Here is a 72,089-nt window from a genome sequence, read left to right as displayed (position 1 = left end):
GATCTTGGAAACAATGTCAGTGGGTTGATGTACGCAGTCTAAGAAAAGATCAGTCTCAGAGGTGTTCTGGCGGGAGGGAAGGTTGTTGTGGTATCAGAGGAAATAGCACTAAATAAAGACACAGAAGTACGACCTAACAGTATGTCGTCACCTTTAATGTATTCTACATGTAAGAGTTTATTTACTTTTTTAGGGAGACAGGGGACCATTTCTATCAGTCTGGTGCTAGGAAGAAAGGCTGATCTAACCAGGATCATGCCCGCAGTACCCACAGCAGTTCCAAATACATGGGAGAGGTGACAGTTGTGCCCAGCAAGGTTAGGGCTCCAGCATGAATATGCACTTTTGGTTAAACTTCCCATTGAACAGTGTTGGCTGTTCTTGACAATAGCTTTAGAAAGACTATGTCTTTCCCTGGGAAAGAAGGATGATATCCCTGGCGAATAAAAAAAACCCCAAAGTTTTCTCAACCAATGCTTAGAATCGCTTTCACCAGGTTTCCACTTGAGATTCTGGGAGCTAAAAGCTCAGCACAGCTTTGCTGTATTTATTAACGCTAGCTTGTCCTGTGAATGCTTATGATGTTTTAGGTATGGAAAAATGTATCTAGACGTGTAACAAGACAGTTACACATCCTAGGCATAGCAATACAGTACTGGCAGTAAGAAGCACTGGTTGCGTCTTAACCATTTAAGTTAAAAATGTCCTGCGCTGACAGGGATCCGCATTTCCCCAGCCATGAATAGCTAGCTGTTCCTCTGCCACCTCTGCAGCAAATACTCAGCCATGGTCAGAGGACGCTGTTCTCCTCCTGGAGAGCAAATGGGAGCAGCACCCAGAGCAGACAGCTCAGAGCAAGCTTCATGCTGGCCTACGCATGCATATATTTCTGACAAATCTTGATTCTGGTAAGAAATGTAAGTATTTCTCACACTGCTTTGCAAGAAAAGCTGATCAGCAAGATATGATGAGTCAACATCAGCTGGAATAGTTTGTTTTCCATCAACACTGAAAGGTTTACCAGATCTGGCTAGAGTCACAGAACTTAGTTTTCAGATTGTCGTTGCAGCTTTTGTATTTTGTACGCTGTAAAGAAATCTAGTTTTTAAATACTTGAAATAAAAATGTTTCAACTGACCCTAGACATCCATAAAACATTTCCCTTGTGGAAAACTACTCCTCTTCTGCAACACAGAAGAAAGGTAATATTTCAAGTGTCAAAACCTGTCATAAAACCTTCCATCTCCTGCACAGCTTTCATCACAGACTGAGGCGGCAGCAGTGGAGTCAGTGCCCTGGGTGCTCCCCTCTAGTGCTACATCCACAGGCTTTTTCACCTTAGAGTCAGTTTGAACAATCCTTGTAGACAGCACTGCAGCACAGCGGACATTAATCATGGGGAGAGAAGATGTTTTCAGATGACACCTTGAAAAGAAATATGCGGAGGCATTTACGAAATCCCTCCCTGATGCTAGACACAGGAATCGGTTTTGCATATTACAAGTTCAGCCTTTATGAAAGAGTGGGAGAAGCTGCCAAGGTATGAAAAGAGGGAATGGAAAGAGCCAAAGTCAAAGAGACAGGCTGGACACATCAGTGGAGAAATGGGGTGGTGGCGTATGGGTCTGCTTTCATTGGGAATCCTGGGATGAGTTGTGCTTTTGTATTACTAAGATCATAACTCAGCTTTATCAGAATCATGACTGTATGTTCAGAGACTTAAAACTTTCTGTAACAGGCATTCAGCCCACTCCCAGTAAAAGATTAATTATTGCCCTGTTCAATTTTCAGTCTAAACAACCAAAAGATGCACCAGTACAACTGCTGCTAAATTAACTAAGTTAGCTTTTTTCACACTTGTTCAATCTAATAAAAGACATTATCTCTTCTTACAGACCTTGTAGCACATAAAAATAATAATGATAAAAACAAAGCCATTAGTAACATGCTAATTTTTCCCATTGAGAACAGAGATAAAGGAAAACTAGTGACTGGCCCAGTGACAGATCCAGCCCTCCAGAGACTAAATGAAACAAATAAATTTGGAGCTTGGCCACTGACCTTAATAAAATAGGACTGGCTCCAGAAATGGTGACACTGCATTTACAGTTATTCTAATTAGGAATTTATTTAATGTCACTAATACGCAAAGATGTTAGTGGCTTTACATTCATTCAGCAGTTTATTTAGACTCTGCCCTAGCACCACACCTTCTTATATCCACACATGCTTCGGGAAGTAAGAGGCCGACAACTGAAGTGTGTGGAACAGGGATCACACTGCTGTTTGTCAGGCAGCACACGCCTGTGCTTGCACATGTTCAGTTTATGGAGATAATGTCCTTGTTGATCATGAACGCGTGAACCGCTAGGTCTGCTGGCCGTCAAGTGTGAGTGGTACTTACGCCATGCTATAAGTATTGGCAAGAAGAACAAAGCTGAAAAGCAACACCCGCTTTGTCCTTGCTCTACTTTCCAAGGCTCTGAGAAAGTATCAGGGATGAAACCAGACTCAGTTAACACTTGGCTTCTTACTAAACAAACTCATTATATGAAAGAAATTTACCATACGATAAAAAATATCACTGCTTTTGGATAACTCTGTCACCCTGTAATTTGCTGAAATCAGCTGGTACCTCTAGCTGTCACAAGGAGACAGAGAAGGAAGTAAGCTCTGAGTTCAGGGGATTGGCTCCCTCCGCCACAAATATCCCACCCCAGTGACGCAGGCATCCTCTGTCCGTGATGCTCTGAGTGTCCTTGCATTCCTGACTGTATATACAAGGAGCTGGCCAGACGTGAGTCCTGTTCTAGCAGCATGCAAGTAGCTCAGATGCAGAAATCAATTTTAGCAGAGCCTGTCAGGCTGGAGCAGTGCCTGGATTAAGTGCAGCCCACTTCACAAACGAAGAGCAACCGCTTTGGCATGTTCAGGTCAGCACTGCAGAACAATGAGGCGCGTTGTAAGCAAACACCAAATGAAAAGATACTTTTTGCCATGGTCAAACCAGGCCAGCGCGGCAGCATCGGGTGCCGGGGCTGGCACTTTGTACAACAGGAGAGTTACGTAAGTGGAAGCACACAGGCTTAGACATCTCTGCATTGGGATTTCCAAATTTCTTTGCTACTCTCCATCTCAGCAATGGTTTTACTAGCTAGGTCTTTACTTCAGCGTCTCCTCAGATCACTGCCCACATAAGTTGATGTAATCGGCCATTGAAGTCCTAACAATAAGTGATAAGAAAGCAGAGGTCCCTGCCTAGCGGTGGTTGGCCACATCCTCAGAGCAGTGCCCAGCACTCGCTGGAGCCAATGCACAGCAAGGAGGAGACGCTGAGAGGATACAGCATTTGGGCTAAAGAAAAGTGACTTGGCTGGAATTGGCAGGACCCATTTTAGGATCTATTTTCCCACTCAGTGTTCCTTCTTCGCGCTTTGTGATCCTGTTCTTTTCCTGATATCCTGCGTTTCTTGCTTATTTCTGTTTTCCTGCTTCAGCCTCTGTTTAAACGCCCTCCCTTTCGCTCTGTTTGTAAATGCCTGTCATTCTGGCCCAGATCTTATGACACATACAGTAACTAACGTTGCATCTGGCCAAGTGATACTCTCAGCATCTTGAGAGTTCATCAGCAGCGAGACTGGGGGTGGCATAAATAAGTTTAGTGAATCACATCTACTTCCCCAAAATTTATTTTCTCTCACGGGTGATGGAAAAAATGAAACTGGTGGCCTAAAACAGTAGCCCAAGCCTACCTGTCTGCAGGTCCACCCTGACTTCAGTCCCACTGCTGCAGGAGAGCAGGTGACAGCAGCATATGATCCTGTGTTTTTCACAGCATACTGTGCACATCTGCGACGCTCTGTGAATAATGTAATACAAACAGAATTGTTAGGGATTAAGGTTTTGTTTCTGCTCCTACTAATAAACGCCAAAATCCCCATTGACTTTGCTGAAATAAAATCAGGCCTTAAATGACCCACCACTGACATTTGTAAGAATCTTCCCAAACGCAAGACACCTTTGATACGATATGCAGCGCCATATGGATGCCCTTCTTTTCGCCTCCCACAACAGCTGCCAGAAGCTGTAATGCTGACTGTAGTAATGACAATAAAAATAACCCCAACAGAGATGGTATTTACTACAGGAAAAATAAAGCCAGCTTCCCAGGCCACCTACCTGACACGATGCTGTGGACTGCAGTATCTTTTAAGCTGACGGACACTGGCCTGCACATGGACTACTGCTGAGATAATAAAACACGATAAATGCTGGACTATGTACACCTGTGCCGCAGATCTACCTTACTCTGCCTGAATCCGGCTCTGAAAGCACTGGAGCATGCAGACATTGATTAATTTTACCTATAGTCTTACATACAATCTGGGCGTAAGAAGGAACAAACGTGTTATATCTCTGGCACTAATTGTCAGTCTATCTTTTTTCCATTACTTTCTCCTTCTTGCCATTTGCCTCTCTTTCCCTCATCAGATTTGCTCTTTCATCATCTTTATAGATTGACATGCACTTGAAAGGACATTCAACACTTTGAAAGCTGCTGTTTTTCAGATTTTATAAATTTCTCCCAGCTTAAGTTCTTGATGACAACTCTGCTCAGAGCATGGCTTGTCAGTAACATTGATCTAGTGGAAATGGCCCAGTTAGAATTTGGTGCATGACGCTTTCCTGAGAAATCCTAACAAAACCTGGCCAGTGAGAGGAATTCTGTTTTATTTCCAACTGTCACAGTTTCCAAATGCCTAGTATTTATTTTAAGGCTTTTTCCTTTCCACAGATGCTATAAAACTACCAGGGGGGAAGGGTGCAATTGCTTATTATTATTAAAGTTAAAATTTTCTTTTTTAATGAGTCCTACAGGCTTGATGGAGCGAACTGACCAGTACTGGGAGGTGCTAAGCAACTTTAACTCCCATTGGAGTCCCATCCACTTCACTGGAAGCCAAACGCACTTGGCACCTGAGGGGAAGCCCTCAGCATTTTGTGATCCAGCTCATCATTGTCTGTCCAGTCTTTTTAAATTGTAAAACATTTAAGGCTTGGACTCTCTCCCATTGTGCATAACATAATGAGGCCCTAAATGAAGCTGCACCCTGTGGACACTCCTGTAATATAAATAACTGCTACACCGGTCTCCCAGCTATAACTACAAAGTAATTCAGACACATGCTTGCTTCCACTGACGAAAGGAGAACAGGAAGGATTTCTCTCAAATCAGTCCTTTGAGTCATAACAGCAGCGATGGTTTCCCAACTAGGAATATTTACACAAAGTTTATCCAGTTCTTACATACAGTGAATAAGTAAGTTAACCTATTTTTTATTTAGGAGTAGTTGATTGCATAAAACTAAGTTTTGGATGAATATTACACAGTTCCTGAAATCTCTGCCATATTTATCAAAATGATTTAGCAGTAATTATTGCTTTCTTTTGCCAATACCATAGTCACACTGTTTATACTTCTTAACTCCACATATCTACATTGCAATTATAAGGATCAGTGCTTCAGCTAGGGCAATTTAACATACAGTTAAACGTTACCTGTGTAGATCATTAGGTTATAAAACTACAATAGCGTTAGAGTCACTGTATTGTAATACATAAGAAAACCAGCCAATAGAAGCACGCGTTTTTTCTAAAAACAACTTCCACTCAGGAACTTGCAGGGATCTAAGTATTTCCAAAACATTACAAGTTTTCAAGTGACATGCTCAGCACAGCATTTTTATCTTCCCTGCTTTATTACAGAAAAAAAACCCTAACTTATTCTCTGAAGTTGTTTTGCACAACTTAACAAGTTCCAAGAATTTTACCAAGTCTGACTATAAGTACATGACAAATAATCCCATGGAATCAACCTTATAAAAGCAGAGAGATGCATTTGCTGCTCCTAACTTCATTTTGTAATTTACAAAGACAATATATAAGCACTAACCATCAACTGTCAGTCTTGATATGATGATAATAACAGATAACTTAACTATTTCTGAAGCTCTGGAAGAAATCACTAACCCAGCAGCACTCCCTTGTCAAAAACATCACCACAACTGACGATGTAAGCCACAAAAGACAGAAAACAGAAATTCGAATCATTATTTTACTTTATGCCAATACTTGCAAATGATAAAAGCACTCTTCCCAGACTTTGACAATCTACTTTATTCCAGTAGTGTCAGCTCAGATAAAACTCAGTAAAGGGAACTGAAATACATATAGTATCCACTGGACCATTTTTCTTTTTTTTTCTGTTTGTGATGTAAAATGTTCTCTGATAAAATATTGACACTGCAATATGTGAGCTAGCTGCAATAAACATGCAAAGCAGCATACGCTGCTGCCAGCCTTATGCTGCTGTGAACATGTAATTTACATACTGAAAAAGACTTATGCCTCAACCCTTTGGTTTTGCTGTATATCACAGACATGCCAAAGGTAACACTAAAGCAACTTCAGCAACACAGGAACTCATCTGTGCCTTCCCTCTTCCACAAAATCGGCACAGCAACAAGAGCAGACGGTCCATGTGGCTCTTCCATACCCCAGCAAACCCTGGTTATCATAGTGACCCAGGCAGTGCATAGACTTTAGGCCAAACCAACGGATGCATTACGTACAAAGGAAGTTTATCTGTATCTCATCATTCTGATGTAATATTTCTGATTCTTCAGAAAAGAACCTCATGGTCCCTTCACGCTAGCACAAAAATCTCTTGCCTACCACTAATATTTTCAATTATTTTATACGGATGTGTAGCTCCTGGGAATATTTCTTTGACATCCACAGAGATAAATGTCCTTACCCACAGATGGTTCAGTGGTCCAGGCAGTAGCAACAGTTTCAGAAGATCTGAGCTAATATTCTTGCCTGTGATCCTGCTTGCAGGAAGTCTGCAACAACGTGATGTCCCTCAACAATCCAATCCCTGACTCAGTTCCTCATTATGTTACTGGGGATTGTGAGATTCTCAATGACAATATAATCACCTAATGCAGCTCCACAGTTTCAATGCAACACAAGACAGGTAATCTAAGTGTCTTACTGAAAAGCAGCAAGAATATTACAGGACTATTTAAAAGAGAGATCTAGACAATTAATGTCTTACGTCCGTTACATTATTGGCTTTTTTAAACAATTCTTCAACAAATTGTTACTACAATTGGTAATTTTGATACAACTCCGTCCACAAGTGATAATAACACTACATTCTTACCATACGTGGCCCCAGGCACCCAGCAGATTGTAATTTTTAGTCACCACCATACTATATTAATTTGTAATTGACAAATGAGAATTACAGGCTTATGCAGCAACAACATCAACCCCCCCAAACACCAAAGTGTAATGCCACTCTCATAACTCTCAGGTCTGTGAAGTTAGCCTAAAGCAAAAAAATCTATCCAACAGTTACCGCGCTGTTTTTGCAATCAGAATGCTTCTCCTGTGCTAGGGAAAAAAAAAAAAAAAAAAAAGGTCTATTTTTTTGAAACCTGGTAAGAGCACAATCCAAGGTAAAGTGGAAGTTTACAGGAAGTCAGGACCTACTTCAAATAACCAGCTTAAGTCCTCTGGATGGATGGCCATCATGGATTTAAAAGCACCTCTGTGTTCAGTGTTAGTTTTCCGCATAATCTGTGATTTACATCTTTTTTATCAGAACTCTACTGCTCTTTGGCCTCCGATGATGAGTCACAAGTATTAGTTAAAGATGGAAAAAAAATAAACCTAAGAAGCCATGCTCTGCATCACTCTTCTCACAACAAAACAGCAGCAGTGGCAAGCAATGGGTCTGCAATGAGCACAGGTGGTCAGGGCCTTAGTTTAACATCTCACTTCTAAGATCACATCTGCAATAACTGGTATATTTCTGAGAACCTCTTCCAACTGTGAGGGAGAAAAAAAAATAGGCAGCTGCGTATAACTCCTTCAATATATAGCAGTGAGAAACATGACTGGTCAAGTGTTCGTGGCAAGATTCCCAAGGCAAAAAAATCACCTTGAAGTATGTACTGTATCTGGTGACATTTGTCAACCCATGTGGCATAATTTGAAACTGTAGTGCACACCAGTCCTGCTTGGGTGCTTCAAAGGCTTCGTACCTCCCTGAGATATAATGGAAATATTGCTTGCAAAGGATTTTGTGGATAATTGTTAAGGAACATTTTTAATCACTTCTGATACTCATAGCTTCTAGACATGAGCCCACTGCAGCTGTGGCAGTGAGCAACATCACTGATCACAGCACCATGCATTTTGTGGAAATAGTAAAACTAGCCAAACACGTGCCTCAAGAAAAAGAAAAAAGCAGCAAGAGACCACACTTAGCTCAAGGCAGTCCTGCTACAGCAGAAGGGAGCAGATAAGAATTGCAAGCTCCAAACTGAGTTTCAGTATGGACTGTCAGCTACCAAGATTCATGGACTGTCAACTACCAAGCTTCCCACCAGTCATAAGAGCTGGTTCCCCACTAGCAAGAACTTTTTTTACTTAACCCTACACTTCTTCCCCTGATTTTTCCCAACCCACGTCTCAAAGGACTGTGGAGTAAGTCCTGTGCTGTGTGAAATAATTTTGTGGCTGCTTTGTGGATTGTGGTACAATACAGAAAATTAAGTTCATGTTACTAAAACATTTGACATTATTTCTCCCAGGGAATTATAACAGTCAAAGTATTTGCCTTTTGTACATGTTTAAACAGTCTATTAACGTGGAAATGTCCCTTTGATATTTTCTTTTATACCCTTTTGGCAGCATCTTTTGATTTGAATGAAACCAAATACAAGCCATCTATTATTGCTGAACTCAAGTGATTACTGAAAAGAAGAAAATCTGGGATGTAGCAAGGTGGGGGGGTAAAATTTACCTTTCCAAAGGTAATGTGTTGCAAGTGCTAAAAAGAGCATCATCTTCACATCAAATCAAGCAAGGTACAGGACTCAAGCAACAACATGCCAAGAGGCAATTTCTCAGCAAGATGTTAGCATCAGAACACAAAGTGATGTGTCTGGAAGCAGAACTGCTGAGCTGCAAACAACCTGGGTGTGAGTCAGAGAATATTAGGACAGTGCCTGTCCACCAGGAATATAGACTTGATTGCATGTGACTTGTGTCAACTCTGGAGACATCAAGAGCAGAACATAAAACAAGGCAACAGAGGTATTTCTAAATGAGCCATTCAGCCTCTAAGGCAACAAATCTGGCAAAAACTCAAGCTCCAAAAGAAAAAGTCAACATTCCAGGTTTGTGTTCCATGGTTATACCCTTCACTCATTTTTTTCCGGAAAAAGGTCACAGAAACATCATGTTTTAAATCATTAAAAGACACAAGCATCTCATTTTGAACTAGCCTGTAACTTTGAAACTGGAATCCAATTGCCTGTTCAGGCTCATTAGTGTCTTTGGATCCTAATGACCCACTCAGTTGCAGTAAATGAAAAACTAATCCTTGTTTTATGCCATTGGCTGAAAAGGATTAGCCAACTCTTGCTACCCATGCAATCAGCCTTGCACTGGGGAGATTACTACCATCTAATACTGTAAATCTACACATTCCAATCTGTTGCAATAAGTAGCACTTAAAGCTTATTTCCTTGAAATGTTTAAGCGTATTAATGCTATAGTATAAGATTGTTTTCTTACGATGCCATGATTCTTCTACCCCTGCCCCCAAAGTTTGCATCTGCCCACATGTATGCAGTGACATCCCTTTACTTCCAACTTTAAGTTTTAATTATGTTCATGGTCTTGAACAGAAAAATGAAATAGAAATTTTTTCTTTGTATAGGGCCCAAACTGGACAGGCAATCATGTACAGAATTTCAATGGGGTTCAGTGCAGTAATTTTCTTGAATTGTGTGGAAAAACTGCAACTCAGACTGTGAACAGTTCCAACTGAAACCAGGGTTTTAATTAATTGTTTGATGTTTAAATATCCAGGTGGTATTTTTTGCACCCTACTATTAATCTTAACAGGTAGCTAGACATAGAGCCACTACTTACATTTAATGTTCTCTAATCAATACCATGGGTTTTGTGCCACTTGTATCACTGCAGTTTTTCCAACCAAGGATTCTGGTTGTTCTCACTATACTACACATAAAATGAGTGACCAATTGTATGAGATGAGTCTACAGTGTGATGGTATATACATATTTTTTCCCCCCTCAAAGTATTCACACGGTGTTATTATTGAAAATTTAATATGCTAAAGAACCCATTTTAACAATACTACATGCCGTATTCATACTTGAACACTGAACAGTTTTTGTGATATAAAATTAAGGCACTCTTGTGGTTTTATCACCTTAAGCATTACACATAAACAGCATCATGAAATTTGTCCTAAAGAATGTTACGCTGTGCATATATGCTTTATATTGATAGACACAGACTGAAGTTACCAAAAATTAATAAATTGCTCTTAAATGGAAATATGATTTTTGAGTAGGAACAGTTTGATGAATGTCTGATTTTCTATCAAAGGTATTGTGTGAACCCATAAAACAGCACTACATTAAAATAAATGCTATATCCCACAAATGCTGGAAGGCTTTCCCTCCAAGTTTCTAAATTATTTTTTTAGTATTAAACCTGTCCAGCTGTTGCTTATTTGTTAGCCAAATATCCCAGACTGTTTATAAGCAATAAGCATGCTGTACATTTATGCATCGGTAAAATTAACAGTAAAATAGTAGACGGGGCTCCAGTCAAAGTGTTATATCACCTCACAAATTATAATGAAATTTTTTTACTGGAATACCACTTTGCACAACAAGGCAAATGTGGAGAAATGCTCTTTGTGTTATTTCTGATCAGAAAAATGACATCTCCATATAGGTATTATTTCTGTGGGAGAAAGAAAACTGAGGCATCAGTGTCTTCCTCCTGGCAGCAGCAGGTAAGAGTGCAAATTTCATTCTTCACTCTTCAAAAATTTTACTCAACAAATTCCAAGGCTGATTTATTCAAATATCATGGTATTTCCTACCGTTTTGGTGACATAAAGTATTTAACCAGCACTGACCTAATGCTGGGTGGTACACTAGCTTTTACAAGGAATTTTCAAGTCAAATAGTTTTCTGTCAAAAAGGTCTTTAAAAACTTAAGTGGAACAGTAAAGATATCAGGGCCCTAAATAAACATTTGTCTTCCAGTTGGCATACTCATATAAGATTCAAAGTCAAATCCCTGCTTTGCTTATTTAAGAGAGGTTTTTATTGTTATTACCTTAGGGCTCAGTTGTGAACCTGAACTTTATTTTACTAGATGCATTATAAGGACAGAACAAAAAGGCAACCCCCACCTCCAAGGATTCGCAGTAGAAGTACACAGTATAACCATATTACCACTTTGCAGACAGCTGCACTGCTTTTAAGAGATTACAGCTCCCAGCTCCCATTGCTATCCCGCTGCTGGAGGCGACTGGCTCCTAGTTAAGTTGTAGTCATGTGCGTAATACCTGTTCCTCATCTACTGGAGTCCAGAGTCAGCTAAGTTAGCTTTCCACACTTTCAACAGCGATACAAATTAACTTTCCTGACACTGCATCGAGGAATGGGGAACTAGTACACAGCCCATTTATTGTATCAGCCCCACAAGGGCAATAACTGCAAACAACAAATGGTAATGAGCAAATAACACTTTGCTCTCAAACAGCCCCTGCTACACAGACAAGAGGATCCCCTTTCTCTAGGGAAAGACATTTGTGGAGGACCAGTGGATATACTTGTACTGACCACAGTTAGACTTTTGGAACTGTCTGCTTTTGTATCTTTTTTTGAAACATACTGTATAAAGAGGAAGGAACTTGCTTTCAGTGTTTCAAGTTAGAAAGACAGAAGTTGAAATGCTACGTATTACAATTGCGACATTATTTAACTTCTGACATTAAGAAATACCTACAAAACTTCACACAAAATTAACAAAAATGTTTATTTCAAAAATTTTATAAATATTCTGTGTATTAACAGCTAATGTAAGAACATTGTCTTCAACTCAAATTCAGCTTTTACTGCTACAGTAACAGTTACTCTCATTAACACTTTCTATACAAGTTATTTAGTCCCTATCAGAGGCTGAAAGTACTCCTCTAGAAGTTTAGACGCTTTTTCACAGATATTGAATTAACTCAACACACTACTGTAAAATGATATTTCTGCTGCTTCTAAGTGACAATTTAGCAAGAACATATCATAACATTTTATGAAAACAACATATTTAGAAAGTAAGTAAGAAAAATAAGAGTTGCATCTCAAAGCATGTGTGCCTGATGAACATACACATGCTCTTGCAACAATTGCAATAACATATTCTTACATGAAATGAAAGGAGAAGATTAAATGCTTAGTACTTTAACTTCAGAAACTGAAAACATTTGTCAAGGCTAAGTAGGAAAAGAATTTACAAGGAAGTCAAAGGTATTCAAAAGAACGTAAATGGCTTTGTATTTTGTAAAGAAGAATGAAAACCTTTCATAGAAGGAGACTGTGATGATCTCTGATCCTGTCCAAATGCAAATGGAAAACTGAAGTCATCTTTTCCATCTCCAAATGCATGAGAAGTCGACTCCGAAGGGAAAGGAAAGGCAAATGCATCCTCACTTTCTGATTTCCCAAACAAGCTTCCTATATGGAATACACATTATATTTATTATGAGATTAAATCTTACTGAAAGAATACTGCATTCAGCATAGTATGTTTCTTTACTAATATTTTACTCCCAGCATCTGATGAGTATCAGCCTACTGTTGTGTGTTTATTTCTGCACTAGAAATGGTACTTCAAGGAGGGCATTATTAGAACCTACACAGAATGAAGTGTGAAGTACTTGAATGATTTAGAACAACAAAACGCTTCTGCATGATATACTGGGTGAAATATTTTGAATACTAAGCCACAGAGGTCTTTGTAAACTGATATATTTTTGCAGATTATTTCTTCTCTACAGAACAATGAGATCAACCACTGAAATACTTGGAGAAACAAAGCTGACAGAAAAACACCCGAGTTTTATATTTAGTAACAGAAAATTCATACACTTTTCTCTACAACAGAAAAATGCATACAACCTTATAAAAATACACTTCAAGTGGCTTTGCACTTGTAGCACCTCAAAACAAAAGAGCAGATTACAGTTCCCTTCAGAAAAGTGTTTGATCAAGAGTAAGTTTTGATCCTATCAATATAATGAAAAATTGGCCTTTCATTTCAGTAAAGCCAGGATTTCACACAGAATGTGCGAATGTGCGTGGCTCAGTATGAGTGGAAGATGCTGTATTAAGTCTGACTCTCCTCTCTCTAACATTGTGTACCTCCAACAGTTTAAACTGATGGAAGTAAGTTTACTATCAAGATTTCTTTAACCAAATAGAAACTTTATTTTCATTTTAGTTGAGGGAGGAAAAAACCCAACAGATGTATTCTTACAATGCTAAGCTGGCAGCCTTAAATTAAAGGGTGAATTTACCAAATACTGTAGTTTTTTCCATTAAAAGAACAGTTCTTTTTATCAGTGAAAAAGCTTTGACACTTACATTTTTGTTTTCCCTTGCAGGTCATCTCAGTTTGCTTCAAGCACACTTAACACTATGCCTATTTCTGTTTTCCTCGTACCTTTTTTTCATGACTTCTCATACATTTGAAGCCAAACACGCAGGGAAAGATTTATGATAGTCAAAACACAAATGAACGCAACAAACCACTGAACTGCAGTATTAAAACCGAACACCTTTTTAGACAACCAAAGGTGCCTTGTTAAGCAGGATCATAAGCTTGTCAGTCACATAAGCACAAATAGAAGACAGCTGGTATACAAAAGTATATGTGATTTTTAGACTTACCAATATCTTTGTGTGGGGACAGAGGGTTCAAGTTTCCCACAGAATAACTTTCCTCTGCCTGAAATGTAAACAGCCATTTTATTTAACAAATGAGAAAGACAAAAGATAGGTTCTAATGTTGACATCTAATAAGTTCATTCGTTCTTGGTCTCAGTGAACGTTAGCAGCCTTCACAAAATTTGCAGTTATGTATGTATCAGTCCATAAAGTTGCAAGGTGAACTCAAGGTGATACAGGTTTTATGATATTAGCTTACATCTGCAAACACACTCCCTCCATTCTTCTGGAAAAATCATCAGATTGAGAACAGACCAAAATCTGATCTGAATTACTGATGTTTTTTAAAGTGAAAAGATTCAAAATTACTTCATTCTGTGACGTTTTAGAAAACCTCTAAGCAGCAACATAATCACTGCCTACTGAGTAGGACCTAATATTGCCAGAAAGAGTAGCAGAATAACCACTCATCACTGTTGAGAAGAGTTCTTAGGGTAGATTTATAACAGATATCTAAGTCCTTCAAAACTCCCATCTAACATGACTGCTACAGGCTAGTAAATTCTTGGTTTCTGCCACTGAGCAGGCACAAAATAAAAGCGGTTCTGACAGCACTAGGTGACTTAATACCAACGTCACTCCTAAACAATTCACACTAGGAGTTATCAACAACACATATATTGCCAAACGCAAAATATAATAGTATTTTCCCTCTTCCCTCCTTCAGCTTTTATCTAGTAACCTCAAGACTGAGCACACCCACTGAAACAGGAGATACCTGGGTTCAAATCCCTTGTTTGCATAATGGGCTTCGAATCTACATTGCCAGGGAATGATACCTAACCATTGCACTATGCACTGACACACATCTATCCTGAATACCCAGCTATCTATCTATTAGCCCACGAGAGTAAAAATTTCTCCAAAGCACCATAGTTAGGGAACCTGCAAAAGAAAAGGAAGACCTGGATTCCACTCCCTGTTACAATTAGTTGCCTACCTATCTCTTCCATTTAACTAATCCATATTTGCTCTTCAATATTCCTAATAAATAGCCCTTTCGTCCTTTTTTCAGTGTGCTGCATTTTGTGAAAAATGTAGGGGAAAAAGAAAAATTTTAAGTACCCGACTGATCACTTCAGTAAGACAAAATCACACAGGACAGGCATACGAGTTCTGAATTCTGCTAGGGTCCCCAAAGTTTTGCATTGCAATACTGAGACGGAAGACTCTTTGTGAATCTAGTCACCTGTATATTTGCACAAGATCCAATCTTGCCCATATGGGAAAGATTCATACTTGATCTGGAGTCATCATAGGGAGATTGCCAGGAAAGAAGATAAGCATTTTCAAAGGATATCAAATGTAAAATTAAGCAAGCTAATAAAACAATTATTTGCTACAAAGATAACCAGTCTGAAAAATCTCATTCACTGTCAATGCTGTTTCCTTAGCATATTCTGCTTTGTGGAAATCGAATATTCTCAAATACTCATTTTTACCTCATCAGATGAATTTTCTGCCCCAAACACAGAAGAATCAAATAAATTAAAGCCAGGTGACTTCTGTGAGAAGTTCATGAAAGAAAAGAAAGCAGGAGATTTTGATGTTCCTTCTTCACAACCTAAATTGTGAATGCTGTAAAGACAGAAAGGAAGAAGTTACATTAATAGTTTTTAAAAGTAGCATAGAGGGCTTTTTTTCTTCTATTTTTTCTTTTTTTATTTTGTCACTTTTTTAGATTCCCATAGCTTCCATCAATAACTGCTTCTTGCAACACAGAATGGGTAACACAACTCTTTAAAGCAAAGTGAGGTGGTGTTTTTACTAATTCCCTACCCTTTTACCAAAAAAACTGTCTAAAGATAGCAATTGGTGTAACAAATAAAAATGCAGGAAAATACAACAATTTTAGCAAAGGAGCTACAAAGAACCTGTGTCTCATATATTTCTAAGCAGAGACACCCTCCTTCAAAACAGCTTCAAGTGGAAATGATACTGAAAGAAGAAAATATAATAAATTACCTAGCATAAGAAAATATAATAAATTACCTAGTGTAAAGCAGAAAAAAAATTGAATATTTTCAGAAAACCTTCTAGAGAAGCCTTTCTATAGTATCTTTCAAAAACAGTGGAAATGCTTATACAATACACATCAATGCAACTTTGCTCAAAATCTAAATAAAAGCTGAAATCATACAAGTCAAATGGAGGTGTTTTAGAGAACTGGGGTTTCTTCCCCTTTGAGTCAGGTGTTCCTACAAACTCAGGTGTTTCAGGTGCTTTTAAAAAACGTTCTGCACTTTCTTCTGCTGTGTCAGGATTATCTTCATTTGACTTAAAACATGTCTGTATGTCCTATTAAAAAGAAATATACAATAATGTTTATGGCATATAAAATTTCCCAAAATATCATTAGTACATTTACCTATAAATATATTAATTATATGTTTTAGGGTTAGTCACTTAGTTTTATTCTCATGAAAAGTAAAAGGATTTTAATAAAATTGTCACAGTGACGTATTCACCACACTTAATACGGTAACCCTAATTTATCTAATTTAAAATGGACTTCTTGTGAATGAAACTATATATGAGATATTTTGTCTTCCTTAGAAAATGTTAAATGAGAATGCGCACTTGGATTCTGTGGAGCAAATTCCATCAGAGTGAATATTGTTTTAAAGACATTCTTCTCCACAGGCATCAGCCTGTAGAGAGCCAACGAGAAGACGAGGAATATCTCAAACTTGAACTTGTGTACTGGTTTTGGCTGAGAGTTCATAGCTTGCGTGGTGCTATATTTTGGATTTGTGATGAAAACAGGATTGATAACACAGGGATGTTTCAGTTATTGCTGAACAGTGCTCACACAACGTCCAGGCCTTTTCTGATTCTCATGCTGCCCCGCCAGTGAGTAGGCTAGGAGCGCACTAGAAGTTGGAAGGGGACACCACTGTGACAGCCGACCCCACCTTACCTAAGGGATATTCCATACCATATGATGCTCAGCAATAAAATCTGTGGGGAAAGCGAAAGGGGGGCTGTTTGGTGTTGTGGCATCTGTCTTCCCAGGTAACCATTACGTGTGATGAAGCCCTACATTCCCGGAAATGGCTAAACAACTGCCTGTAGATGGCATGCAGTGAATGAATACCTTATTTTGTTTTGCTAGCATGCACAGCTTTTGCTATACCTATTAAACTGTCTTTGTCTCAGCCCCCGGCACTTTTATCCTTCTGATTCTCTTCTCCATCCCACTGTGGGGGGGTAGTGAGCAAGTGGCTGTGTGGTGCTTAGCTGCTGGCCAGTGTTAAACCACATCTTGATATCACCTATATATACAAGCTGTATATACAATCTCTTGATTATTACGGCATGGTGAGCTTAATCTCGCATTCAAGCGCAGCCAGTAAAAGCAGTGCCAATGGAGCCATACAGACTCTGTAGCCAGCACAGGGCCTATTCACTATAGTTTTGTGGGAGAAATGAAATTGAAATGCAAACATTTTTTAAATATGTTTCACCAGCTCACACTGATGAAAATGATATGCACCAATTTATATAAAAACTAAGACGTGCATAGGATAGTCATCCTAAATAGCCTATGACACGATCAAGAGCAATGATCAGAAGTACTAGTAATCAGAAGGCACTGATTGGCTTCTCACCTGTTCGGCACCTTATAATGAGTCGCTTTGCCAATTTCTGAGACTTACCTCTTGCCAGTAGATTCAAATACGTCAAGATAGTTTGACTATTCTAAATAAAGTAACTACTACTGACATAAGAAATGCTTTGCTTACTTGAGGTATATACGAGGAATCCTTTGGCTCATCTTCTCCTTCTTTACCACCACATTTGGCCTCTTGGTTTGCTATACAAAAATGACAGCACTGCTTGTATTATAACAGCATTTTAATTGGATAAACAAAAATTATGTTGTGGGAAAGAATTCTTGAGAAAGGTTTACTAACATGACATTGTTACTGGTAAGAAAGTGTCCTGACTGTAGTTTTCATAATAATCCACTTTGTGTCTATGTCCATAATAGTTACCTCTCATTCTGCCACTTACTCGCTGTTGTTAAAGCAATGCTTAGGCTGCTTCATATGGTTTGGTATGTTCTTCAAACCTAGGTATTTCTCCCTGAGAGTGCTATGTTTGGCTAATTCAGCTACTGCCCTTTGAGAGTCCTAATATCAGTCAATAGAAACCAGGTGGAAACAATAGAAAAAGCACATCCATATGATGTGCCGATGAAGTGTATCTTAAAGAACTGGGCAGAAGTCAGGATGAGAAATGAGGATATTATCAGACTTTCTGCTCTAAGCTTCAACAATGCAACGTTTCAGGCACTGTGGGTTAAGATCCTGTGTTTCAGGACACATCACTAGGATCCCGTTTATAAAAAAAAACAGACTATAATTTTTGATATGCATCTAAATTGGCAGTATAATTAGAAAAAAATATATTTAAACTGAAGCTCAGTGCCTTGTGATTTCAAAAACTATAGATGTATTTGTAACTACTTTGTTTTGTTTCTGTAAGAATTCTGTAAGTATTTCTCAAGTTAATTTTTGTCTTTAATAATCTTAATTTGATGCTTCAAGATTCCTGAATTACTGAGTTTATTGTATCTCTTTTCTTTGCATTTTCTCATGCCTTCTGGGCAGATTTTCAGACTGGATTTCATTTTACCCAAGTAATTTGAGACTAGAGCAGACATGCTGGAAGGTTCCTTTCATTAGCAATGGTCAATGCAGAATGAATCCCACATTACTGAGCAGTTCAGTCTCTATTTAAATTAGGACACTTCCTGTCTGCTATACTCAAAGTTTGAACTAAATAATCAAAGGCGAAAAGGAATACTAAATACTAAAAGGAATATTAAGTGGTGGCCCACTTAATACCAGAATGAAAATTTGGCCCCTATAATTTTCTGGTTTATACTTATGTGATCCAGCATATAGTAACTGCACATCCTATCAAAAAAACGACAGTGGTACTTTACCTATTACTGCATTTTCACTCTCAAACTGTTGATTAGAACTCATCTGCTTTGGAGGAATTACCAATCTAAAAGACAAAAATTACTGTTTATGTGAATATGGATTATTTCCATAAACCCTAATCTCAAGAACAAAAACTACTTTGTTAAAGAAAAGTTACCTGCATTGCATTTGGTTTTGTAAACTTGCTATTGATGGAACTTGGGCAATTTGTGGGTTATTAGTCCCTGCAGCATCAATAACTATCTAAAACATAGCAAAAAATTCAAATGAGGCAGCATATGAAATTGTCACTTCAACAATATCACTCTGGTTTCTCCTTAGGCTGTGGAAGTCCCTTCTCTTAACCTCTTTTTATGAGTCAGGAAACATAAAAACTTTTTTGCTTATCTTTGCTTTACCTACATTTTAACAGCATGATACCCAAAACACCTTCCATAATTTTTTATAAAGTCTCATTCACAGCATTGATGATTAGAGGTGAATAATTAACTTTTCTGTCATACAAATAACATTACATAATTTACAAACTTTATCCAGGTTTTCTACTACTGCAGCCAGGTTGCTCCTGATTGACAACACAGAAAGCGCTGGAGCCAGGCCTGTCTCCACCTCCAAAGGTCAAAGTGAGTATGCAAACCAGGAAACATGACTCCTGTCAGGACTGAAAAACTGCAGAAAACATGGAAATAATCCTGCCTCACAGATTTTCATGAGATCAGAAGCCCTAACTCTTATATGTAGCATATAAGTGTGCCTAAAGAGCAGAGTGGTACTATGGCTCAGCATCAGATTAAATGCTATTTCACAGGGAGCTGCAAGTTCAGGTTTGGTTTTAATTTGCAAAGCGTATCAACTTGAAATCAATTCAGAGCGGGGAACAAAAGGGCTGGTTATGCAGAATCTGTCTGCCACTCAACTCCTGTGGTTTACAGCACTCCTTTTCTGAAGCACAGAAACCTCCTTTCTTCCAAACTTTATATTTTTCCTCAGACTCCATCTTCTTTTCCTTGTTGCCATCACCCTTTCTTAAAGTTCCCTTAGCCTTGACTTACTGCTTCCCACTATTCTCTAAATGCAATTCCAGGTCACAGATTCCCTTCTTCATCTCTGGATTACCCTGGCAACAGCTCTTCCATCATCCTCATCACATCCAACTCCCTCAGCCAGTCACAAATCAGAATTGCTTGAAACTTCTCCTAGTCGTGTTCCATGTTGTCTTATGAAGGCTTCTTCTACTACAGGCTCCACTCTAAAACATTTAGTGATTAACTCACTTTATCCTTCAGTTCCCTTGAAATTCTGAAGAAAATCACAACTGGTTCTGTTAATTTTTTACTTTACAATTTTTATTGTTCATTAACATTTGAGTTTAAATAGATCCAGTGAGATGTCCCTTAAAAAGAAAGGGTTTGGTATAGAAACTTCCACAAGCTTCTGTACAGCGAACACAGTTGCAAACTGTTTATTTGACCTCCTATGGCCTTACCTTATCTTTATACAGGCCATTGGTCCTACGAATGTTTGTCCTGGTTTGGGGGGGAGCAGAGCCAACTTTCTGTTCAGCAAAACTTTCTGTGGCAGCCAGGGTCAGCTGAGTTGGTTGTTTACCCTGTGGAGGGGTCACACCTGTGGGGAGGCGTGGACAGGTCAGGTAACCCAAACTGACCAATTGCATATTGCTCAGTATAAAAGCTGAGGAATCAAAGGGGGGAAGCTGGCTCTTCTTTGTTGGCTTCTTTCCAAGGGCTCTTCTTCTGTGGACTGCTTCTTCAATGGCTCTCTTTCTTCAGTGACTGATGTCTGAGGAGGACCCTGTCAGCTCATCTGCCTTTTGATTCCTGTCAGTGTGTTCCAGTTCCCGTTTGTCACTGAGTCCAGTCTGGAACTTTCCCAGTGCCATCTCCCTGGGAGACTGATATGGTTTAGTGTATATTTGTATATATTGTATCTATTTTGTTATTTCCTTTTTATTTTATTAATGATATTTCATTAAAATAGTTTAGTTTTTTTCTAAACTCATAAATCTCTTCGTTCTTTCTTCTTCCTCTCCTTGGAGCGAGAGATGGGGGAGAGCATCTGTTGCCTTGTCATTGGCCAACCCGGCCCAGACTGCGACAATGTTCTTGCACTTAATGAGATTTTGTTAGTAGTTTTCATAACTGTGCAAATTGTTCCTCCGGCTTGTTTCAGGATCGTTTTATTGTGTTTGTATATTTAAGATATTAAGCTGCAATACACTTCACCTTTTCAAAAAGTGCCATGGGAACTATTTGTTTATGGGTGAGAGATGGAAGATGTAGTTGTGGACTCCTCAAGTGTACAAAGCAATGGTGCTCGTGGTTTTATTCCACTCAGCCCAGATTTTTGTTTCTGGTTAAACCTCAGAACTGAGCTATTAACTGTAGGTGGTCCTGTATAGCATCCTGCCCATTTAATTCTTTACAAAATCCTTCATTACAGAATAGATGGCTGACAATCAGTAATAATAATAATAATCAGTATATTCCTTCTAATAATATAATATAAATAATAATCAGTAATAATAATAATCAGTATATTCCTTTTTGAGAACTTCAAAAATTTGCTACATACAAACACGTGAATCTACAAAGGTTATTCTAAATTTTAAAAACTGTTATACAAAATTATTTGAATAGTCCACCTCAAGTTTGTCACTAGAATGCTTACTATGACTACCAGTTGCACTTTGTAAGAAAATACATATTTTCAGTTGAATTAGAAATGGTACCAAAGAAATTTTTTTATTATCAACTAATAGCAGATTATCAAGATTAGTGTCCTGGTTACAATGTTAAGAAGTTTTATGTAAGATATAATAGCACTAGGTATACTTGAAGTGTTTTAAATTTAAAAAAACCACATAAAACAGATTATATAATCTCATGGTTTTACCAGTGGGAGAGATGAATACCTGTGATGAATTTTCTGCAAGGCTGGAGGAACTGCTAGTGGCCACTGAAAGTTCCATAGGTCTTTCTTTGTCTTCTCTCCCTAAATTAACAAATATTACTTAATATTGTCCATAGGATTAAGTATCCAAAGCATGGCATTGTTAAACTGAACTTGGGAACAAAGCTTATAATTTTTCCTGTTAAATGATCTAAAAAGAAAATCATCACAAAATATGAAAGTATCAATCAATTTACTGCAAATAATACTCAGTTAATATTTACTGTATTTATGCAAACAGTGATAAAGTTATGTTACAGATTTTTCTGATATTATGCATCAGGTATACCTGTCATCTTACTTTACTCACTGCACAGAAAAGAGAGAAATCAGACATAGATTTTCAGAACATAAAAACAGGTACGTACCCAACTTCCACTGAAAGCCTGGCTTCAACTACCACAGTAGGAACAGTTCGCTACATTTGTAATCATGGTTGCCATTCATTTACACAAAAATAATCCAAAATTCTCACAGAAAGATCATTAAGCACACTGCACCTGTTTCTGTCCGTTGCATTGGGAATCTAATACTCTGTACAGAGTGTACTAATTTACGAGGAATGCATGGGACATGTAGTGGTTTGTACAGTTGATGTTTCTCATTTAGCAAAGATGGATCATTCCGTTCACTCTCTTCAAATATCCTAAAAAAAAGAAAATTTAAGTTAACAATTACAAAACAAAGGAAATCATAAAATAAAACTGTTTCAAATAAGTAGAGTTTTCGAGGGAGATGCATGCTGCCAGGGAGGTTCTACCTCTTTCAGCTCCAGCAGTTGATAAAAATTTAAGTTTTCTTTAAATAATATCAGACAGAGACTATCAATGAAAGAAGATGACATAAAGTAGTAATAAGCCAATCATAAGAACATTGCTGACTTAAATTTTGCCAGTATCAAAGAAAAATATTTGTAGTTTTGGGTTTTACACTTTAATCAAAGTACTTCATTATCGTAGTTCTGAAATCACATTTTCACATTTAAAAACACCTTTTCTCTCTCTAAGATTGTCTGGAATACTCACACTATACGTACACAAAAGAGAAAACTGCAGCAGGTGTTTTCACATGTGGGGTAATTATCTGTGTAGTACAGTGTAGAAAGACAAAGATTAGCAGAATGATGCAGGGAAAAGTTGCTATTTGGCACAGGAACATTTACCATTTTTTAAAATAATTAATTGTATTTTATTTTCTCTCTGGCATTCCTGCTTAGCACCTCTGTGCTTCTAGCTACAACATCTGGTTTACAGCTGACTAAACAATGCTATTCAGGACAAATGAAGAATTAAGGCAGTCTTGTTCTTCCTGAAATTTTCCATAAATAAAAATAAGATAAAATGCAGGATGCACTTTATAAGGTAGTGTGGAGCAAAATTAGCAATACTACTGAAAAAATACCAAACTCAAAGCACTGGTTAAGATATATGGACCTAACAACACATTAAAGTAATATACATGCACAACCATGATCACATAAAACCGTGAATGCACCTCAGTCAAGTAACTCTGATAAAAAGGACTATCTTCACCTGTAAAGTTACACATACATGAAGTGCTCTGACGGACTGCGACCCAACAAACTATATAAACCACCTAATACTTTGATCAAAAAAACCAGGAATAATAAAAGACTAAAAAGAATCTGTATTTCTTTCAGTGACAGTAATTACAGGTATTACCTGTGTCAAGAATGAGTACTACAGGAAACAATATGTGTATATGGATGGTGTATCTTTAAATTCAGATGTAGAGAGTGCAAAAACAAGGAGAAATAAAAACAGAGCTAAGCATAGAAGTCTGGCTAAATCTGCTTCACTTTGTTCAAAGTGGCTTATTTGGCCACTTTACCACAATCATCATTCAAAAATGAATTGAACAAGGCTGCTGATGCTGAGGTCATGAGTTAGATTGCCATAAACCATTCTGGTTTTACAGAATTTAGGGTGACAAATTGTGTTTTTAAAAGTTTCTGGAGTCAGTTTCCATGTGCTTCTATAAAGCCTACCAGACAATTCTGTATTTCTAAAAATTCACTCTCCATGAATGAAAGCATTCTTTTACCATGCATACCTATTCAGAAGAATGTATCAATGGCAGAGTTACACAACTCAGAAGCTCTTAAGATATACATTTTTTTAAGTAACAAAACCTCCCAAAAGAGCCTGCAGTTAAACTTTATGCATATGTAATACACCTGCTCCCTCCCCTCCCCAAGAACGCTACTGAAAAAAAAAAAATGCGCAAGTTCTGACATAATTAATAACCACTGAAAGAAAAATCAAACTGCATACTGAAGCTCAAAATAGCCCAAATTGCAGTAACAAGATCATTATCTTCTTTCTCTACTTCATTGTTAGCAGACATCTGAGCAGATAAAAAAAATCTTTATCTTGATCCATACTGCAAAATAGATAACTTTTTTTTACTAAAGTGCAAAGAAAAAAATAGATATTCTTAAGTCAAAATAAAATCCCACTTCCTCAGCAGTAGTTTCTTCTCTGTAGCATAATGAAGCCCAAAGATTAATATGATTTTATATAGTTATTATAGGAATCAAGTGTATTTGATTACATACGAAGAATCACAGTTGCTACTGTGGTATTTACCAGGACTCTCTACTGAAGCCATGTTCAGAATTCCAATTGGGCGCATGTCAGCAAGTCCTTTTGGAAGCAGGACTTTTAATAACTAGCTGCCCTAATAACTGACTATGAGGCTGTGGTCAGCTCTGGGCTGACTCTTCGTATATGTTTACATCTGGAAGTCCACAAACAGCTTTGTAAGTATTTTTCCAAGAATTATATTACAAAGTTTATTTCTTTGATCAGTAAAAGCTAATCACTTGTCATGCAAAGATTCTGAAAAATCTGCAATAATCCACCATGGAATATCCTTTACAAGAAGTTTTAGCGGAAAGCTCTCACTTGGAACGTAAGAAGTTTTAGGTATTTAGATGTGGAATTAACACATAATCAAATTCAAAATACAATAAAATTAAAAAAAAAAAAACCAACAAACCAAACCCACAAAATTACAGAATAATGGGATTAAACCTCTTGTAAACATTTTACAAAAGCAGAGAAAATGAACATGATACATGCCAAAGCACAGTTCAAGATGTCAGCCTTCCTATGTAATAAATATAATCTCTAATTGGAAAATCAAGACCAGGGCTTCAAAAGAGTAAAGTTCTATTTGGTGATTGATTAGAACTCTTGATTTGGAAATTTTAACTATGATACTTGTCTATATAACTGTTGAAGTATGAAAGCCCACTAATCATAGAAAACAGGTGGTATGAGAAGAGGAATCTGTGTTTTGCTGTCTTGCTCATCAATGACTACCTGGCCAGCAATAAGTGATTCAAACTAAAATGTTCCAAGCCTTTTACAAGAACAGTTACACTGCCATCCTCCTGCCCAAAGGAGAACATACATATCAGCACCTATTTATTAACTTGCAAGTTGGTTTCTTGTCTTGTAGCCCTCTAAAGCATTTCATGGGTACATTGCTCTGCTCAGTGCTTTCATTGCTCTCTTTAGTTCTTTCTCTTGATTCTGATGGTTTCTCTTCACACTGGTCTGCATCAGTTCATCAGTACAAGTCTTATTTTTTATTCTTCTTCCTCTTCTTTTGTGGCAAAAGATTAAGGTATCTCCTTTTCTTCACAAAGTTCTCTTTGCTTGCTTGCAACCTCATAGTGACTGCAGAACAGCTCATGGGACTACTGCCTTTGGTACCCACATTCTGCTATTATATTTTTGTACATTGCCTTGAGTCTGCAAAGGTTTTAATTTATGAGACTCATTATGTCTCAAAAAAAACACTGTTTTTTTCACAGTGTTTACAATCACAGATTCATAATAGGCCCGTTTTAACATCAGTAGTTACTTAATCAGACACTTCTATGCTTTCTAGTGAAGACTTTTTTTTTTAATACACTAATACCAAATGGGGATTTTTAAAAACAATTTTTATACCATTTTCTACAAGCCTTCATGTTATGGATATCTTTGACATAATTAAGCTTTAAAATTTACTCTAGAAAAAACATTAATTAATAACCAGATTATGGTCTGATACCACTTGCTGTATCACATAAACGCATACATGGAGGTTAAAAGGCAATGTGAGTTAGGACAGTGTAAAATGTTTACAACATCTTATAACCATGACACAAGCCATGGGATTATTGCTTCAGTAAGAGCACCAAAAAGATCTACTTATATGCAATCAAGGCACAACTTCAGGTGAAGGTACAAAGACCTGAAGACTCCATGATGCAGAAGTAAACATACAAACTGCAGGTGCAGCAATGTAGCCTATGAATTCTTTTCCATGAGGAGCCTGACTGAGTGCTTCTTATGCTTCCATGCGCGGAGCACAATCTCTGCCTTTTATAATAGGTCTTTAATCAGTATTTTGCTTTCTGCAGACTGAACATACGTGGGTTTCTTTGAAAATTCAAAGGGAGTGCTTCCCATCTTTTTTTTTTTAGCTAGTCTTAAAACTAAAGTGGATTTCTTGCTTCCCTATGTTTCTGAGGTCTTGCCAATTACAAGAAGCTTATAAAAGAAGACAGAATGGGTGTAAGGGCTTAAACCACACAAAAAAAAATTATCTGAATAATTCATAGGTCTGTAAGAAGATATTAAAGACCTAAAATGGCCCTGTGGAAAGGCTCTTAGAGATTATTAAAATGAAGCATTTCTATAGATGCAGTCCACTAAAACCCTATTTAAAGCCCTAAAAAGCTTCTTTTTCAAGCACCCCATATTGTAAAATAATTCGGACAAAGTCTTTTGGACAGAGTTTCAGTTTAAAATGGATTTTGGTGTAAAAGCATCAGCTCTAAGGCTGATGTTTCAGCACTTACAAGGACTCCAGATAAGTGCAAGATAGTCCTGATGGTGATTTTCAGTCATTGTAATTGAGCTCATATTAAAGTGAGTCCTGGTTGTAAATGACCACTGACTAATTTACTAAGCCATTAATCCTGTCTATGAAACTTTCACTCATGCTTGTTTTTAAGAACTAAATTAAGAGTTAAATTTCTTAAGTAGTTGAGAGCTGAAGGCAAATGACGTGAAACCCTGCCTCTTTTTCCCCAAATATGCATTTAGTAGAGGTAATGTATTTTATCTCTGACCGCACAGTCACTGTAGTTGTATTCAAAACTCGTACAATTATTCACACACATCTAGCAGCAGCAGCTGTGAGGAACAAAGGTTTCTGAAAAATACTTTTGAATAGTATGTTTCCAGATACATTTAGGTTCCAAGAATCAAAATTTCCCACCATCTTAACCCCAAGAAATATAAAACTTCTAGAATTACATAAATAAATCACATAACCAGGGTTAGAGAAGCTTGCCAGTCATTATTCAGCAACAATTTGTTTTGTGGCAGTCTTTGTGTAAATGCTGAGATAGTACTCTATATAAAAGCAAGGGAAAGAAAGCATTTTAAGTGTACCTTTCTTTAAACTCCTTTGGCTTCTCTAGACTTTTCTGATTTTTCCCTTCAATCATTTTGGAATTATTTTGATCTTCTGTAGTCTCTTCAAATGTCTTAAAAGATAAGGAACAAATATAAATCGAAAAAACTTGAAAAATTATAGCTACGTGCTGCAAATGTTTTCTAAACCTGATGAATCAGTGCACAGTAGTAGAGTTTTTGTAGCCAAGACAGTCTGAAGAAATAAGCAGACCAAGGTTCAAGTGAGGTAATATTTTTTGTTAGACTGACTGTAACAACTGGAATGAACACAGAAGTTTTTGAGCACAGACTCTATGTATCTATTCAGAACAAGGAGCTCCTTACACGGTCACCTTCATACTTATAAATAAATTCACCACATCCCTTCTTACTGCATGTTTATACAGCACATACCACATTAGGAACTTTAGTTTGTAACTATGAGTGTCAAACAGTATCACAAAATATAAATAGAAAACACCACCTGTGCACAATATGCTTCTACCAGCACAAGGCTGGCTGAAGTAGGCATGGATGACACAACAGTAAATGTGGTCCAGAGAGGTAAAAGTGTCCAGATGCTTAGGAGAGAGCTTGTACCACCTAGCAGAGGACTGGATCAAAACGTCCCGACAAAATCATTTTTTGAAATATCAGTGCTTTTTCTAGTCAGTGGAACTGTACTGACCTCCTGTCTAAAATCAGCCAGTTTTACCTCTGAGTATTACCCCCCCACAAACATTTTATTTAGGGGGGGGGCAAGGGGGGAGGAGAATTTACATGATTCATACTGTAAAGCATAGTTAAACGCATTCATATTAACAAAGCCTTAAAAACGAGTAGGACCAGTGAAAGCTGTGTACTCAAGTAAACTGGTGTAAACTGAGGTCCAAAGAAAGCAAGCTTTAAGAGCCTTTACATTAATGGACCCCTCTTCTTTAAGAAAACATATGTAATGCTATAGAAACATAACTACTAATACTGCAATCATCTTATTGGTCCACATGCTTGAAAACACGCTACTTTTTCTATGTTTCAGAAAATATAATGGTGGTATATATAACTACATATATAAAAAGTATTTATATAAAATAAAATTAAAATGCAGTTACCTTTTTTAAATAATTGATTTTCATTTCTAATTCCTCTGCTTCTTTTTCTAGTTCAATGGATTCTTGCACAGCAACTGCAGCAAGCTTTAACATTTCCTGTGTTTTTTGCCTCGAAGAAGCACTTTCACGTTATGGAATATAGATTGCAACATTACTTCTTTCAAGCAAGGGATACTATCAGATCCCTGACCCCTCTATGCTGTAAATGCAAATGGTAGATATGCAGAAAGCTCTGCCAAATCTACGCTTCCTAGACAAATCTTCAAATGTGACTTCAATCTGGCTTCTCCTCCTTAACGAAGCATTTTGATGGATATGTCATTAAGTGAAATTTTATTTTCTTTCCTCAAAATGCTCCCATACATTTAAACTGAAAGTATTATTTGACCTTCACTTTTCTCACAGAGAAATCCTAATGATGCCACTCTAAACACCTGGTCTAGTGGAAGGTGTCCCTGCCCATGGCAAGGGGACTGGAACTAGATGATCTTTAAGGTCCCTTCCAACCCAAACCATTCTATGAAATATATAAATAAGTACTGTACTTTCTAATAGAAAGTTGTCAAAGGTAAATATAAACTTTCTTCCCTGCCAACTGCATAAACACTACAAATCAAGGATACATCTGTAAAGCCCAATCATTTAGGGATTTAAAAGGAACAGGGTCTGCAGAAATAAAATTTAATTTCAGATCATTAATTCACAAATCTAATTTTCTTAACAAATACAAGATAAATTAATAGATGAGGAGCACTTATCTTCACTTAGTATACATAACAGAAATAGTAGTATAATAGAGAGTGATGCCATTAAGAACAGCACTAAAAAAGATGTGAAAAATAAATTTAAAATTTTGAAAGGGTAGTTCTAAAGTCATTTTAGGACTTTTTTACCCCAAGAATCCCAATGGCAAACCTCTCCCCATTACATTCATGGGTTGGAGGAGGGAATATTAGTATGTATATTCTAAATTCTTATTCAAAGTCTCAGTTTGCTACAGATTTTTTTTCCTAAAAATGGTGTAACAAAAAGAAGATCTTTTTATTAGCTTAACAGAAATGGTGGAAAATTAAATAGAGAATTTCTGTACAGCACTTTTAATGTGCAGTACACTACCAATAGGCTCTACTGTAAAAGCATTGATAATAATAGTACCTAGAATATCCAAGCAAGCATCTTCTTTCAAGTTATATTTTTCAGACCGTTTCAAAACTCTGTTTTGGATTTCTTCAAGTTCTTTCTTTTTTTTGTAATACTCCTGTGCAAGAGCAGTTTCTGTATATTTTTCACGGTATTGCTTCAGTATCTCTTTATACTGGGTTATGTAATCCTGATACATTTTCCTATAAAAATACATGTAATTTAATTTTTTTTTTTTGCATGAAGACACTGTTTATAAGGAAAAAAAAGCTATTAATTTATGGCATCGGCTCAATTAGACTTGCTGGTGTCCTGGAAAAAAGTCAGATTATATTTAATATACCACTATTTGGCTCTATTTTTAATCTTCCAGCTGTTTTCAAGGAAGACTATGCTGTGTGTAACAAAGAATACCCTCATGATGTAAAAAAACAGTCAAACCACATTGTTCTGAAAGGAATGTAGAGCATATTATATTCAAAAGCAGCCTGGCAGATGACAAATGTTTTGTCCCTGTGTAATTATCATGAAACTGACTGCAAGCAAAATTCTCTGTTCAGTTTCAGTGGAGCTATATCAAAGTTACAGCAAAAGAGAATTTGGCCTAGCATCTCATATTTAGAGCAGCCTGATACATCACTGGACTAAGGGCATCCAAGGAGATGCTGAGTAATCTGTGTCTGACTCAAGGAAGCCCTAAACACACCCATTAGTCACACTACAACAATAGGACTATTAATGCTTAAGGTTAAACAAACACTTAAATATTTAGTTGGCAAAGAGCCAGACTGCTCAGCTTCTTGTAGGACTGCCCTCTAGATTAACGTTACACTAATATAATTTCATTGACATCATGTGAGTACATAGCTACAAATTATTAAAGTAGGTAGCATCAATTAATGTTCATGACATTTTTATAACTTTAAATCGGCTTTTGAAATAATTGTACTACAAAAACAAACAGATACCATAACAAGTAATAGGATGTAACTCATCACATAAAGCTGAAAATTGATCAATATTATGTTTGGAAAGAAGAGAAAGAAAAGTGCTGTTGCACAGAACAGCCATCCTCTTGTGTTAAATCAATGATACTGACTACACTGGAAAATACTTTTCTTTTTTTTTCAGGTTTTCTCACTCAGGCAAGGGATTTACAGGATAGATTGCAAATATTGAACTACCTCATTGATGTAATTTTTTTTTTAATGTTGAAATTCTATGCCCTTTATTCCTGAAAAAAAGATAAGTTTAGGCATATGCAAAATACATAATAAAGAGTTTGATAGTGAGCGTTTATGCAGACGGCACATGTTTATAAAGAGATATCACAGCTACAGACATCCAGCATGTTTCATTAATGTAGACTAGTCATTTAATTGAGAAAGAAATATTACACAAAGTTGCTTGATATTAGAATGCACCAATATAAAATCACAGAAAGCGAAGGAAACATCATCCTGTAGGAAAAGGTTATGTGAGCAATAGAGAAAGGCAAATTTCAAAATATTAAGTTATTAGTACACCTGTAGATTAGCCAGAAATTCCTTTATGAAACAAATTACGGTGCATAATAGCAACTAAAGCCAGAGACCCACCTGTTTACCTGCACCATGAATAAAGTCTACATTAAGGATCAGTTCTCACTGATTGCAAAGCATACAGTATTCCTCTTTAAAGAACATGTTTTATCTCAAACATTTCATCATTTAAATGCAACAAGATCGAAAGGCAGATGCTCCTGGCTGCCCACTGGCTGGTCCAGGCAATGGAAGAGAGAAAAAATTGTGTCCGAATTCAACAGTAGAAGCTTCTGCTCTTATAAAAGGAAAACAAAAGTCACAGTGAAAAAAAAGTAAGATTTTATTTTTCAAATAAAGCTACACTCCAGACATTAGTTCCTGATAATCTGACTGAAGTTCAATACGCCTGTTAAGGGAAAAGAAGTTGTAGATCAAAACTGTGAAACCAAGGAATTCACACTTCCCAAATTACATGTAGAAAATTAGATCAATCTATTTGTTTTTCTACATGGGTGGTCTTGGGAATCTAGGTTTCTTGATTTACTGAATATTTGTATATACTGTACAAAATTTCACAAGTACAGAAGATGGAAAATACTCAGTTCCATTGAATTTAATAGATGTTACAAACAATAACTGAGCAACAAAAAATTGCTGGTATCGAATTAAGAATACATTACAAATAAAATATAAGTAAAAATATAAAAATATAAATAAGTAAAATAATTTGCTGTAGCAGGTAGATCAAGCTTCTGAAAATAATCCTCAAACTTTTATTCTTTTCCCAAAATGTATTTTCCACAAATTAATATTTATGGCTGTATATAGTATAGCATAGCATGGCACAGCATAGCAGAGCATAACAGTCTTGAGAAATTGTCACTATTTTATTTTTTTCTTAAGTAATTCACATCCTCCAGTTCACACGGTTAAACAGACTATTTAGAATTCAGCACTGTTCGCATTAAAGTAATGAGAAAAAAGTTTTAATCTAATGACAATGGGAAAAGGACAGCACCCATAAAACCCCTGTACATTACGTGGATAGCTCTTTATTCCTCTTTCCTTCTTCATATAACTTATTTTCAGGATGAACTTCCAGGTCATATAAGCGTTCTTATATGTTCTTGAAATCAATAACAATGAAAAAATGTGGAACGTTTTTAAAACCTCCAGAATAAATGCCTAATTAAATGCAAACTGATCTGCCCATCTTTTTAGAACATCTTCCCATTTAAAGCAGTAGGTCCTCAGTGCCCCAAAATGCCAGGCTAAAAAGCACATCCAGTGCATAAAGTTATAAATGTACTTATTTTTCTTCCTAATTTAAATATTTAGAATTTGATGAATGCACATCTTGCTGATTTGAATATTTCATCAAATGCTTCAGTACAGAGGGACTGTATTTGAGCAACCACTTTTGTAAAATACATTAATTAAATTTATTTTATGATTTATAGTCATGATGTCTTATAATTAAGCTCAGGAAAGCAGATCAAACACTTTCATGTTGGAATTGAAACTAGTTATCTAAAGAAGCAATTTAAAAGTAATGCTCCTCTGGTTTGTCAGCTCAAATTAGTGAAAGTCAAAATGGCTTAATCATATACTCATAGAAAGCAAATTTAGCCTTATTTTTCACCAAATACAGACCTCCGAACAGGAAGAAGACAGATAAGCTACTAACTGAGTTAATTAAAGACTATCAGGCATACTATTTCTGCTGTCTTGGACAACTGGCAAAAAGAACAGTTAGAAAAAAATCAAAGCAACATTTTAAAGTACCTAAAGTTACACCTCTAAATTGGTATTTAGATATCTAGATTGGTCTGACATGATCTTTTTACCATAGGGCTAACCAACCTCTTCCCCTTCACAAAAAGATCAGTAAAAGTGAGCAACCTCTCTAAAATGAATTTTAAAATTTTAACTGTGTGTAAAATAGAACTTCAGAAGGTTAACCTGGCACACTGAATTTTGAACATTTCAGTGAAAATCTTCAGGGACTGTTCTTTATTCCATTGAATGTAGCAGTTACATTGCATAACTAATCATTTCTTTAAAATGCAGAAATGCCACTTACTGAACAAAACTGAATTTGCAATTAATACTGACTAGAATCTTAACCACAACTGGTCTTAAAATGGTTTTAGACCAGGCATTCCTGAGCCACTCACTCTATTTTTCAGGATCTAATGTTGAATTTGCATGCTTTGTGGTTATTTTGAGGAATATACTGCAGTATAGAAAAACTTGATTTGTATATTCTAACAATCATATGCAATTCATATTTGCAAATAAAGAAAAGCATGAAATTATCTGAATGCTTCGAATTGTTATCTTACTTAGTCCATGTATGAATTTAAAGGATTACATTCAGGTAAACGATGCTTCTGAACAAAAAGATACAACCTGTGTATTTTCAAAAAAAGTCTTCCCAAACCTGAATATCTGAAACTACAGAAATCACAGTATACATGAAGACACGTCCTAATAACGGAAAAAAAATCATTCATAAATAAAACTTATGTACAGTCTTGTAAATATACTATGCTATTTCATATTTCTGCCAAAGCTGAAACATTCTTTGCCTTTATTTCTTGAGCTTTTCTTGAAATTCTAGGCAATTGAACAATGTTCTGAAAAATTCTAATAGGCATTTGGGAAGAAATCAAATTTGAAGAAGCCGTATTTTATCCTATGACATTGGTAACTACTAAATAAGGCATGACCTCAAAAATTCTTTCAATTACTCAGTCACTTATCCTCAAAAGTTTATAACAACTTTTTCACACAGGCTGCACTATGTTTACTGATCAATTTAGACAGGTTAATAAGTACTACTGCTAGAAACCTCATCTCACATGATCATAAATACCTCTCATTTTCTGTAGCTTCTTGCAAAGCTTCAAGTTCATTTTTCAAATATTCTTCATGCTTGCTAAGAATTACATAGGTGGGCTTCCAGCTGCAGAGAAAGTAAAAAAAAAAAAAGAAAGCACGTAAGTGGCCTTTCCTAATGAAAAGCCATTCAGAAACAAAGACATCAAGTTACTTTAGCTAGCTTACTAGAACACATAATGTACGTAATGTTATGAAAGTTAAACATAAATGAGTTTAGTACAGAAAGCTCTCACATGCATACTTTTATTTTCTTAAAATTTTAAAGCTGCAAATTCAAGAATATAAATACATAGGATTGGGAAAGATTATAAAGCACTTTTTAAGGAATAAATGAAGTGAGCTTCACAAATTTTTGGAGCCTAAGGCTAAGCAGTTAGGCATCTAAATCCACATCTTAGGTACTCGGAGCAGCATCATCACCAAATCTTTTTAAGATATGTAAGATCTTACTGGAGATGTGCACAGCTTCATTCTCACTGGTATCACCAGCACCAACCTCATACCTAAATGCAAACAACAGTCACAAACTCAGAATTTCCTCCATTTGCTAAGCAAGTCCTGCACAGAAAACTGCCAGAAAGAGATCCTGTCTTTCCCTACAATAGTCCAGACACTGGAAGGACAGGCCTGGCAGTCTGGAGGCACAGATCCTCATACCACCTCTTACTGACTAGATTTGAACTCAAATTCTGCCCCTACAGGAAACACACCAGCTAATAGTTAATAATAAATTAATGGCAGGCAAGAACTGAACTTCAGTTGCTGGCAAGTAACATTCTTTTCCACCTCTAAGTCATCATCCACATATATTTTCACATTTCATGGAGTTGATATCTGGCTATATATCTGGCTACATTGTTAAATGCACCCATTCCAGAAACCTGCCTCCAAACAAGAGGTGCTGAGCGGCTCATACTCAGCTCATGACTAGATTTCTCTAGAGCAAACTGATGGATCCACATTCCCTAGTGCTTAGCCTGGGTCTCCTCTCATGTGTCTCCCCTACAGCCCTGAAACTCAATTAATCCATTTTTTGTTCTTCATTTCAGGAGCCTCTTATAAGGTAAGATCTATGACGCAGCCCACCAAAGCGATTTTCCTACAGCAGGATACTGTAGGTTGTACTGAAAGCACAGCAACTTCAGGGAATGCACAAAGGACCTACAACTAGTAAACTAATAGTACATTCTCAACATCCAGGTATTAGAGATGCCTCTTCCTTGGATGCGGGAACTCTAGAAAAACAGGTGGATAAACTCTCTGATTCAAGTGAAATTCAGATGGCATCTTTAGGAGAGGCATATAACGGGTCTTTAAAAAGAAAGCATCCTGCCTGGAAAAAGATGGTGTAAGGAGCATGAGCATCCAGGCGTGGATGTCTCCTATCCTCCCAGCTGAGGTAACAGCTATCAGAAAAGATATTTTCACAGAAAGTTGTAACTGAACAAATGGCCAGGATGTTGCTCAGTTAAAGATGGTAAGAAACAGATTCAGAAATGCGTGCGTGGAGGTGTGTGGAGCCTCCAAACAGCGAATAATACCTTAATAAGACTTAGAGACACCAAAGTGCCGTGAGGTGAGGGAAAGAACAGAAAAATGTCTTAAGTCTACTGAGCTAAACAGGCATATGTGCTACTGAGAAACACTGCTCATTCAGATAGAATACGCTCTGTAATGACAGGCTGTCAGCAGGCAACTTCTGAGATGCTGGGAGTTGAGATTCAGATGATGTCTGAATCATCTGAACAGACTAGGCTAGAGTAGGACAGAGATCCTATCTCTGATGAAAAAAAAATCACATGCTCCCTCCAAGAGAACCTTCTATAGAAAGAATAAGCACACCCTCTCTTGAGTCGCGGCTTAAAGTGATCTATAAATTCAGCTTTTGTCCAGACTACAACTAACCCTAAGGCAACACAAACACCTACAATGAAGTTTGTCTGAGTGGAACTATCTGTCCTAGGAGATATACACATAAACCCCAATTTTAGGAACACATACATAGATACTACAAAGCTAAAAATTGAAAAAATAGAAGAAGGAAAAATGCATAAGGACTGAAGAGACTAACTGAATTTGGAACAGCAGAGATACAGTTACCATTAAAGAGTTATATCAACAAGGAGGAGCGGAGAAATGGCAATACAGAACAAGACTGCAACTGAACAAAGCAAATAATTCATTATTCACTGGACAGATGAGAGTATGGTTCACTTTGCACTGCATATTCATGAGTAGGGTAAGTAAAGGGCATTTTTGGATGTGAGTATGCATTTGGACAATCACTCCAAAGGTAGAATAAAACAGAGGCTTCAGTAACAGCTAACTTAATGTGATTTCCATCAAGGAAATAAATAAAGAACAAAGACCTAATGAACAATTAATTTGCTGAAGTCCAATAACCCTGAACAAAAAATAATGTACTCCAGGTTGTGAGACAACACAACATATAATCAACATTTTTAACAGCAGTAAAGTTTGTCGACAAAAAAGCTGAATGAGAAATTGCAGCACCCATTCAGGAAGTTTAGCACTATTGGCACAAATTGTTTGACACCACTGGTGATTATAAATGTAATTACAAAATGCTGCTTCACCATATCTATTGCATCTTCAGCAGAAAGATGAATTTTTAAAGGGTCAGATTTTTAAAAACATAGAAACGAACATAATTATATAAAAATGTACTGGCAAACAAACACTGATCTTCTAATCAGAAAATTCCATGCCTTTCTTTGGAGGACAAAAAAAAATCCAACCAATGAAAAAGCCATAGAGCTTTTATTAATCAAAGTAAAACCCATCTTGTGTGTTATACTTTGTGTTCACATCTATTCTGCGGACATGCAAAAAACACATAGCACAAAAAGTAAACACAACAAGGTATACAGGATTCAAGTAACTCAGATACTAGTTTACTAAATGCATCACTGTTTCAGAGAGATTTTTGGCAGCTATCACATTTATTTGTCCTTCTTTTCATCAGCTGGGGCATAAAAAAATCTTTATCCACACTAATCTGAAAGCAATAAAAATATCCTGCAGTTTAGCTAGTAGGACAAGACAACAATTTCTTTTGCAAATTAGCAACATCCTGCATTCATCTGGCTTTTTTTTTTCACATGAAATCTCATCATCCTTGAACCCAAATTTAAAAAATAGAAGAGAAACAATAAAATTGGAATAGGTTCCCTCAGCAGTGTTTCACCACTTCTTATTGTTCTGGGATCAACATTTCAGGTTGAATCATTCAAGAAACTAAATATTAGGAAAATGTCATCACCTGTCTAAAAATAAACATTTCATTTCCATCATTTTGTGCCTTCAGTTCTTTGTTACGTAGACCGATATGTATTTCTTTAGAAAACACAGTAGTATCCCAATACCTTTCTCACATATCGTATTTTCTGAGACTTGTTGAACATAAGAACCCTGTATTTTGTTCAAAGTCTTCAAACATGCTTCAATATACTTACAATGTCTAGTAATCCAGACAAAAAGGTGCTTCTTTGAGAGGCTATTGAGCATTAATGGCAATTAGTCAACTATGAGGCTGATTGTGACTCCAAAAACAGTATTTGAATTTCCAACATTAACATTAGAATCATGTCCAGTATATATGGAGTATCAACTAACATAAATTTTAGAAGTTCAAGATGATTCTACTACATAAGTGCTCTAATTGTCTGATCTTATAGCTAGGGCTTGTTTATCGCAGTTTTCAGTATGTCGTTAAATGACATTTTCAATAATTTAAGACACAAAGTCTCTACTCTTCTGCAAGCATTGTCCTTCTATGAATACATGTATTCATTAATGAGTCACTTCTCATTTTCAGTTTCTCTACACTAATGCCATTAATTATTCTTTGTAGGACCTAAGCCAAGTCCCATTTAATTCAATGATTAAAATTTAGATCAGATCCTTATTTCTACCCTTAATGTTTTATTTCTTTATTTGCATCACCTAACAGTTTGTGATTTGCAAACAGATTTGCGACTTCAAAAGATATCTAAGGAAGTAGTGTGAGTGGTTTCAGAAATGTACAAAAGTGTTCATTTTATACTGCATTGGAGGCAAGAATTTAATGTAAAGGAAAACTGGAATTTTCTTGTCAAGGTCAAATCCTTTCCTAACTCTTTTTATGGTAAAGCTACAAATCAGTATGATATGGCAATTGATTCAAACAGCTAGTCACTATACCTACTTCATTCACTAATGATTGCAGTTTTTCTTCTTTTTTCAGATAGTTCAAAATAAACCTAGAAAGGAGCCTCATGCCATCTTTAATTCTCTTTCTGTTCTTTGAAACACCCAAATTCTCCATTCCCATCCCAAAATTAAATTTCAAATATATGTGACAGGCATTTTTATTCAAGTACTTAGCTTTAGGTATGGACTTGCAAGAAAACAAAACAGAATTTGCCAACAAATCATCACTCCAGCTGCCAAGGAACTAGACAGATTGTGGAGAGATAAACGCTGCCATGAAAAGACAGGATTAAATGATCTGGGCCCAACTCTCTGTATTGTCAAATATAGATTTGCCTTCCTAGCTTCTCATTGCAAACACCTGAGATTTTCATTTTTAAAAATGAGATATTCCATGGCAGTAGGAAAAAACTCCCTGTGGCCAAATTCTTGCTTGAGAAACATATAATTACTAAAACTCAAAAGTGACCTGCATTTAACATTTCAACTAATAGTCTGATAGAAAAAATTCTGTGAAGAAAACTGCGAACTGCAGCCTATTGCCTTCATCAAAACAGTGTGCCTAGAAGAACAATTCTGCAGTAAAAATTATACCAAAATCTGAGAGTAGAAGTACACACATATCTGTATGTAGAGGCAGCTATGACACATCTTGGGAGAGAATATGTACAGAATAAAAAGTAATGCAAAACACACTGTGGACAAAGAGTATAGATAAGCTTCAATTTCAGGAAGCCAAATTCAGGATTAAACAAAGAAGAACATAATGGAGCCTTATTATCACTGATAGTTATTAACTTTTTTTAGTTTAAAAAAAGTTAACTTTTTTTGAACAGTATTCTTAATACTGTTCAAATTTGACAGAACTCACATGCATCCAAATATACAAAAATTATGTTTCTATTACCTTACCACCTGAACACTTTAGTATGCTGCAGACAGCACCTGCGATCTCTTAAAATTATTGATTCTGAAAAAAAACTAAACCAAACTTAAATGTAGTCTTTTTTTTCCATAATTTACTTTTTCAGGGGGTGGATAATACTGCAAGTTTTGTACCTGATGATTTCCAGCTCAAAAAAAACAGAATAGTAAAGTTTTCTTTAACATCATTCCTGTCTGAACACACACACATATACGTATTTTTATACTACTTCCTCACTGACTTCCTTAATGCCATCTGTAACTCAAAGTTCCGGCTATATTATACTTACACATTACAGCTCTCCTTACTACTCTCGTTTTGCTTGTGCAAATCAGCAATTGCATCATTGCAGTTATTTATATTTTCCTGCAACCTAGCGATTTCATTCTTCTTTTCTGTGATTTTTGCAGTACACGCTGAAATTAAAAATAAAAATAAAAAGTAAGAATATGTATTTTCAACATATCCATGAAATAAAAAGTCTACATTCATAATGATTCAAAATTTCTTGAAAACACTTAATCTCAATAGTGCCAGATGAGTGCACAGCCTGCAACTAAGCAAAGCAACAACAAATGAGTCAAAATCTAGGGAATTTCAGCTGTGTGGTAAGTACTTTAATTACCATCTAATATTGTGAGATTGACCTTGGAAGAAAAAAATTATTTGTGCCATTTGTGCATCCTGTTCTACATAAAACTGTAGTAACTATTAGTGGTAGAAATCAAAGCACTCTTAACAGTTAGAGCTGAACCTTTTTTTTGCAGTCCACAGTGTCTGCGGATACTAGAAGCAGCATACAGGAAAAACAGAGTGTAAGCCACTTTGCCCTCAGTAATGCTTGCAACTGGGGAGACTGATTGGAGTACAAAAGTTGCTTGAGATAAAGGTCTTTTTCAAATATTTGTTTTCTCTTACAGAAGCCCAGAAACACAAATATGTTGAATGGGAAAGCTGACTACAAGAAGGGAAAAATAAAAACATCACTGAAGGCATACAAGCAAATCATTATTAGAAACAGAAACAGAGAAATTAAATAAAAAGGGAATTTACTCAAGGTGGGAATGTGTAACGTATGATAACTTAATACAGGAGACACGGGTTGATTAATGAAAAACACGCATTATAATGTCAAATCCTCAAGCACTACGATACTTGAGGAGATTCTTAAGGCAGATGCTTAATTCTGTCTTTTCCAACAGCAGACAGGTTAGTCGAGAATCCATATCATTGGACATGATGTGTTCTCTTTCACAAGTAAAAGCTGTGAGAACTACCATGCATGCTTACATTGCAACACAATGAGCACAACTAGGTGCACATTTTTTTCTCTGTGGTATTTATTTCTTATTTTTTCGTAGAAGGTCTCAGATTTATTAGTGACAAATGATCCTTTGCCATCACAGCTGCCCTCATGTGCTGTATGCCAAAGTTGGTGGCCCTAAACAGAAGTCAATCACAGACATCCTGCACTTCTAATCTACTTAACCGGAAAGGGCATCTTAGTTATGTGAGATTTGTCTTGAGTTGTTTGAATTACTGCTCTAGAACTTCAGGTCATCTTGAAGTTTTGTGTCTGGTTTTGCAGTACTTGATATATATTCACTTTCAACGGCAGCTGTATTTATAGCAGAAAAGAATAATTCTCAGAGAGAAACATCAGTCAGCGAAAAGCAAAAGATACTCAATGTATTTTAATATCTTGAGTTATCCTGAGTACCCTCAATATCTTAATATTTTTAATATCTTAAGTCAGTAAGTTGCCTTCACCTAGCATGAAGCATAACTATTGGACAACTGACATATGCTCCATTTCTGTAAAAAAAAACGGTGTATTTGGAACTGCAGACGACATTTTGAGATTTACCAAGACATAACTGTATTAACAAAACATCTATTACATAAGCAAAACTATACACTTTAAATTTCATTTAGTATTTTCTATAGATGAGCACGTCTGAGACAAGCGGGAGTTGTTCTACTTGCCCTTTGCTTTTGCAAGGACCTTGTGGATGGATGGATCCATCTCATCCAACTTTACAATGCAGGCATCCACTTCACAACTAGACACCCATGGCTCCAACCACACCCAGTGGCTGCACACACATTTCTTAAAGCTTACTTTATGTAACCTACTTTAAACTCTTTCCCCAAGTTAAGACAAATCACACCCTAAGAGTGCCTATCTCCTTCCACTGGTTAAAGGGACTCTAGCCCCACGCTAGTGTGGATGAACCTCCCACTAAAAATCTGAGGCTGAATGCCACAACTGTTCCCCTGCCAAGTAATACACAGAGACAAAATTAAATCAGTGGAACTATTTCTGGGTAAATTTTTGAAGGATTTAACCCCAACTTTTAAAAGTATGAGTGTTGCATTTGAGTTCACACGTATTTAGGTATCTCTGAACTACACATGCAAATAGCTATGCCATGTTACTACACAGCCTTTGGATTTTCCCTAAAAGCATGCTCATTTACTGTGAAAGCCTGCACAAACATTAAGAAAAAACTCAACTCTAAGGTTCAGTTATGTAACTGAAGAGTTAAAACAGAATTCTATGTGTGCCAGATTTAGTGTTACAGATGTTTTAATGTTTAAGATGCTTCAATTTGATATTGGTAATTTTCTTAATGAATAAGTACTTGCTTGGACCTATCAGTCAAGATTATTAGAAATGCTGCCATCAGGAGGAACACCAATTACACCAGAACTCTCTCTTGTTTTTTTTCATGAAGGTTATGAACTTCAGTATCTACCTGTGAAGTACCAGTGATGAGTACAGATATCCTCAGATCGTCTACAAAACAGTTTCCTTACCACAACCATTCTCATGAGTGAGTGACACCACACAGTAGCACGGCAAAAAAACCTCAATCGTTCCAGACCTAAGTCTGGAATATTATGCTGTCTGTTAGTCCTGGGGAAAAAGAATTTGATGTGGAGCATGACTTTCTCATTGGGTTTACTGTTTCGAATTTCAAATAAAATGATCAACTGCTTGATTGCAGAAAAGAAGTACCAGGCTTGATTAGGTAGTAGCAACTGAGAGAACTTTCATTATTATAAAAAAAAAAAAAAAAAAAAAACCAGAAAGAGAGAAGAAGCAGTGAGGCAGAGGTCCAAATCTGGAAAGAACAAAAACACGAAGAAAGAAAGGGAGGCAAGTGGCAGATGTATTGAGCAAGCACAGCTGAATCAAAGAACTGCCAGTGACTGTGAGGAGCCGCAGAGTAAGAGCAGGAAATGGCGCAGCATGAAACTGGCTGTCCATGAGACAGCTGAACAGCATTAGCTGAAAGTCACATGCAAAAGCAAAGTCTGCTAGGGAGAATGAGCAAGTATTGATAGCAAAAGATGAGGTAGGGTGAGAGCAGGACACGGGACAGCTTTCATTATTAGGCTTGCTTCCGCCCCTGAAACACACAACATGTACCAGGACTAATGAAACAAAAGCAGTGTGTGCAATGTCTAATAAAATGATAATTTAGCAGTACTTACAATTTATCTGTTGATTCACGCGTTCTTTAGCATAAGAAGTTTGTTCTAGCTGGAAAACTAAGAAGAAAATAAAGACTTTTTCATATATATACATATATATGTATGAGTTGAGCTGTGAAACAAATACATGTTGTACAGCATTAATTGCACAAACACTGATTAACAAAGATTTTAACAAAATATCTAAATAGCAACTTTACTATTAAATAGCTGCTAGTACCCCTCTCCATAACCTCACAGCTAACAAAACATTATGTAGGCAAACATAAAAACCTTAATATTATATACTTTTTTGAAGTTAATGTAACTGTTTAAAGCAGAAAGCATCACTATATGTACTGCATTAGTAATTATTAATTAAAAAATATATGATAATGACCTACCAAACTCGAGCAGAAGTTTGTCTAAGTTGTTCAAAAGCCTGTCACTCATTGTGTAAACTACAAAAGAAAAATGTAATTCAAGGATTTACAGTCAAATGTTTTATTGATACAATATACAAATCAAAATTGCAAGACAATAACATGCATTTTAAGATAAAAGGGAGGAAAAAAATTAACTGCATTTGAATTTGTATCTAAACCACTTTAGTGGAATGAAATTTCTCACTAATAGTGGTAATGGACTCATTGAAAGTCTAAATCACAGGAAAAAAGGAGACGTATCTTTTAGGTAAAGCTTTTAGGAGCTGTATCTTTTAGGTAAAGCTTTTAGGAGCTGTTCTATCTTTGAGAGGCTTAATGTTCTTATAAGGCATGAAGAATGCAAGAAAAGATGCTCGTGTACAAAATGTGTAGCCTCTACTCCAGCTGGTTTACTAAGCCTATCGACTGCAATGCTGGTAATGGAAAAGCTACTTATCCATCCTGTACACTCCTGTAGTAACTGCAAAGTACATTTAAATCAGAAAGTATATGCATAAGTGTAATTAAAGACAGAACTCACATACAATGGAAAGCAGATTACTACACATCCATTTTTTTGTTTGTAAAGCCCTGCTCTGTGCAGAAATTCAGTTATGAGTTTTTAGAGTCTGGGATTCATGTAGTCTTCTAAAAAGGATGCAATCACCATTTTATCAGAACATACTGAATACAGGTAGCTAGCTCAGATATACTTAATGTTAAGCAAAGTTATCTGACACTTATCTGTCCCACAATGGCTTCCCTATACCCTTCATACTGTGTAAAAAGTAAAGCCACAACAAATTGGTGGTGAGGATGAGATCCTAATCCAGGATAAAGTGGAACAGAAAACAACTGCAGAATTTAACTTAAGTGGCATTAAGGCTACATACTGCAGCACTGAGACCGTGGAAATGGGAGGGGGTAGGGGGAGCATTTAAAATGCTGGATGTTTGACAGAAATGAATTTGCCTAATAGTTAAGTGAGGATCAGAACACCTAATCCAAGTGACTGGATTAGTATAGGCTGTAATAAAAACTCTGAGAAAAAGATAATAGTTTTACTAAACGTATTTAAAAGCTTGGAACCCTAGTTTCTGGTGCCTGGAAACACTTAAGACAGCAAACAAAACATCTTCTGAAAATACTAAGAAAAATACTATGAAATACTATCTTAAGCCACAGGTCAATGCAGAGTATTTTGCTTTTACATGATGTGAAAGAAAATCCTAACTAATTCCTTTGGATGTAAAAATTAGTTTAGAGCATATATTAAAAATCTGTTCTCTAGAAACAGTTTAACAATGTTTGTTAGTTGTTTTCCTGGCAGTCCCTATAAAAACTGCAAGACATTGGGGTGCACAGAGAAGGCACACAGATGAATGAAAAAAACCACAACATTAAACACCAAAGAAATGCTATCCATTGGTTTATAAATCACAACACAAAGTTCACCAACAGAGCAGCCCATACAGCAATTATTAAGCTACACACTATTCTATCATCTAACTAGTCACTAAGACAGTTATAATAAAGTTTATCTTTTGAATGCTTTTGTAAAAGAGAGAAACAGGACTAAAGTGAGTGTTTGATGTTTGTGTTTTCTGTAATTTTACAATACAGCTTCTGTAAAAGGTAAAGTTGCCGAAAATGACAATGCTTCTGAAAGCATGCATATGTAAAATACCTGCTATTATGGATATTGTTAAAATGAAGTAACATAGCCACAAATGCCAAATGCTATTTATTCTGTGTTGTGAATTAAGAGGATACATGTAGATACACTGGTAGAAACGGTTGAGACATTCAGTTGCACTGGTAATCTATAGGATGTTTGTAGATTCTAAATACAGTGGTTAACACCAGCCTGAAACAAAAGACATTAATTTTGAATAACTGATGATGTCCAGGATATGACTGTAGTAAAGACCAATTCTTGGTCCTACTGGAGAAAAGTAGCATCAAACCATTAGCCATCTCTGGATGATAAATTCAGAGGATGTTCTCATATGGGGCTGTTATGTCTCTTATGTAAGCACTACAGAGCAGGAGGATGGCTCTGTCAGCTTCTGCTATTGCAAAAATCAACCACTTCTTAGGATATGTCATGATGTTTATTTTCCAAACAAATCGTAAATCAAAACCTGTCACTGACGTACTATATTTCACAGGTTGTTGTAACTAAATCGATAGCTTTGGTAGGAATGCATTTGTCATTTTTCTGTATTTTAATGTTAAAGACAAATACGTAATACACAGCAATGGGTAAAACAACTTCAAACAGCATATTCTTTCTAATGGCGCTGTTCAGAACGCTGCCAGAAGAAAAATATTATTACGCATCTTGCATTTTTGTACCACATTAATAAATGTAATTAGAGGGAATTCAATTGTGGCAATAAAGTTTCATGTACTACAAGATTGCACTGGGTGCAGAAGCCACAAACAAGCTGCCTAATGGAGTCTCTAGCCATTATCATAATACTAACATTAATGCCACTTTTCATAGCAGAGTTACAGCAGTGGCTTCATATCCCATCTGACAACGGCCGTTTCTAGGTTCTTCATTAAAAGGTGAAAAATACTCACAATCTATGAGGTAAACTTCTTCCTTAAAATCAAACGCTCAGTTCTACCCCTTATCAGCTGTGCAACAGTATTAATTTATGTTGGCTTTATAGAAACAATTTTCATTCCAACAAGGCTCTTTTGAAAGCAATCTGTATTTCTCCTGTGCTATTCATTTAAGACTCTATTAAGTGACTGGTTATTTGATTCTTCTTGAAATTTAGTAGAGTTCACGTATCTAGACTAACTTTTTATCTCTCTTAAAAAACAAAAACAAAAAAAAAACCCCACCACACAAAACAAAAAAAAACACCCTGTGCCTCTCATCGTGCTGTTATCCTCCTCTGCCCCTCTTCTGCAACACCGTTTTAGGAACCCTGTGAGGAAACTTGAACCCTGTATCCAAAGTGAAGATGTGCCATCTTTTTCAGAACAGTGTGCTATTTTCACCGTTTCTAACAACATCCTGACTGGTGGCAATTCTAGTTACTATGTCTGAGTTAACGTAATTGTAGGGCTCTTCATTTATCAAGTCCCTGGTTTTAACACTTACATTTTAAAGCGCATTGCCACCGTGCCCTGTGTACCGTGCCTTCATTACTGTGTCTGCCAAGTCCTCACAAAGTCAAACACCTTCTGGATTGCCACATTTTACTTAGTCGGGCAGATACCAAACAAAAGGATATTGCTGCAGACTATTCCCTAAACTCCTGGAATTTAAAAATTAAACCGATTTTTGTCAAAATGGCAGGAGAAAAAAAAAAAAATCCTGTGAGATACCACACGGGCTTCCAGTAAGCGCCACAAAATGGCGGCATAAGAGAAGGGGAGCGGATCCCCACCCTGCGGAGAGGTGTGACGGGGCCGGGGCGGCCAGGTGGCCCCTCTGCATTTTGGGTGGCCATCAGCACTGGGAAAGTGACCAGTACGTGGTGACCTGCGCCGCCTGAGCCGCTGACAGAAGGGGAAAGGCGAGGAGAGCCACGGAAGGGCCTTACCTCGGGCTGCCAGGCGCGGGGGGCCCGAGCAGGACCACCGTTGTCCCGGAGGGGAACAGGGGCGGCCCAGAGCCGCCGCCAAACTGCCGCAGGAGGAGCCCCGCAGCCCGGCGAAGGGCCCACTCCCAGCACCGCCTCGTCGCTCTCCCTCACCGCCGCCCGCGCGCCCCGCCACAGCGGGGCGGGAAAACGGCCCGCGCGACCCTGGGGAGGGCAGAGGGGAGACGCGGCGGGGAGCCGTGAGGAGGGTGCGGAGCCGGGCTGGGGGAGCGGCCTCCTGCGTGGCGGAACGGGCAGCTCAGCCCCGGGAAATGGTGAGGAAGGGGCGGCAGGTGTCACCTCCCCGCCGTCGCCTCGCCGCCCTCCTTGCCGCGGGTGGCTGGGGCCAGCCCCGTCGGGCTTTCCGCTGGGAAACCTGGAGGAGATTCACCTGCCGGGAGAAAGGGGCTGAAGGCCATTTTGCGAGCAGGTCAACAAGCCGGGCCCGCTGCCCATCGCCATGGCCCTCCGCTCCTTCTGAGGCACATCGGTGGGTTGCGTGTCCCCCCCCAAAACCCACGCGTTTGCCTTGACAGTGAGAGTTGTGAGGGAAAGATCGACATTTCCGAGGGCTTGGGGGCGGAGGGCCGAGCCAGCGGCGCTGAAAAGCGATGAGGATGCTCCATCTACCGGGGAGAGCGGGCAGGCGGGCGGCCGCCGGGGAGAGGAGGCAGCAACGGGGCATGTCCTGGAAAGGTGCTGGGGGAGTTAAACACACACACACCCCCCCCGGCATGTAACACAAAAAAAAAAAAAGGAGGCTGCAGCCTATAACTTGCTTTATCCACCCGCCGGGTCCCACGCGTGTTGCTGACCCAGATGGGGGGGTAGCCGTTGCATAAAGCCGCCTTCCCTCCATACCTCACGTCTAAAGGAGCGGCCGAACCCTCCTGGCAGTTTAAAACCACATTAAAGGATCGCGCTTCGCACCCTGGAGCAGTGCTTTACATCGAAGACGCCGGGGAACGTCACCATCTCTGGTGCGGAGGGCAGCCTCGGCAGCACAAGTTGCGCTCGCAAAATCGTGTGCCTTTATTTATTTATTGATGTGCAGCATTACAAGGAGAGAAAAAAAAAAAAAAAAGCACGGAAGAAACTAGAACGCGATACTTCCCTCCAAAGTGCGGTAGCAACGGGGTTGTGTTTTCTTCCCTATTGAGATCACTGGGGCAGAGGACGGGTTTTAGACTATCAATAAGCAAAGGAAAATAAATTAGATGGGGGTGGGGGCACCGAGTGAATGAAAAAAAAAAAACCCAACCAACCAACCAACCAAAAAAAAAAAAAGACGTCAGCGTGGCTGGAGCAAGAAGAAAGGACAGGGAAAATAGGACAGAAGAAACGAGCAGAAAATTATTTCTGCCACCCGCAGCACGGGTGTCGGTCGGATGCGATGCTGCATTCAGGAGACTCAATTCAACCAACAAGAAATGCAGCTTCAAAGAGAAATAGCTGACCTACCTGGCTTCAGGTCAGAGATGAAGGAGGGGAAAGAAAAGAGAGACAGACAAGTGGAAAACGGCGTGTTCTTTTGGAAGCCATGTGTCTGCGGCCTCTGCTCTGTGCACCGCGCTGGCGGCGAGGCTCCGTCCCTTCCTGTAGCATCTCCGTCTTATCTCCCTGCCTGTCCCGGAGGGCAAAAGCCGCCTCCCTGCCCAGCTCCCTAGGGACACTTTAATTCCTAGATGCCCCTGGGGCCTCCGCAATTGCTGCTTTGCAATCCGTCTTCCCAAATCATTAAATAAAACCCAAGGAGAAATTGCTTCAAAGCTTTGTCCTGCCTTAAGCATTTCTCTTAATGACAACCCAAACTTCTAAAAATAGGAATTTAACAGCAGAGTAGCAGATAACTTCAGTGATGTTCATTAACACCTCCCGGTGTCCCGGTAATTTAAGCAGCGATGTCAAGGGAAGCTGAGGTTCCCACAGATCCAGGAACCCAAGCTCACCCGGAAGGTTGTCAGTCATTTCAACAGGCTTTGGATAAAGTCAGCGGGAACTTCCCGGTTAATTCCCTCTCGGGACTGTCAAGAGCTGGTCCCCACTGGGGCTTTCCAGGGCCCGAGAGCTGCTTTAGCCCATCTATTTTATCGCAAGGACTCCCAAGCCGAGGTTGTCGCCCTGTCCCCACCCAAAAACACGGTTTCTGAAGCTGCAGAAAGGAGGGCTTTGTGTCCCGCTGGTTTAGCCTTGTTTTGCCTTGCTTTCCAATGGCGTTCCTCTGAAAAAAACAAAAAACAAAAAAAACCCCAAACAAACAAAAAAAAAACCACCACCAAAAACCAACAAAAAAAGTCCAACACCAAAGTCATAAACAATTACTTTCATTCCCGGCCGGCAAGCAGGAAGGAGTCTTTCATAGTATCATCTCTAATCAGGTTGCATTCCCTCGGAAAAGAGATACGGTCGATTCAGGGCTCAGAAAGGGCTCCCAGACCCGCTCCCCGCTGCTGGCAGACCCCCAGGCCCGTCACCCCGTTAGCGGAGAGCCTCTTCGCTGCCCCTCGGTAGGCTCAGCTTTCTCCATACACCTCTTTGGTTTTGACGGGCTTCCTTCGCCGCCTCCTCCAGCTGATGGAGAGGGCAAAGAAACCCAGGACCTTCCCGCAGAGAGGACAGAGCACCCTGTGCCCCCAGCCGCACCAGTTTGGGAAGACGTCTAGGGACACCCTCCCCAGGTCCCCCCGGAGAAAGCGGGGAAGCGTCGTTGTCTGCTCCTTGAGCCTCCCCTGGCTGCCCTCCCGCAGAGGGAGAGCGGCCGGTGCCTAAACTCACACAGGGGTGTAATGACCGGAGGGCAGCGGGGTTCCTGCAGAGTTTGGGAGACACGGGGCCGGGGGGGGACGGGGGGGACGGGACAGGACAACATCACATCTGGAGAGCGGCAGGTACGGGATAAACGTGTCCCTAACAGGTGCCTTTCTTCTCAACCGGAATAACTAGCTCAGAAAGGCGATGAGCAGGTAAGGCGGAGAAGCTGAAGTACGGCCCCTCAAAACTCGGCAAGCTTCGGGGACGTCCTGCCTGTTATCTTTCGGCGGAAAAAAAAAAAAAAAAAAAGGGGGTGGGGTGGGGGGTGGACGAGTCCCATCCTCATGTGGCTGCTCTGGGATAAACTTGCTCCTTCAGCAGCACCGTCAGTCCAGGCAGATGCCCACCTTCAGCCTTAGCCCTAATCCTGTTTCCAAGACGGGGGTGGTGCCAGGGAGCTGGACCAGGAGCTAGGCTGGCCTGGGCGTGATGCTGCTGACTCCCAGAGGGCACCCAAAGCTGCGGAGGAGCTCCCTCGCCAGAAGCCAGGGCCCCAGTTTCCGAGCAGCCTTCATCCACAGAGAGTAACCTCCGCTAAGGGCTGGAGTCCAGCCCAGTGCCAGTGCCCTGACCAGTTGTGACACAGTATTTCTCCGGGACTCAGCTACAGAAGCATTTAGCCACTACACTATCTCCGGGTGTCTAAATCCAGGTTCTTCACCCTTCCCTCAAACACGCGAATTGTCCCCATTCCTGTTTTCTGCTAAATAAGTGTTTTCGTGACAGCACTCGGCCACATCCTGAGAGATGTAATATTTGAAGGATTTTCATACTTTCTTTTGCATTTCCATAGACACGAAATAGTTTTCCATTCGACCCCTTCTCTCAGTTCCTCGCCTCTCACGGGAAGGGAGCCACAAGAATGCCTTATTTTCCCAAAGGACCACTTCCCATGGGTAAAAAAAAAAAAAAAAAAAAAAAATAAATTTAAAAAAAAGGATTTATTGGGGGAAAAAACATCTGAATGGTCAAAAACTTTTAGATTTATTTTAATAGTTTGGGATTTTGTTTGGCTGCTTTTGTTCCAATTTGCAGTGAAAACACTGATGGAGTCCCGGGATTTTAAGCAGAGAGAATATTTTATGAGAACACACCTCAGTTGAAAAGGAGATTTGGTGGTGTGTGTATTTACTTGCAGGTAAAGGCAGCAGCCAAACAAATCCCGATGGACCGGGGACTTTAAAACCAGGCCCATAGCTACACCCTAAAGAAAATTAAAGATAAATCTTGGATGGTAGATCTTTTCTGCCTGCAGCCCTGGCCTTGACCAGGGCCCTACGCAAGGAAGGTCTTTCCTTACCAGTCTCAAAATAATTAATTTTTTTCAGTTTTCAGTGCTTCTTTATTCTAACATCAAATATACCAGGCATGGTCTGATACTTCGTATTACAGGTAACTTAAACAATACTCCGAAAGGCAAACATTTGATAAATACACGGTCTGAGAGTGGAAAGTGGGTGAACATCTCTGTCGGTCCGACGTAATTTTCGGGACTCTCGGGCGCTTTCATCGCTTATCAGTAATTTAAGTGAGGATCCAACCTGCACACTCTCCCTAATATTAAGCAGATTAGAGATTTAAACATAACTCTTTTTAGGAAGAAACGGAGCGGTTGTTAGCTGCTATTTCAACGATTATGTCACTCTAAAAAATAAAAAGGCAAACACACGTAACACATCGAAGCACGGGTCATTTCCCTACCAAGCACCCCCCGCCATATCGTCCTGAGCTTGAGAACCTTCCTCCACCAAAGCTCCCGGGTGGCACGGTGGGAAACGCTCCCGAAAGCCCCGGACCCTGTCCCCGGAGGGGCTGACATTTTCAGTAACCTTTTCTACAAGCGACAGCGGGCACTCTCCTCCGCCCGAGCATCTCTCCTCTTCCAGCGGCATGGGATGCACCGGGGGAGCCGGGCTGAGGGCAGGAACCCGCGCCGCTCCCCGCAGCCCGCTCCAGCCGGGCCGACCCGGAGCGCTCCCCAGCACTAGGCCGGATCGTGCCGGTGCCGATCCAAGGCCAGAAAATCTCGGCTGATTTCCTAGGTCCCCGCCCGAGGGACTGCCTGCACTCCGGTTCACTCAGCCAACGCTGCAGACTAGGTTAGCATCACTTAATGAACTCCCACATCTCCGCCAATCCTGCCGAGACCTATAAAGTAGGGCTTCTCGTTCCCGGGGGTGTTTTTTTAATGCAATACTTAGCGCCAATCAAAGGTTTAAAAAATGCATTCGCACCTTCGCTGCATTAGGAAACGCCGTCTAGATAAATAATCCTCGGGGACTGCGATTCTGGGACACGGGATAGCTGATAACTGCTGATATGAGGATGTATGGATATGTTGCTCAGCATATTTTTGCTTTAAGGCCTTGGAGGGGGATGCCAGAGAGCACACCGTGTCGCTGCAGGCCGTCGGGATGGTGTGGATTGCTGACAGTATTTTTGATAAATATTTTTTAATGTACAGTTTTATTCCTTGTTCTCCAGTGGGTTCATCTCTGCAGGGATAACGCTACCTGTAGCAAGGGTCAGAGCCGTGGCCCAAATTAAGGTAGCTATCATTGCCGGCTATTAATGTCACGAGTATTGTCCCTATTGCACGGGCGGGGGGGAAAGAAGAAAAAAGACGAAAAAAAGGAGAAACGAAGCGGATACGCCCGAGTGCGCACCCAAGCTCGCAGGCAGCTCTAATGAGACACGGGGGCTGAGCCGGGAGCCTGGGCATCCCAGGACCCTGAGCTTTCCCGGGGAGCCTCTCCTGGACGCGGCACCTGGTCCCACGGGGGTGGGGGTTCTTCCTGGGGTCCCCGGTCGCGCTGCGGAGACAAAGCCCGGCCCGGCCCGGCCCGGCGGTAAAGCTCCTCCGGAGCGACGGGGCGCGGGGAAACCTGCTGGGGTCCCGGCAACGGATAAAAGCGCGGGGCGTGGGAGAGAGATGGCGGGGTCCCCTTGGAGATGATATCTCTCTCGGCGCTGGTGGCACAGAGCAAGGACCCCGTAGGTCCTTGCCCAGACAGGCACAAGCCGATTCCTCCCAGACTGTGACACTTCCCAAATACAGACCCCAGGGTACACAGCTGGGGAGGGCGCAGAGCTGCTAGGGCTGGGCTGATTTTCCCGCTTGGGTCACCATTTAAACGGCTAACAGAACGTTCCTCGGTCCGTTTCGGTGTTGGCTTTTCTTTTACTCCATCTCCCCTCCCAGCAGGGCTGCCAGCATCTCCCCATCCGGGCCAGTTTCTGGGGAACAAAGGCTGGGGACCTCGGGGACAGCCCCTCGCCCCTGCGAGCTGCTTTCGCTGCTCTTAATGAGGATACATTTCTTTAGCCTACAGTCCTGGCTTTCATTATGGAGCCTGTCTCGCTCTATTCATGGTCATTAGGCTGCAGCCCAGTAACTCCTTCGCCAGATCATGTGCATGCTTTAAAGAAAAAAAAAAAAAAGATTAAAAAGAAAGACCTACAGTAATATTAGCAATCATCATCATCATCATCTGGCCGGTCTAAATTAGCTAGCCATTCACACAGGCTTTCCACCCTTCCATCTCTCTCAAAGCAGAGGTTTTCTCCATCAGCCCCTGTCCCGGGATGCTTTCGGGGGTTGCTGGCCGCCCTCCGGCGTTCCCCGGCCCCGCGGAGGTCGCCACCTTCTCACCCGCTCGCTGGGGAAGCCCGATGCTCATACCGAAGAGGCTTGGGTTTTTTTTTTTTTTCCGTGTCTGAAAAGGTTATTTGTGATCTTTCATTGAGCTGCTCAAATGAATATTTTTCCCTGGTGGAGACGACAGGGATGGGGTGGAAGGAGACTCTGCGTCAGCAACATTTATAGATTGTATTTTCTTCTCTTATTTTTAGTTCCTTTTTTTTTTTTCCTAATCTGATGGGCAAACCAAACCTGGGTCTGTAAAGTGAAGTCGAAGAGTCTCTCCTTTTATTTTTCAAGTTTTTGTGGAGTGTCTCTGAACTCGTGAGTTATGTGTGTGCTTTTATGTCTCCCCAGCTCTGTCGGGTTTTATGAAAATGAGCAGTATTGAAAGCTTTTCCATCCCGCTAGCTGTGAGCCTCACATAAATGATGTAAATGGCTCGAAGGGTTTTTTTCAAGTGAACTGTGTAGATCTGTGAAAATAATATCAGGGTTTTCCGTCAGAATGAGCTTAGCACTGTACTGAGGCGTACTATAATCTGACCCGACACCTCCGACCATCTGCGCTATCTATCTGCCTTCTGATTTACCAAATCTTCACAAGCAAAAGACAAATTGTACTTGATACTAAAGAAAAGACAGCGAGCCCCAGTCCAGCTCCACTTCTGCGGAGAAATGATTGGAGAAAATGTAAATCTGTTTAATTTCGGTCGGGCAACTAGCAAAGGAGCTTTCTTAAAAAAGGAAAGAAAGGAGGAAAAAAAAAGAAAAAGAAAAAAACACAAAAGAGAAAAGGGAAAGGGAAAACAACAACATATCAAATTAAGAAGGCATTTCTTTGACAAGTATTCTAGAAAAAAAAAACCAACAACTACAAAAAAACAACCCAACGTTGCAAAGAGCAGAGGAGAGAACATATTGAGCTTAATTCAAAATATATGCTGCCTTTCCGAGCATGGTGTCTAATGTTCCCGGAAAGAAATTGCCACTGAGCAGCTATGTGTAGAATAAAGAGTGGCTTCTTGATCCCCCCCCCCCCCCCTTCTCTCCAGAAAACAAATCGTATCCTCACAAGGAAGAAAGTGATTTCATTCCTGCCCCGAGACGGATGGAGGTTGCCCCGCTCCTCCAAAGGGGTGGCCAGGCGCCCGGCTCGCCCCGAGCCCCGAAGTCGCTCTCTCGGGGTGCGGGGGGTCTGGGGTGAGGGGAGGGGAACCTGCGGGGAATGATTACTTCTAGGTGATCAATATTTCAAAAGGTTCCTGAAATCTGCTTTAAGTCGCTGTTCTGACCTACAAATGACTTCTCACTCCCCGCGACTATTCTCGGCGCCTATTCAGGGCCATTCAGCCGAAAACAATAAGGTTTTAAATGTTAAAAAAAAAATAAATTAAATCATAAAGCTTTAGTTGAACGGAGAAGGGCGCTGGGCTCTTTGCAGATAATTCTTCGTCTTAACAGAGATGGGAATTGACCTATAGGGGGAAGGGGGAGATTTTTTCCTAAACCTTGTCTCTACTTGCGGTCCTCCTGCAGCATCCATTGTCACTAACACTCCCAGCATCACTGTCACTGTTATGCAGCCGGTTTTTGTCTGATTTCTCAGCCTTATCCCTCTCTCCGACCCCGTGTGCGCCGACCTCTGTGCGTGCAGCACCGGGCCGGACCCCACAGCTTTACCGGGGAGGGTGTAGGGGGGTCTCGCACATCCCATCGCGGGGGCCGCTCCCTCCAACTTTCCGGCAGCAAACGGCAGCGGGTGCCCTCCTTCTCCGCCCTGCAGCCGGCCGCTCCGGGGGCGGGTGAGCGGCTCTGCCCCTGCCCGGAGCGGACGGACCGGGCGGCGCGGTCGCGGCACCCGGGGAGCGGGACGGGACGGGACGGGACGGGACGGGGCGCCCCGGGGAGCGGGGCGGGGAGCCGGGCGGGGGGGGAGCCGGGGCGGGGAGGTGCTGCCAGCCGGCGGCGCGGGGCCTTCCGCCGTGATTGGCAGCGGCTGACAGTGAGTGGCAGCCCCGCCATGGAAACCCAGGAGCCAATCTGCCGAGCCCGGCAGCAAATCAGCCGCTCCCGCAGCAGCGCGGCGGCGGCGGCGCGGAGCTGGGCTTGTGCCTTTTCTTTTTTTCCTTTTTTTTTTCCTTTTTTTTCCCTTTTTTTTCCCCCTTCCCTCCCTCCCCCCACGCCCGCCCTCCCCCCCGCTCCATCCTCCTCCGCCTCGCCCCTGCCCACCGCCCCCAGTCGCCGGAGCCGCCGAGCGCTCCCCATCGCCTCTCCGCCCTCCAACGTCCCTCCCGCGGCAGCTCCGCCGGGGCCGGAGGAGACAGAAGCGGAGCGAGGGGCGGCCGCCGGAGCCGCTGCCCGCTTCCCCGCCGCGGGGGTGTGCGCGGCGGCGGCGGGCATCGCCGGGGGTGCGCGGTGCGCGGAGCGGAGCCCGGCGCCGCCTCCATGTTTCAGCTGCCCATCCTCAATTTCAGCCCGCAGCAGGTGGCCGGGGTATGCGAGACCCTGGAGGAGAGCGGGGACATCGAGCGCCTGGGGCGCTTCCTCTGGTCCCTGCCCGTGGCCCCCGCGGCCTGCGAGGCCCTCAACAAGAACGAGTCGGTGCTGAGAGCGCGAGCCATCGTGGCCTTCCACACGGGGAACTACCGGGAGCTCTACCACATCCTGGAGAACCACAAGTTCACCAAGGAGTCCCACGCCAAACTGCAAGCCCTCTGGCTGGAAGCCCACTACCAGGAGGCGGAGAAGCTGCGGGGCCGACCCCTGGGGCCGGTGGACAAGTACCGGGTAAGGAAGAAGTTCCCGCTGCCCCGCACCATCTGGGACGGCGAGCAGAAGACACATTGCTTCAAGGAGCGGACGAGGCATTTGCTGCGGGAGTGGTACCTGCAGGACCCTTACCCCAACCCCAGCAAAAAGCGGGAACTGGCTCAGGCCACGGGACTTACCCCCACGCAAGTGGGCAACTGGTTCAAAAACCGCAGGCAAAGGGACAGGGCAGCAGCCGCTAAGAACAGGTAAGGTGCTGCCCATCCCGTCGGGGCACAGGGCCTCCCCCTTAGGGAGACTTCGCCCCCGCCCGCCGAGGCCGGAGGGTCCGGGTGGGCAGTGCGAGGGTGCCGGAGGAGGCAGCGCGGCCTCGGGGGACGGGGAAACGAGCCCGGGAAGTTTCTCCCCAGAAAATATAGAGAGATAAAGTAGGAGCAGCGGGAAAAGCCGACGGCTTTTTATTTATGTATTTATTTATTTGTTTATTTATTTGTTTAATAATTTTGAGTAGGGGAGGGTCCTCGCCCGGGCTCCCTCTTGGCCGCTCTTCGGAGGAGGAGAGGGAGAGAGAGCGCCCGGGCACGGCGGCTGGCGAAGCTGCCGTGACCTCGGCAGGATCCGGCGGCAGAAGGGCCGTGTTCAGCGGCTAAGCGGAGAGAACCTCCCCACCCCCCACCCCTTCGAAGTTTTGCCGGGACATACAGATACCTATTTCCTATCTGTACTTCTGGAGCAGAGCCGGCAATGCCCTTCTGCGGGCCCTGCTGGTTTGCAGAGAGCCGCCTTGCCCCTAAACCTCCGCCGGCGCCAGCCAGGAACGTTTCTTAGGATAATTTTCTTATTGCTCTTCTCCTCTCCTTTTTTTTTTTTTTTTTTTTTGAATCTTAAAGAACAAAACCGCGACTCTGAAAGTGCGGTGTTACCCTGGCACTAGTGGCACAAGCAGACGCCCCGGGAAGCGGGGAAGGGATCAGAGTCCCCCGTTATCTCTCCTCCAGGAGCCCGGGGGTGGGGTGTCAATTGTCACCCCGCCGGCCACTGCGCGCAACCGGGCGGCCGCACGTCGGGGAAATGGGTGCTGTCACCCGCAGCCCCTTTTTCATCGGCTGAGAGGGAAGAAGTAAGGCCAGCCGGGGGGGAACCGCCGCCCGGGAGATGTTGCAGGGAATGACCGACCCCTCGGATGAGGACAGAGGCTGCGGAGGGGGGAGACAGCCGCCCCCTGGGTGTGCCGGCTGAGGAGCAGGGCTGGCCCTGGGGCGGACACCCAGTTTCTCAGGCAGAGCCGCAAGACTGGGATAACTGGTGTGAGCTGGAGCTGGGGGCAGCGGCGTGGGGGTGCCGGCCGGGACAGTCCCTTGGGGGGGAAGCGGGAGGGCTGTCGGCGGGTCCCCGGGGCGCGGAGGGCCGGGCGGTGATGCTGTGTGTGCCGGTTCCTTGCAGGCTACAGCAGCAGGTCCTAACGCAGGGCTCGGTGCGCTCGCTGCAAGCGGAGGAGGAGAGCGGCGGGGAGGCGGTGGGGGCTGCCTCCAGCCCCGCAGCCAGCCTCTCCAGCAAAGCGGCCACCTCCGCCATCTCCATCACATCCAGCGACAGTGAATGTGACATCTGACACCACCGCCATGACAAACCGGGGGGAGCGGGAGGTCCAGCTAAACCGGTGCCTGCCTGCCTGCCTGCCTGCCGACATGGCCGGAGCAGCGGGGCTTGCAATTGCCCGGCCGCAGTCGCCAAAGCCGGGGTATGGGGCGCTCCCCAGCCACACGCCGCCCGCCCGCGCCTTCCTCCCAGCCCGGCAGCAGACTGCATTAAAAAACGTGATAAAAGTCGTTGTCGCCTTTATTTCGAGGGATTTGCAGAATTGATGCCTATAAAAATTAAATTTAAGTTAAATTAAATTAAAGAAAGCCCAAAAAACGTAAAAAAAAAAAAAAACACAACAGCAAAACAACCGAATGCCAAGTTGCAAAACGTCTGAGCGCCTGCCCTTATGCTGCGGGGGTGTTTCATGTTGAAAAGATGCTGTTCTTTTGGTTGGGTTCTGCTTTACTTTAAAGGTTTTTTTTATATATATATATATAATGTTTATTTACTTATTTAAGGGATTGCTATGGTAGATTTTTTCTATTATTATTATTATTAATTATTATTATTTTTGGCTTGTTCTCTATGTGCACAGGTGACTTGTAGAGCATGTGCAGGACGAAACTGTATGAAGCAGCCTAAAACCATAATAAAATATTTGGTGAACGACCCTCGCATCTGCTTTGAAATGACGGTGTCGGTCTCAAGCCCGCCAGTTTACGCAGTGCAGATCTCCGAGGCCACGGGTATTTCAGCATCAGCTCGGCAAGAACGGAAATAGCCGGGTCCCCGGGACCGGGGGTGATGTCTTTGCAAGGCAGGGAACAGGGACGGGGCGAAGGGAACGGGGCCGGGGCTGGCGGAGGATGCGGATGCCCGGGGAAGGAGAAGACATAGCCGCAGCTTCTCCTCTCGCAAGGGCTGGGGCTTTTGGGGTTATCGGCGGCGAATTTTCGGACAGGGACGTGGAAAAAGGAAGGAAGAGAAAAAGGGGCGGGAAAGAAATGGTTGGGGACAGCCCAGCCGGGAAAACCAAGCGCTCTCCCGCACCCGACAAACGCAAGGAGAAGATGCGGAATTAACAGCCCTCCATGCGCGGGAAGGGCCAGGTCGGGGGCGAAATAACCCCAAATCCCAGCCCCTGCGACGTGATAGGGGCTGTCCCCACCATTCGGCTCCCTCGCTTTGTTTTGCGGCAGTTTTGCTGGAGGAGACCAAACGCCAGGTCTAAGGAGCGTGCTAAGCTTTTTTCCCCAGCAGAAGGATTTTATATTATACAATTTGACATTGATCTTTAAATCGCCTGAGCTGTGCTTTTTTTGTCTGCTCGGTCTCATCGCGTTTACTTCCCTGTCCTCAGAGAGATGCCTCCCCGGTAAGCTGATTGCTCGGCTCGTTTTATTTAGCAAGCGGAGCCTTGCATGGGGGGAAGCCGGGCAGAGCTCACCCGCAGCGGCTGCAAGAAGTGCCCCAGCTCCTGCTTGGCTCCAGCTCCCCTGCAAAGGCACGGAGGTGGCAAGGGGGGGACACAGGGGCCGTTTCAGCTCCGTGGTAGATTAATTCAGTCGTACTGATTTTTATCGGGAGGTATATTCCCGTATCGTCAGTGGCTTTTCCCCTTCTGCCTAAATTTACACTTAAAGCTTGAAAGACGTTGGCACCGCCGATGTCGAAATCTGCGTTTCATCCCCAATGCGTGTGCGTTGGTTTTCTCTACAGACCATCAGAGGGACGGGGCAGGTAGCAGGTATTTATTAGCTACTTTTAAAGTCCGTTTACAAGCATTTATTTCCCTGATGGGGTGTGTGTAATTCAGGGTGTCGGGAGAGGCAAATAAGCTGTGCTTTGGCAGTGGGGGAGCAGCGGGTGGCTGGGGCGGGGAACGGAGGGCAGCGCGGGGGTTTCCGGCTCCCTTTTGGGGGGACCCACCTGGGGGAAGGGCCAGAGTTCACCTTGCACCCCAACCCTGACCCAGGTTTGCTGCATTTTAAACCCCATCGGATTTGTCCCCGACAGAGCCGTGCAAGAGGAGCCCGTCTTTGCTGCTCAAACCTCAAACGAGATGGGGGTTTTGCCTCGGTTTTGGGGTTGGTGGGTTCGCTGGCGGGCAGCGCTTCCCACCCAGGAGCTTTTTTTCGGGGGCAGTCGAAGCGGATTTCGCCCCCAAAACGGAATCGGCTGAATCACACCGTGTTCTTTCTTTCATTCCCCGGGAATCGGTGAAGCGGTTTGCGATTTCTTCATCGGCTTCTGCGGGCAGAGTAGCTAGCGCTGATTATTGTGGGAAATTAAAGCTTTCGAAAAGACATAAGAGAGGTGGAGAATTATATGAAATACCCGCTCGGCCTCTGATAATGTGGAATTTCTTTCTAACTAAAAAAGATGGAATTTGGAAAACAGACAGTAAATATTATATGTTTCGACAAAGGGTTTAAGTGGTATAAAGGATGCTGGATCTCCCGAGTGGGCTATGGAGGGACCCTCCCGCCCATACTCCGTGCCCCCAGCCGCAGCGAGAGCACAAATCAACCCCTTCCGAAACAGCGGCCGGGGAGGGGAGCGGAGGACGGAGCCAGCCTGAGAATAGCAGCCCCGATCCCCGATGTGGGAGGTTCAGGGCAGCCGAGCATCTCCCAGCCCCGCTCCTTCACCGCCGGAGCTCCGCAGGGGCCGGAGCCGCGGGGCTGCGCCGGCCGCGTTTAGCTGTACCGATAAGACCCACACAAGAAAAACGCTTTCCCCTCTTTTTTTTTATGTTTTTTTCCCCTTCTGCCCTTTCCTTTCCCGCATTGAAAGGGAATGCCCTTCCCCTGTCATCTTCAGCATTTATTTTTTTTTCCCTAAAGATCAGGCGAAGTCGTCGTCCTCCCGAGCCTTCGGCTGATTTAAAAATAATAATAATAATAATCGGGGAAGAGGGGGGAGATTGTATTTACATTAAACAAAAAGCTCAGAAAAGGGTCGTTAAAAAGTCTGCCTTGACCCCTCTCTCTCCGGTTTAACAAAGAAGGAAAATATTGTATCAAAAGTGAAGTGAATGGGGAGGGCGGAGAAGAGAAACAGCTTTTTCTCTATTGAGCTGGGGTGGGGGGGAGAAATGTTTGAATATTTCCGTTTCTTTTGAGAAGCGGGGCAGCCCCGGGCAGGGCTGAATGGGAAAGTCTTGTAAGCGGGCTGGGAGGCTGTCAAACTGCTCAGGGTAATCACTGCTAATGAAGGGGTCTCCAGCCTTCCCTGGGACAAAGGATGCTTACGAGTGCTCGCCGGGGCTGAATAGCTAATAACTTTGCAAGGGGGAAAAATGAGTGAGCTGTCCGTAAATTGGTTTTGCAAGAGTGAAAAAAAAAAAAAAAAAAAAAAGGAAAGCAAAAGGCTTGCAGGTTGGGGAGAGCCTGGCCCCGGTGCAGCTGGGGACAGAAGGCCCACTTATCCGGAGCATATTGTCCCAGCCCTGGCGCTGCAGAGGAGGGCTGCTGCTGTTTGCAGTGGAAACCGGCATGGAGGGAGGGCTGGGGGATGCAGGAGACTTGGAAAAGCCACACTGGCCTTTCCAGGCTTCGAGCGCTGCCCCAGCTGCTGTCTGGCACACGCGGGTGCTCCCCGCACACCGATCTTCGCACTCCAGTTTGCACGAGCCTTGTGGAGTGTTCATCGCAGCCCCGTCCCACAGCCTGATCCCACAGAAGGGAGCGACCGTTCCCTAATTGTTCTGCCACTGTCTTTTGCCTCTCATCTAACTATGGCATTTTCTTTGCAGAACAGAAAATGGGGGGGGTGCCTGGAAAGTTATTGAATATTGCCACAACCAGCACCCCACTTGGCCGGGAAGGCTCCTTTACAAAGGGTCTGCTTTGTTTTGCTGGCCTGGGAGCTGGCTGGCATCAGAGGTCAGAAAGGGGGCTTGGTTCACTGGTAAGCACCCTTGTGTGACAAGAAGATGGTGCATCTCACAGCTGGGGGAAGCATGAGAGTGATCTGCATTTTGGACCTTTCACGCATCCAATTAAAGGCTTGGGAGGATCAGACTCTATCACAGATCCAGTTACCCCTGGCCGATGCAAGGGTAATACCGTGAGAGAGAGCGTAATACTCCCCAGCGATGTCTGTACCTGCCTCTCAGTAACGCCAGGCACTGTGTTTTTTATATTCATGTTATTTCTTTCCATTCCATGAGAAGATCCAAATGTATCTGCTGGAGAGGAGGATGGAGGTGTGGGAGGCCAAAGGGGAAGGGCACTGTGGGGCGCAGAAGCTGACATACTTTGACCTGTTCTCACTCCTGTCCCCTCCCCAAAGCCACCCCACAGCCCCAGCACCCACAATGGAGTGGAGCCACAACCCTGGCCTGACCTTGATGTGCCCCCCCGAGGGAGGCCCACAGGGCAAGACCTAGTTGGGAATCAAGAGAAGGAAAATGTCATCTTAGATCCCCCGAGGGATACAGCACTTTGCACTCTATCGGCATTTATTCTTGGCACAGGGGCGACAAATAAAGCCCTTGGACTTCTGTTTCCTTCTGTTTCAGGACAGGCTGCAAGACCACCAGCAAAAGGCCAGGAAATGGCTCCCCTCCCTTCAGCACTTGCTACATTCAGTCTAAGCTCCCCTAAAATGCAGAAATTGCCTGAAGAGCCCATTTTAACCCTGCTGCCATCTGATCTGCGACATGGACCTCTCTGACACACATTTTTCCCACAAGAAATATAGTTTGGAGGGAAGTTTCCAGCTTCAAATCTTATGAAAGCAGAGTGCGTTCACGTATTTGTCGCCTCTGCCTCTTCCCAGGGGTGGGGGAGAGGCACAGTGGCCCCACAACACTCCACACTTCATTAGTTGTCTCCTTACACCTAGCAGAGCGGTTCCTGATGCCACTCCATCCCAATGAAGTCAGTCCCGGGGCATCAGCCCTCACCGCCGCTTCCACTGTTTCTGTCCTGGAAAGCCTAAAAATGGTGCCAATCACCCAGTGCTCTCCCCTCACAGCCTCTTCTTGCACTGTATAAAGTAAAACCCAAGGGGCTTTTCTTGCATCTTGGGATTGCCCCATAGTGCTGAGCTAAACACACCCTTGACTTTCCCCACCGCAAGCCACACGCGTGGCACAGGTAGGGTGGGATCTGTGCCCTCCCCACTTATTGCCGGCATCTCCTCTCCAGCAATGCCTGAGGAGGGGGCTTGGTGGGACCTCCAGAAGTCCCTCACCACTGTACCTACCCCAAGCTGAATAAAGATGGAGACGGTGTCAGACAAGACTGGGACCTTGCTCTCACCAAAATCAGGATTTATAGGGACCTCACCTCCAGCTCACCCTCAGACAACCAGAACAGCCTTGTCAGGAGGGTGTCCACACGAAGGCCAGGCTCATGGGGTGGTAGCTCTCCCCAAATAATCCTTCAACCCAGCCCAAACTCCTGCCTGGAAAATATCTGGCAGTGGTTTAGCTCTTTATTATCACAGTAGAGACCTGTCATGGACCAAGCAGACACTTTGCCATGTCTGCGCTATTAAATGACAAGTCCTGGCACTGCTGCCCGCTGGTGGGTAGCCCTGCTCCATGCTTTTCAGCCTTCTCACCCTCCAAATAGGGCGGCTGTGTCCATACCGCTGATGGGAAAGGCTCCGCAGCCTGTGCTATCTCTTGAGCTGTTCCCCAGGGACATGTGGGACAGCTCTGCCTGGTCCGAGTCCCTGTGACAGGGACTCTTCTAACGTTTTAATTGGATAAGTGATGAACCTTGGTGCCCTCATAAGTTTTAATGGACAGATACAGCCGGACTAAATCACTTGAGACATCCCAAACAGACTAAAGGATTTAGGCACATCTCTTTATTTCCATTTAAAGCTGTTCCTCCTTCTGATACTTTTTTTGTCGCTGTTATTTGTTAGTGGTCTGATATAAAGCAAAGATTTTAGAAGAGAGGTTATCATAACCTAGCAGTAGGAGCAGAAAGGGAGTTTCCATTTGTCCTGAGCACCCAGACCTTGTTTGCAGTAGTCTCAGAAGTCAAATCCCTTAGAAAACTGCATGAACTGAATGCAGGTTTTCGAGAGGAGCCTCTAGAAGACACACAGCCACTGCTGAGATCTGCATTTGCATCCACACACACAGGTATTGATCATTAGAACAAGCTTCTCAGCCTTTATTCAATAACTCCATAGTAACCTGCAATGACACGCTATTTGGGACTTCACTAGGGCAAGTGGGGAGTTTTATTTTAGCACTACCTTCTCTTTTTCAAGACCCGTTTATTTCAGTGGGGAGTTCTACAACCGGAGAGCAGGACATGGTTTTTTTCTGCTGGAAGACTTTTGTTGTGTTGAATCTTCTTTCAATGACCATTAGTGGCTCCATTCAGAACAAAGACACACCATTCCTCCCAATTTCACCTACAGAAATACATGTGCCTCTTCAGAAGAAATTCTTGAAATGCTTTCATACCACATAGTTGTAATACCAAGGTAGCCGAGGACAGAGTGACAACTGTTCTTCCGGAACACCATATTGTAGGATAGTTCCCATTAAATGTACAGTGAAGCCCGCCACACATAGAGACGCACAGGTCTAATGTTTTTCAGGCACTTCAGAGAAACACAAGGACATACAACTGTTCTTCACAGAGAAAATTGCTGTGCCTACAAGCTGGGAAAAAAGCCTTCTCGTAAATATTTCCATCAGGACGTTTATATTGGAAACCGCTTTTCAGGCCAGGTTGTTTCTTAAGTCAATTTGAAGGCTTTGTGGGTTGCTCTGGCTTGCAATCACTTTCTCACACGCCTGGTCCCGTGCAGGTTGGCAGCTGGTCCCTGGAGTTGCCGTGGGGATGGGTGTCCCCAAAGCTGACTTGAAGGAGGGTTGATCTCTGCAGGTTGCCAGCGTGGTCAGTGGGAGAGAGAAGTTCTCAGGTAGGTGGCTCAGAGTGCCTAATCCCACTCTAGTTAGGCTAGCGCAGTAATCCAGCACCGCCAATCTGGCTCTGTTGCCCAGAGAGACGGTCCCACCCTCCTCCCCCTCCATCCTTAGCAGCAAGAAGATCTAGGCAGTTTTAACCAAGATCAGCTCTCTAACCAAGTTCACCGTCCGCAAAAGCATGTCTCTGCCTATTGACTGCAGAGGTAGATGAGATTCCCGAGGCCAAAGCTGAGTTTCTGTGAGTGTTGTTCCCACTCAATCTGTGATCCTTTTTATCCCTTGACATGCCCAAGCGCCGAAGGAACGATGCTAACCAAATTAGTCGTTAAGCTTAAACTGCTGGAGTATTTCTCAGCAGACTTGTTTGGCAGGTCACTCGTGGGTCTGAAGTACTTCGGGGCTTCAATGGTGCGTTGTCTCCTGTAGAAAATGGCTCTTAAAACAATGCTAGAGTCACATTGGTACTTACGAGCACGTAGCTCATGGCCCCTTGGCCGATCTGCTCATCCATCTCCAACTTTCTAAAGCTGTTTTTCCTGGTAATATTTAAATGTATTAATATGCAACACTAATAAGCATTCCTACTGCAGTATTTTAGCTGATCTCTGCCATTTTCTTTTGGCTGTGCTTCTGCTCAAAACTCACCGTCTCCAGGAGCTGAGAGGTCAACAGACTAATTTCTCCATTCCAAAAACTCTTTGCGAAAGAGCTGAGCTGCGGGAACTCAGCTAAAAATCTTCCTTACGGTGGCATCCTCGGCGTGCGTGGGACTTGATGGATATGGTTCTTCACCCCGGGCCCCTGCAGCGTTAGGTCTTACCTTTCACCCATCCATCCTTCATCACCCATTGGCTTTCAAGTGTCTCATCTCAAAACTAAGGGTTTGTAGGGCTGAGGCTTTAAACAGATGAAATATAAAAAATTAAGGTTTGTAATGCAGCCTCAGAGTAAAGTGAATGAGCTGCTCTGTCTGTGGCTTGTTTTTTTAGAGACAAGTATTTGTTCTATTACTTATTGATGTTGTTAATTGCCATCTGAGGGTTTGGACGGGAGGGGGAGCGGGCTGAGTTGTTGGGTGCGGTGCCCTTCTGAGATAAATGAGCTCTGAGAAGTAAAGAATTTGCTGTAGCAGTCCTGGAATAAGTGTCGCATTTTGCAAAGGCGTGCAGTGCTCTGCACATCCTTGCAGAGAGAGAGAGCTGCCAGTGATCAGTGCATTTATTCAGAAAGCCACAAAAAATAGTCGCTTCATTTCAAAATCCTGAATTTGAAAATGCTGACCCAAGAACTCAGGTTTAGGGCATGCTTGAAGGGAGAAAAAAAATCCATTTTAGAACATTTTTTTAATGTTTTTGATTTTGGAAAAATCAAATTTAACTGCTTTGTCTCAATGTGTTACCAGAACACCGCGTCCAGGAAACCTTTGCTTTCCTGCATCAAAGACAGAAGTCTTCTCCCTCCCTTGTACCCACACACCTCACATACTTACACACACATGGAGGAAGGAGAGGGAGGAGGATACGAGGGAGGGAGCTCTTAGTGTTCTGTCTAAACTAAATGACCATTACGGAAATAAATGTGCTCAAAGGAAAAAAACACATTGCATCCGCATTAGACATTTAATAGGTTATTTCTTTACATGTACAGTATACATCTTTTTATATAGCTGATATCTCTTGTATTGCAGCATGAACATTAACCTCCTACAATTCACCTTGGTTTGCAAACTGTAAGAAGCAATTCACCTAAGGTGGATGTTCACATCTAGTTAGCTTTCTGCATTATCTCAGCTGGAGAGGTCACTAAAAATAGTTGTATAGCACTTTAAATTTTCAACAGGGAGACTTTATTATCGTTTAGATCCATCATCGTTACTTTACCTACCATGGTTCTTCCAGCTGAAATAATGCACAGAGCTAGTAGTGGCTAAGTGTTTTCAGAGTTCATGCACTGATGAGCAGGACAGCTTGGACAATATCTGAATTGCTAGCAACAGCAAACTGAGCAAGCTGCATGGACAGTGTAACACTGGTTCAGTAAATCCCCACTGCTTCAACTATTCCATCAAAAATGCCTTTTTATTTTTTTTTTTCTGCTCTCCCGCACTGCGGAAGCAGGACTGAGCTGTCACCGTATGCCACCCTGATCCTGCAAACGGTTACCTTCATGAGTAGCAGCCCTCAGCCTCCCCCCTGGCGCCGCTGAAGTCAATGGGGCTATTTGTGCCAAGAAGCATCGAGGGGCTGGGGGCCACATCCGCATTGTGCGAGACAGGGTGACAGAAGAAAGGCTGTTCTTAACAGTGCTGCAGCATGATTTTCGTTTGTTATCTTTCTTACTTTTAACAATTTCCAGTGCTTTGTTAGGAATAAGTCACCTTGCCGAGGCTTTCATGGCCTTCCAGGCATTAGAACTTGCTGTTCACATGTCACCCCTATATGTCACTGTACATACATACGGATGCGTTTTGTCTGTTCGGTTTTGTTTGTGTTACTAGACTGACTCAGCCATTACGAGGTTTCTAAGTTTCACCTTCCACGCAGGTACATGAGAGCACAGTGAGCTCCCCGTGCCCTGCCCCAGCTGCTCACACGGCCGTTGCCGATCCTGTGTGCAGCTATTGCATATATTTATTTAAGCGATGGCGGCAAGGCTCAGAGAAGACATGAAATGCCTGGGAGCATCACCAAAGTATCAGAAGACTCAAAAAGCAGTGGAGCAGACTGACTCCTTGGTTACATTGCAAAGTAAAAGTAATTAATTAAATGCTTCACTCATTTCATCAATAGAATGGTATTCATTATTTGTTGCATAAATAAATGCTCTTTCCTTCAGCATTAGCTACTTGAGCTCTACATTGCATCTCGCTGTCAAATTTATGCCAGATCCAAACACATTTTAAGATTAGCAGATAGGTTCCTGTTGCTTTCACTGGCCATTAGATTGGTCTGGCTACAACAACCTGAAAGCACAATCTTTAATTTAATTGTCAAGACACTGAAAACTTTGTAACAAGCTGCAGAACAGAGTCTAAGAGAAATTTTTTTGCACCCTTGCAATTCTGCATCATAACTCCAGAAGAGGCTGTGCTGCCAGGCATTAAGAAAATCCATAGGGTACCTCACTGTCTTGGAGCTTGGTGAAATGGGCTACAGCTTTCCTAGTGGAAGTAGAAGGAATCTGTCTTGTGATGGGTATCAAAATGGATAGGACTTTAGCTACGTCAAAAAGAAAAGATGTTGACCTAGATTTCTCAGTTTGAGTGGCATATAAGTCGAATGAAAGCTAGCTGTCAAGCAGGAGTTTGGGAACCTTTTCCACTGCCAGCGTCTTCTTGAATGATGGAAGAAGTACACGCCCATGGGTGTTGTGTGGTCGTGTTCCCATCTCTCATTTCTGCATTAGAGAAATTTCAGGAACTGGTCTTAGAAAAATGAGCTACCTTAATTTTTTATCCTGCAAATGCTTGTTCCCAAGGAGAGTCCTTCACTCGGTGCGGCTCATACAAGTCAGGACCTATCCTGTCTGACTGGCATCTCCTAATGCCCCAGGATGAAAGCTCCGGGTTCCAAGGAAGTTGATGGACCTTTAGGTCAGGGATACACCAGATCAACAAAGCTCCTAGTAACAGTCATAAAATGCAGAAGTCTGTAAACTGGTGGCCGTATTGACATGATGGGTGAAACATGGCTTTTATGTCCAACACAGATGAAGCACGCAGACAGCCTAGTGTTAGACACACTCACAGAATGGCTGTGCCCCCGCCGCAGCCCCAGCTTACAGCCTCCCAGGCTCACAATGTGTCCCAGTGGCCTCTGCCGCACACCTCAGGGCACTGGGATCCCTGTGGCATGGAGACATGAGAGGTGCCAGACCCCAAAGCCAACAGGGATTGGGGCAAGTCTAAGGCACTTGAGGGAAGTGCTTGGCTGTTTTCATGGTGGATCCTCTGCCCTGCAGTGACTGCCTGTCGGTTCATGGCAAACCCTCCCTCGTCCGCATGCTCTTTGCTTTAGCATCATTTTGGCCCCCCTGGTCCCCTGCTTTCTGCTCTTCCTCTTCCCCAGCCCTCTCCTGTCAGCCACTGAGAGCCCCTCTCCCAGTATTTCTCCAGAGCTTACCTGATTTCCCCCCAGGCTCACAAAAAGACCTGGCGCCAACATGCTGCAGCCACACCGACCCCTCTGCTAATGCTCCAGACCTCCTTCACACCCCCTGCCTGCCCTCACCAGAGGTCAGCCTGACCTGACAGCAACAAAAGGAGATGCCAGGAAAGTGCAGAAAATCATTGCGAGAGTGCAAGGCTCCCCCTCAGCTAGGGAATTCCTGACCCAGAAGAGGATTTTGCTTCCATGAACCTCCCTTTGCACGGTGGAGACTTTGACCAAACGCAGCGTCTCCTGTCTCAGCATACCTGAACGTGGTGCTTATCATGTTCGGCACAATGAGTTCTTGTCTAGCTCATAGACACTCCGGTCGCACAAACAATTGTATCCTAACAGGTCGAGCTGTATTAGTTGCTGCAGCATTACCTGTCTGGAAGCTCTGCTGTGATCATCTTTTTTTGCATCATGCATAAGAAGACAAAAAAACAAACAAAAAAGCATTGTTTATCTCCTTCTGTAACAATTACCCATCTCTTAGAATCATATAAACCCATGAATGTTTAAATGTTAATTCAAGATTTTCCCTCCTGAATTATTAACAATTAAATCAGTGATTGTTCTCAATATGGATGTCTTCTTGATGCAAAATATACCAGCAAATACGAAGGCCGCCACACATGGGAGGGATGCAGCGTTGATTAAAATGCATTACCCACAGAGTTTGTAACTCACACTGGGCACACTCCATGGATCACGCATCTTAATTTTATGGGGTTTAGGGCTGCAGACAAAAGATTTAGCTACCTGGAGAAGAGCCTAATAGCACTGAAAGAAATAGGGGTGCAGCGTTGAAAGAAACAGGGGCAATTTCAAAGGAAAAGAGAGATTCTCCTCATGAATTTTCAGTCTCTAGACTCACTCTAAAGAAATACTCTGGTTTCTGTGCTGTATCTCTGTATCTGAAAGGAGCATTTCCACACTGAATTGCCAGCAAAGTGGTGGGCAAGCGAGTGTGGGACTCCTCGGTCCATGTCGCGTGCAGAGCCTACCGAAGCCCTGAAGGTGGTCTTGGTGGGACAGCCGGCTAGACATGACGGGGAGCAAGAAGTAGAGGAGCCTGCCACTGCCTGGCATACAGACCCTGACAGGTGCTATACCACACTCAGATTTATTTGCACCCCCTTTTTTGTCCACAGTCCTCTGAGAGCCCCCCTGGGTGTGTGTGAGGGCAGAGGTTGGCGCCAACCCCCGTGTCCGTGTGGCTGATTTCAGATCCCAGAGCCAAGCGTGACCCTTCTCCAGCAGCAGACGAGTGGGTCCCCTGACATACCTCTGGGACAAAAATGGGTAAATTCAGGCTGAGGAGAGGAGATGGTGCTGGAGCACACAAAAACCAGTCGGTGGGGACTGTCTCTTTACCTTTTGGGAAGGGGCAGGAGCCTGGATTAGGGTTAAACGGATTTGTGCTTGCAGGACCCTGGGCCTCTAATTGGGGTTTCTTTTAATTCCTGTAATCCTGGATAATTTGAAGCAGATGCTTCAAGATTACTGCCAGGCCCAAAGGTGACTGCAGGAAGAAAACAGTCCCCGCTCGGTGGGCAGTAGCACAGCAGGCTGCGGGTGTCCCTGTGCCTGGGGTCTTCTCCCCTTCCTGCTGCTCAGAGGGGCCACAGCACCAAGTGGGGATTGGCATCAGCCGTGTTTTGGCCCCGCACCAGGATCTGGGGGGACTCAAAGTCACCTTTGCTCTCCCAGCAGCCCGTGGGCACAGGGGAACAGAAACCATTCCCCAGGAGGCAGATGATGGGAAAGACAAAACCATACGGAGTTGCCAGAGAGAATTTATTTTTCCTGCCTGCTCCTGAGGATGTGTGAAAATCCCCTGGGTGTTGGCAGAAACCCTCGCACCTGAAACCCCAACGCCGGGCTGCGAACGCGCCTCACTGGCCGGCCACGGCCTCAGCGGGTCCGGTGGGTCTCTCTGTATAACCCATCAAAGAACGAGTCTTCGATCACTGTCATCGAAGATAACAAATTGAATGTTGATGGGGACAGACTTTTTAGTAGGGCCTGTAGTGACAGGAACAAAGGGTAATGGTTTTAAACTAAAGGAGGGTAGATTTTGACTACGTACAAGGAAGAATTTTTTTGCAATGAGGGTGGTGAAACACTGGCACAGGTTGCCCAGAGAGGTGGTAGATGCCCCATCCCTGGAAGCATTCAAGGTCAGGTTGGACAGGGCTCTGAGCAACCTGATGTAGTTGAAGATGTCCCTGATCATTGCAGGGGTCTTGGACTAGATGGCCTTTAAAGGTCCCTTCCAACCCAAGCCATTCTGTGATTCTATGATAACCTGTTACGTACGGGCTTGGTCTTGGTGTAGCACCATCCTGCAGCTCTTCTCCCATCCTGCAGCTTTTCTCTACGACACTGCTGGAGTTTGGCAGCCCCTGCCCGGCTTTTGCAGGAAAAACCCAGGGACCACATTGGCCAGAGAGACAGCAAGAGGCATGGGAGAGGAATGCAAAGAGTTTGATTCATGGGATAAGTGAAAATGAAGTGCCTCTATACCAACTCGGGGAATTCTGAGGATCTCTCAAAAAAACCCCAGCCTATAACCACCTCTGCACAATGTAAAAATTAATTTCAGATGATGCCCAAGAATACTTGGTGAAGTCTTTGGGTTTTGTTGGCCCAACAGGACTCTTTGCTGTCCACTCCAGCTATTTCTTCCACTGTCTCTTTACAGCTCCAGGGAGGATGAGGTGTAACCTATCCTTGATCTTTGAGAAACAGTTGCCTAACCTGATACAAAATATTAGGAGCCTGGATCCGAAAGAAAACCTGTGTTCGTCTGTGGGTTCCAGCAATAATTTTGCAAATCTCTAATGCTGCAACTTGAAGCAGCTATATAGACTAACTTCTCTTCTCTGATCTTAAATATTTAACAAATACCATACAAAGATATGTAATATCTGCAATATTCATAGCCTGGGCGGCAGGCTGAAACACTTGGATTTGGCATGGGGTTATTTGAGGTTTTCCATTGAAGGCCAGTAGATTTCCGTTGCTTCTTTGTCATTGAACTTTGCCAACAATATTAAAAACATGTAACCGATAATTCGTAAGCCATTTGTGATAATATGATGGCCCAGAGGTGGTTGCAGTAAACAAAAGTGTATCTTAAATAGCTTAAACAAGATGTGGTGTACAGGCTGACTTGTATGAGACAGATTAACTACAATTACTAATAATTACAAGCCCCAAGCCAGGAAAGCAGTTAAGCACAATCTTATGCCCCATTGGCTTCCCAGGGCAGGCTCTCCATCAACGCCCGGGAGACTTCAGCATGTGCCAGTGCTCAATGCCAGCCCAGGGTGCACAGGAACCAGGACCATGGTGCCAGGGCTGCAATCACCCTTTAGCATGAAAGCAGCTGTGCAGGAGGATGGCAGCAATGCCTTCCTCATGGGATGAGTATTGCCTTCCTCCTTCGCTTGGAAAGGAAAAGAAGAGTTTATACGGTAATGTTAACATTAAAGGTTTGGATAGATAAGCTTACAGCCTGGCAGTTTCATCGCTGCTTGACAAAGCCAGCTGCTTAGAGAGGCTTTGGGTCAGGCTAT

General features: G+C 42.1%; 2 protein-coding genes across 2 annotated transcripts; one reads left to right on the top strand and one right to left on the bottom strand.

Annotated features, from left to right (window-relative positions):
- Positions 1-12,435: 12,435 nt before the first annotated feature.
- On the bottom strand, positions 12,436-51,344 carry C4H14orf39 (chromosome 4 C14orf39 homolog). The gene is made up of 19 exons (XM_054199285.1): positions 51,154-51,344; positions 50,888-51,006; positions 43,016-43,072; positions 42,633-42,689; positions 39,421-39,547; positions 33,969-34,058; positions 29,583-29,770; positions 29,051-29,093; positions 28,428-28,548; positions 27,313-27,407; positions 22,336-22,481; positions 21,798-21,877; positions 19,023-19,108; positions 18,865-18,929; positions 17,657-17,727; positions 16,051-16,208; positions 15,353-15,488; positions 13,854-13,911; positions 12,436-12,638 (listed from the first exon to the last, which is right to left on the bottom strand). Exons 1-19 carry the CDS (start codon positions 51,342-51,344, stop codon positions 12,436-12,438), a joined length of 2,091 nt encoding a protein of 696 aa, XP_054055260.1.
- A 4,195-nt stretch (positions 51,345-55,539) lies between these two features.
- On the top strand, positions 55,540-57,475 carry SIX6 (SIX homeobox 6). The gene is made up of 2 exons (XM_054199952.1): positions 55,540-56,111; positions 57,307-57,475. The coding sequence occupies exons 1-2, from the start codon at positions 55,540-55,542 to the stop codon at positions 57,473-57,475; spliced, it is 741 nt and encodes a 246-aa protein (XP_054055927.1).
- The last annotated feature ends 14,614 nt before the right edge of the window (positions 57,476-72,089 follow it).

Source organism: Rissa tridactyla, chromosome 4, assembly GCF_028500815.1.
Source record: "Rissa tridactyla isolate bRisTri1 chromosome 4, bRisTri1.patW.cur.20221130, whole genome shotgun sequence".
NCBI classification, from domain to species: domain Eukaryota; kingdom Metazoa; phylum Chordata; class Aves; order Charadriiformes; family Laridae; genus Rissa; species Rissa tridactyla.
This window is presented reverse-complemented; position numbering and strand designations above follow the sequence as displayed.

Bases quoted from the DNA above. Each gene is read 5' to 3' on its own strand.
- C4H14orf39 (XM_054199285.1), bottom strand. From the start codon at position 51,344: ATGCCGCTGGAAGAGGAGAGATGCTCGGGCGGAGGAGAGTGCCCGCTG. The intron at 28,549-29,050 runs GTATCCTTGATT...ATAACGTGAAAG, and splicing joins AATGATTGGGCTTTACAGAT to TGCTTCTTCGAGGCAAAAAA. The intron at 21,878-22,335 runs GTGCAGTGTGCT...TTGTTAATTTAG, and splicing joins AATGCAACGGACAGAAACAG to GGAGAGAAGACAAAGAAAGA.
- SIX6 (XM_054199952.1), top strand. From the start codon at position 55,540: ATGTTTCAGCTGCCCATCCTCAATTTCAGCCCGCAGCAGGTGGCCGGG. The intron at 56,112-57,306 runs GTAAGGTGCTGC...GGTTCCTTGCAG, and splicing joins GCAGCAGCCGCTAAGAACAG to GCTACAGCAGCAGGTCCTAA.